At 43.4% G+C, this 72,089-nt stretch overlaps 1 protein-coding gene across 2 annotated transcripts; it reads left to right on the top strand.

Annotated features, from left to right (window-relative positions):
- Window positions 1–16,956: 16,956 nt before the first annotated feature.
- On the top strand, window positions 16,957–44,906 carry LOC124006830 (scavenger receptor class B member 1-like). Of its 2 annotated transcripts, XM_046317008.1 has the most exons (14): window positions 16,957–17,375; window positions 21,632–21,792; window positions 24,095–24,236; window positions 24,370–24,573; window positions 26,186–26,281; window positions 26,575–26,690; window positions 26,977–27,143; window positions 29,310–29,428; window positions 37,575–37,648; window positions 37,816–37,867; window positions 37,974–38,120; window positions 39,166–39,210; window positions 40,040–40,098; window positions 41,117–44,906. In XM_046317008.1, exons 1-14 carry the CDS (start codon window positions 17,262–17,264, stop codon window positions 41,121–41,123), a joined length of 1,503 nt encoding a protein of 500 aa, XP_046172964.1. In that variant the 5' UTR covers window positions 16,957–17,261; the 3' UTR covers window positions 41,124–44,906. The 2 variants fall into 2 exon arrangements, with proteins under 2 accessions (XP_046172964.1, XP_046172965.1); XM_046317009.1 differs by lacking the exons at window positions 39,166–39,210; window positions 40,040–40,098.
- The last annotated feature ends 27,183 nt before the right edge of the window (window positions 44,907–72,089 follow it).

Below are 72,089 nucleotides of genomic sequence, written 5' to 3'. Positions count from 1 at the left end.
CCCAGGTGCAGAAGTTGTTGAATAAGGTGTGTGTGGAGGGACAATGTCCATACAAGATAGCCTCTCGCTGGGAGGAGCCAGAACCTAATATCAGCATGGAAGGCTATGCATTCTCTTATCTAAAATTAGATGATCATTCTAAGAAATTCCTTCTCTGTGTCAGGCGATTGCCTCAAGGTCAGGATGTAACGTGGATATTCCAATGGCCCTAGAGCTATGAGATCAGAGGTCAATTTAAATAATCAATTTAAATAAGGAGAAATGGCCTCACTTTTACTCTCCTGCTGGATGATAACGTTGTGAATGAACCATTATACACACACGCGCACACTGAGCGAAAGAGATTGGTGGTCAATAAAGATAAGGATCTGTACTTTACTCTGTTTCTACAAGACAACTATAGATATTGAATAGATAATGATATAATGGACAAACAGAGATACCGGATACATCTACCTTCTTTACATGCCACAGTTTATGTAGGGTATGTTTTTGACCATGACGCCACTTAGGATAGACAATGACAAAGTCCTTGTTTGAACCTTTACACAAACACATCCATAAACAGTCATATAACAGACAGTCGTGGCCAAAAGTTTTGAGAATGACATTAATATTAATTTTCATAAAGTCTGCTGCCTCAGTTTATATGATGGCAATTTGCATATACTCCAGAATGTCATGAAAAGTGATCAGATGAATTGCAATTAATTGCAAAGTCCCTCTTTGCCATTCAAATGAACTGAATCCCCCCAAAACATTTCCACTGCATTTCAGCACTGCCACAAAAGGACCAGCTGACATCATGTCAGTGATTCTCTCGTTAACACAGGTGTGTTGACGAGGACAAGGCTGGAGATCACTCTGTCATGCTGATTGAGTTTGAATAACAGACTGGAAGCTTCAAAAGGAGGGTGGTGGTTGGAACCATTGTTCTTCCTCTGTCAACCATGGTTATCTGCAAGGAAACACATGCCATCATCATTGCTTTGCACAAAAGGGCTTCACAGGTAAGGATATGGCTGCCAGTAAGATTGCACCTAAATCAACCATTTATCGGATCATCAAGAACTTCAAGGAGAACAGCTCAATTGTTGTGAAGAAGGCTTCAGGGCGCCAAAGAAAGTCCAGCAAGTGCCAGGACCGTCTCCTAAAGTTGATTCAGCTGCGGTATCGGGGCACCACCAGTACAGCGCTTGCTCAGGAATGGCAGCAGGCAAGTGTGAGTGCATCTGCACGCACAGTGAGGCAAAGACTTTTGGAGGATGACCTGGTGTCAAGAAGGGCAGCAAAGAAGCCACTTCTCTCCAGGAAAAACATCAGGGACAGACTGATATTCTGCAGAAGGTACAGGGATTGGACTGCTGAGGACTGGGGTAAAGTAATTTTCTCTGATGAATCCCCTTTCGGATTGTTTGAGGCATCCGGAAAAAAGCTTGTCCGGAGAAGACAAGGTGAGCGCTACCATCAGTCCTGTGTCATGCCAAGAGTAAAGCATCCTGAGACCATTCATGTGTGGGGTTGCTTCTCAGCCAAGGGAGTGGGCTCACTCACAATTTTGCATACGAACACAGCCAAGAATAAAGAATGGTAGCAACATCCTCCAAGAGCAACTTCTCCCAACCATCCAGGAACAGTTTGGCGACGAACAATGCCTTTTCCAGCATGATGGAGCACCTTGCCATAAGGCAAAAGTGATAACTAAGTGGCTCGGGGAACAAAACATCAATATTTGGGTCCATGGCCAGGAAACTCCCCCGACCTTAATCCCATTGAGAACTTGTGGTCAATCCTCAAGAGGCAGGTGGACAAACAAAAACCCACAAATTCTGTCAAACTCCAAGCATTGATTAAGCAAGAATGGGTGGCCATCAGTGTGGCCCAGAAGTTAATTGACAGCATGTCAGGGCGGATTGCAGAGGTCTTGAAAAAGAAGGGTCAACACTGCAAATATTTACTCTTTGCATCAACTTTTTGTAATTGTCAATAAAAAGCCTTTGACACTTATGAAATGCTTGTAATTATACTTCAGTAATCCATAGTAACATCTGACAAAATATCTAAAGACACTGAAGCAGCAAACTTTGTGGAAATGAATATTTGTGTCATTCTCAAAACTTTTGGCCACGACTGTACACATACATGTTAAGTCTCTCTCTCTGTGCGTTCAAGTAACTGTGGGCTGTTATGTGGAGCTCCAGTGAAGGAGAAGGCGTGTGGCTGGAAGTCTGGAGGGTCCAGGGAAGCAACATCAGGTGTGGGGGCTGAGGTGGTGTCCTACAGGGGCAGTGTTCGTCAACATCCCCAGCCTGCTGCAGGCCCTGGAGGCAGCAGACGGGACAAGGCAAGCCCTGGAACTCAGCATCACAGCCCTACAGGACACACTCGGTTATACATGCACATATACCTCTCTCTCTTTTCATTCTCTTTCTCACACACACACACACACACGCTCACTCACTCACTCACTCACTCACTCACTCACTCACTCACTCACTCACTCACTCACTCACTCACTCACTCACTCACTCACTCACTCACTCACTCACTCACTCACTCACTCACTCACATAATATGTTAGACTCCTATTATACATGTTGTTAATGTCATAGATTTAGACTGGCTAACCTTATGTTCTCTCTCTACCACCTCCCCCTCTTTACCTTTCTTCACTCTCCCTTGCTTATGACAATTTGTTCTTAACTGACTTGCCTAGTTAAATAAAGGTTTAAAAATATATATATATATATATATATATATTATAATGTGCTAATATGGCTCAAATTCGCCAGCCAGGGAGGTCTTAGTAGCAGACTGGAGAAGGTTGCGCTTCCGATCTCGTCCTATAAGAAGCCGAAGGAGGACGCTGGTCACATTTTTCCGCCATCCACAAGATGCAGAAAATGGTGGAAAAGGTGAGACGTTATAATTGTTAAATGAACAGTCCAATGTTATAACAGAGTGTGTTGCCTCACAATCCTCAATACGGGGTTTGTCTAGCACAGACGACAAGCCTGACCCCATCAAAAACAGAGACGGAGGATGAAGAGCACTGATTGGTTGGAGCAGAACAGAGGAGGGAAGATGAACTTGAAAGATTACACTACTACAGTCACTCTACTGGGATGCTAGAGTGACTACACACACATAAGTACATTATGTGTTTCTCTTTCCAGACTGTCACCACACAGGAGACCATTTCAAAACTAGAGCAAAATTATAAAATGTATTAACTTCTATTTATTTCTCAACTTACTCCCTAGTTCTGAACTCGTCAGGAGAGATATATGTATTTTTTCATGATGATGTAGATGTTACTGCAAACATTCTTCCTTCAACAATTACTTCCATCCATGGTTGAAATGTGATTTTGCAGGAATAAACACTTTTGAGAACATTTGCAAGTCATTGTCAAGCTATTTTGGTATTCCTGTTGTATGTGTGATTTGACAAGGAAAACGATTCTGGCCTATCGTCTCACACAGCTAACTTTTCACACAGCAGTGCAGCTACGGGGAGCTAGAGCTTCAGCCGTACAGGCAAAGACAAACGAGCCTAGTGTCACGAATATTACCGAAGGTGGCTCCCCTTCTTGTTCGGGTGGCGCTCGGCAGTCGTCGCCGGTCTACTAGCTGCCACCGATCCTTTGTTCCGTGTTCGTTTGGTTTTGTCTAATTGGTTTCACCTGTTCATTGTTTGGTTGTTAGGGTGGGGTTATTTAAGTTCGTTTAGCCCGCTTCTGTTTGTGCAGGCTTGTTCTTCTGTATTTGTGAGAGGTGTTAGTGTTTTGTTTTTATAGTTACGCCTGTGTTGGGTATACTATTTTGTTCCTTTGATTTTAGACATTAAAGCGTGTTTATCCCGCATCCTTTGCTCTCTGCGCCTGACTCCACACCCATTCACTCATTGAGCGGTACACCTAGCCTATTAATATGGCCGAGAGTTGTTATGATTCTGAACGGTCAGATATATCTAGCAACAATGACAAAAAGCTGCTATGTGGGGAATCAAAGATGGCTTTTCAGCTTGTTGTATTGTTATTGATACTATGTCTTGTCTTAGTGTTTTTACTGACCTCATGTAAATGCTAATATTTGCAAATATTCGCTAGCTAGCTAAAAAATGAAGCAATGACATTTGAGAGACAAGTGCTCATTGTGCAAATGTATTTATGTTTTAGTTAAGTACTTGGAGACTAAATGTAATTTAAATGTTATCAACAATCTAAGCCAACCCCGTCTCTTTTGCCCTATAGTTGCGCACATGTCGGTTTTGTTGATAAACAACCAACCCCTCTATACAGTGGCCCAACTACAAATGACTGTTGGTACTCTCCGATATCAATATATTTGACTGTAATGTCGGGCCCTACCACTGAGGTATAATAAGAACTGGAGATTTCTTCCAATATGTCTGACCGTTGTTATCAAGGTAATCTACTAACGTTTGCATATGCCAATTTATGGACCCCCTATTTCCAGGTTGCATCCAGTTTATACTGACATGCACACTAACACACAATGTCATCACGTTGGGCTGTAAATGATGACAATAGCAACAACAAAAAACTGTCTCAGTGACAATTATTTGATTAATTTGATGGATGTTTTGTGCACAAAGATGACTACTGTGTCTTATTAGGAATTTTCTAATATTACTTCTCTGGGGCCGTCTATGGAAATTGTCTTTCTGGGCCGGGAGTCAGTTAAACTGCTGTGTCCTTTTTTGTTCTGGGGCTGTGTCTCGTGACGGCTTTAGAACAGGAAACCAGGGCCATTTGGAGGAAGTGAGTGCATGGAGACACATCAAATCAAATGTTATTAGTCACATGCGTTGAATACTACAGGTGTAGACCTAACAATGAAATGCTTACTTACGCGCCCCTAACCAACAATGCAGTTAAAATTAAAAAGTAAATACATTCGAATAACAATAAGAATTCAAGTAAAGAGCATCAGTAAAATAACAATAGCAAGACTATATAAAGGGGGGTACCAGTACAAAGTCAATGGTAATTGAGGTAATATGTACATGTAGGTAGAGTTATTAAAGTGACTATGCATAAATAATAACAACCGAGAGTAGCAGCGGTGTAAGGGAGGGGGGGGGGCAGTGCAAATAGTCTGGGTAGCCATTTGATTAGCTGTTCAGGAGTCTTATGGCTTGGGGGGGTAGAAGCTGTTTAGAAGCCTCTTGGACCTAGACCTGGGACTCCGGTACCGCTTGTCATGCGGTAGCAGAGAGAACAGTCTATGACTAGGGTGGCTGGAGGATCAACACAGTTGTTGCCTACCCTTACCACCTGGGGGTGGCCTGTCAGGAAGTCCTAGATCCAGTTGCAGAGGGAGGTGTTTAGTCCCAGGGTCCTTAGCTTAGTGATGAGCTTTGAGGGCACTATGGTATTGAATGCTGAGCTGTCGTCAATGAATAGCATTCTCACTTAGGTGTTCCTTTTGTCCTGGTGGGAAATGGCAGTGTGGAGTGCAAGAAGATGATGTATGGAGCAAAGGGATAAGACATTCTGCTTAGTATAGTGAGTAGGAATGAAGGTCAGTCAATCCGGAAAATTTCAAGAACTTTGAAAGTTTCTTAAAGTGCAGTCACAAAAACCATCAAGCACTATGATGAAATTGGCTCTCATGAGGACCGCCACAGGAAAGGAAGACCCAGAGTTACCTCTGCTGCATAGGATAAGTTCATTAGAGTAACATGCCTGAGAAATTGCAGCCCAAATAAATGCTTCACAGAGTTCAAGTAACAAACACATCTCAACATCAACTGTTCAGAGGAGACTGCGTGAATCAGGCCTTCATGGTTGAATTGCTGCAAAGAAACCACTACTAAAGGACACCAATAAGAAGAAGAGACTTGCTTGGGCCAATAAACATGAGCAATGGACATTAGACCGGTGAAAATGTGGCCTTTGGTCTGATAAGTCAAAATTTTGACATTTTGGTTCCAACCGACCGTGTCTTTGTGAGACGCAGAGTCGGTGAACGGATGATCTCTGCAACTTTGGTTCCCACCGAGAAGCATGGAGGAGCAGATGTGATGGTGCTTTACTAGTGACACTGTCTGTGATTTATTTTTAATTCAAGGCACACTTAACCAGCATGGCTACCACAGCATTCTGCAGTGATACGTCATCCCATCTGGTTTACGCTTAGTGGGACTATCATTTGTTTGTCAACAGGACAATGACTCAACACACCTCCAGGCTGCGTAAAGGCTATTTGAAGGAGAGTGATGGAGTGCTGCATCATAGTGCTGCATCATATGACCTGGTCTGCACAGTCACCCGACCTCAACCCAATTGAGATGATTTGGGATGAGTTGGACCGCAGAGTGAAGGAAAAGCAGCCAACAAGTGCTCAGCATATATGGGAACTCCTTCAAGACTGTTGGAAAAGCATTCCAGGTGAAGCTGGTTGAGATACTGTCAAGAGTGTGCAAAGGTGTCATCAAGGCAAAGGGTGGCTACTTTAAAGCATTTGTTTAACACTTTTTTGGTTCCTACATGTTTCCATATGTGCTATTTCATAGTGTTGATGTCTTCACTATTATTCCACAATGTAGAAAATAGCAAAATAAAGAAAAAACATTGAATCAGTAGGTGTGTTAAAACTTTTGATTGGTACTGTACATACTTTAGTATACTCTACTTGAAATACCCGGATGTCATTGCAACACAAAATAAAATCACTATACTGGTCATATAATATTAATACCATCAAAGGATAAATACTATACAATCAAAAAACAGTGCACGTTTTCTGGAATCTTTCTCAACTGCATTTGATTTGCACAGCAGTGTATCCCAGTGGAGGGAGTTGCATATGTTTGATTGAATTCCAGACTAACATTACTACTAACTAACATTACTACTGGCTAGTAACTAACATTACTACGAGTTTCCCCAAACACCACATGGATATTTTCAAACGTGTTTTGCTATTGTAACACTCATCACCGGCATGTGACCTATTAAGTATGGAAATGAACTGTTGCATGACTTTTGAGTACTTGTAATGATTTGAGTCCACCTCTCCCAACTCAAACCAATGAAGCTGTTGAGTAATTATGTGCATCGCTCTATTGTGATTTGATTGCCCATCCTCTTCATTCCAACACCACTGTGGGCAGTTGTGTTGGAGGGGTGATCTAGGATCAGCCCCCCCCCCCCCCCCCGTTCATTCAATCAAATCTTAAATGCAAGATCAGCAATTCTACTCTGAGCCGCTTATAAATACAAATGCTACCTGGAGAGAAAACTATTAAAAAACCGAATTTACCTGTGTTTAGTAAAGGAATGTTTTTTGGAGCTCTAATGAAGTTATAATTAGAATTCAGTTTGAGTCTGACTGAGCAATAAGAGGGCAGACAGACGGCCTCTTGACTTAATATTCTACCACTAATAAAAGTATTCACTGTGAATAAACTGATAGAAATCAGTGCAGTGTTTTACCAGATAGAATGTTACTCTCGACAAAGAAAAGGAAGTACTCGCGGGAAAACCACGTGTTTTGGTAATGTGACTGTCACCATGTCAGAGGCCGTGTGATTCAGAGTGTCTGTGTCAAAAACTGTGTTATGCTTCTGTCAGCGATTGGTCAGGAAGGCATGTGACAGAACAACCATTTCAGCTCTTGATCACTCCACCAGACAGGTCCTTTGAAGCTCAGTTGGTAGAGCATGGCGCTTGTAACACCAGGCTTTTTTTCAACAGTATTGATCACCGGCTTCAGTCCGTTTCTATAGTTTTCAATACATTTTTTTTTTCAATCAAAATAAAAGCCAGAAAAACAGACAGAACATACACAATGTCCAGATAGAAGCACAGTGTGTATAACAGACATGCCTGTCTGTCATGCAGAGCTAGTAGTGGCATCAGGTCTGTGTGTTGCAGCCCATCGAGACAGCTCCACGATGAGGTGTTTTTGGGTGAGAAGAGACACAACTGGAGGGGGTATCCCCCCCCTAGTAAGACTGACTGATCCTGCAGCCTGTTCTCTCACCAGACTACCATTAAACACCATTTGAGGTCCAGATCCTTTAGCGAACTGCAGTGTTTTCCCAAGGTGTGAAGTATGTGGTGTAATTTGGCTACAATTGGTGTTCAAGCTTTTTACCAGCCAGCTAGCACACAAAGTTCTGAGAACTATATGTTTCTTAGAGCTTGGTGAAAGCGTATTTGACCTACGGTTATTTTGCATACAACCTACCCGCAACATTCTGCGAATGTTGCAAGATAGTTGCTTGGCATTGGAACATTCTTAGCACATTTATTAAGGAACTTTACAAAATAAACTAACATTAACTGAACGTTTCCTAAAAGTTCAAACATGGTTACATTTAATTAAAATGTTGGTAATGTTCTAGGACCGTTCTTCAACTGGCTTATTGAAATGATGAAATGATTGAATATTGTAGATTGATCAGTGGTGACAGTGTTTCCTAGCCTCAGTGCAGTGGGCAGCTGGGAAGAGGAGCACTTATTCTCCATGGACTTTACAGTGTCCCAAAACTTTTTGGGAATTAGTGCTACAAGATACACATGGCCATTTGACCGTGGACCTATTACGCACACAGGCAATGAGGCAGTGATCCTGTTTGAAGACAGCAGTGGTGTATTTAGAGGGCAAGTTGGTCAGGATGATATCTAAGAGGGTGCCCATGGTTACAGATTTAGGGTTGTACCTGGTAGGTTCCTTGATCATTTGTGTGAGATTGAGGGCATCTAACTTAGATTGTAGGACGGGCGGGGTATTAAGCATGTCCCAGTTTAGGTCACCTAACAGTACGAACTCTGAAGATAGCTGGGGGGCAATCAATTCACATATGGTGTCCAATGCACAGCTGGGGGCTGAAGGGGGTCTATAACAAGTGGCAACGGTGAGAAACTTGTTCCTGGAAAGGTGGATTTGTAAAAGTTGAAGCACGAATTGTTTGGGCACAGACCTGGATAGTATGACAGAACTCTGCAGGCTAACTCCGCCCCCGTTGGCAGTTCTATCTTGTCGGGAAATGTTATAGTTAGGGATGGAAATTTCAGGATTTTTTTGTGGCCTTCCTAAGCCAGGATTCAGACAGCTAGGACATCCGGGTCGGCAGAGTGTGCTAAAGCAGTGAATAAAACAAACTTGGAAGAGGCTTCTAATGTTAACATGCATGAAACCAAGGCTTTTACAGTTACAAAAGTCAACAAATGAGAGCACCTGGGGAATGGGAGTGGTGCAGGGGGCTGCAGGACCTGGGTGAACCTATACTTCACCAGAGGAACAGAGGAGGGGTAGGATAAGGGTAGGGCTAAAGGCTATAAGAACGGGTCGTCTAGTGCGTTCGGAACAGAGAGTAAAAGGAGCAGATTTCTGGGCGTGGAAAAATAGATTCAAGGCGTAATGTACAGACAAGGGTATGGTAGGATGTGAGTACAGTGGAGGTAAACCTAGGCATTGAGTGACGATGAGAGAGGTTTTGTGTCTAGAGGAACCAGTTAAGCCAGGTGGACCTCAACTTGAACAAAAGGGCTAGATAAAGCATATCGGGCAGGGCTGGAGGCTCTACAGTGAAATAAGACAATAATCACTAACCAAAACAGCAATAGACAAGGCATATTGACATTAGGGAGAGGCATGTGTAGCCGAGTGATCATAGGGTCCAGTGAGTATCAATAGATGAGTCAGGAAGCCAATTCAGTAGTGCTACTACGCTGGGCGAGCTGGAGACACGGAGATTCAGACAGCTAGCGTGCCGGGGCTATCAGATTGGCATCCGGGGACTACGCAACGGAAGAGCCTGTTGAAACCACTTCGGACGGTTGGGTCGGCAGACCAGTCGTGATGGATCGGTATGGCTCCGTGTCGACAATAAAAAGGGTCCAGGACAATTGACAAACAAGGTATTGTAGCCCAAGAATTGGCTGATGGACCTCTTCGGCTAGCCGGGAGATGGGCCTAGCTCGAGGCTAGCTCCAGGCTATCTGGTGCTTGCTTCAGACAGAGATGTTAGCCAGGAGTAGCCACTCGGATGGCAGCTAGCTAGCTGCGATGATCCGGTGTAAAGGTTCAGAGCTTGCGGTACGAATCCAGAGATGTGGTAGAGAAAAAAACAGTCCGATATGCATTTTCTTTTTTAATCGCGCTGTGCAGACTGGCAGGAATTAACCGCGCTGAGGCTGGCTGGTGTCCGAGTTAACGTTGAAGACCGCTAGCTGACTACTAGCTAGTTAGCTGGCTAGCTTCTGATGGGGGTTCCAGTTCTAAAGTATAAAAATAGCAGATCTGTACCACATTGTGTGAGGTGGGTTGCAGGAGAGTATGTTCAGTCCGTAGATGGAAATTGAGATTAAAAGTATATGCGAAATATATACGAAGAAAATGAAGAAATCGATATATACACGGGATGGGACAAGACAGGGCAAGACAAAAACAGACATCCGACTGCTACGTTCTATTACCAGGTAAATCAAAAATATCCTCCATGATTTAACTTCTGGTGCTGTGTTCATGACAACTGGGAACTCTGACTGGGAAAAAAAGTATTGAACTGTCATCCAACTCGGAATTCCAGGTCGGAAACACGGGCATATTTCTAAAGCTCCAAATTTCCGACCTGAAGATCATCACTGACGTCATGATTTGACCGAGTTCCCAGTTTTCCTTGAAAGCACCATAAGCGGTCTTTCAGTAAAATCGTGTAGGAACGCGTCATAGCTACATGGTTCTCATCGCTGGAAATAAGGGATAACACACTATCACTTTTTTTTATTTCTTTATTACCTGCATTCCAGATCACCAAATCAGCCACTAAATGGTATTGGCATACTTGTCTATAACACATCCATTTGTTTATATTCTCATGACAAAGTATATATTTCGCTTAGATGTGCTCAATCTAAACAGTGTAACAAATTATTCAACTCAGTTTCTCCTTCAAGTACCAAACCTCGCAATGCGCCCCATGTGTGTCTGTGGGATATGTTGGAAAAGGCCATTGTTACCAAATTTAGTTAGCTACAGTTACATACACTGACATAGTGTAGCCAAACGTGGACAAAAAACGTACATTTAGTTATATTCACTTCAGTAAGCTAGCTTCACAAGCATGGTCACGAGGCTAACATTAGCTAGCTAGCTAAGGTTACCACAGCCAGAGATATTAGCATAGAAAATGGCTAGCTAGCTAGCTAAGGCTCTAGTTAACATTAGTCAGTAAGCCAAAACACCCTTAGTCTGTCGAAATAACATTAGCCGTTTTCCACTTGTCAGTCACCTAGTTGCACTATAACTAGAATATTAGCAAGCAATGTTACCTAAAAAAAGATTGTCACTGAGCAAATGTCAGGTCTGCTGAGCGCAAACTTGAACATTGTCATAATTCTAATAATTCTTAAATTGAATTGACTTTAACATTGGTTGGCACACAACAACACCTTGGATTGATTTTACGCACAACCCCTTAGATGACAGAAAACTGCATTTCCTGGTTCGCCGCTAGGTCAGAGATCAGCCACAGATTTATTGGCAAGAATACATTTCTGCACTTTGCTGAAAGTTGCCCGGAATAAAGTCATTAATTGTGAGATTATCTGACAACACCAGCTGAAAAGTAGCAGTGCTTAGTGACACTTGACATTAAGGCCTAGATTCAATCAAATCAAGCGTAAACACGCAATAGACGACATCCGTATAGCTGGTGTTTTGGCGATGTCGGAGGTGTAACTGCATTAAAGGTATAACTGCATTAGAGCTGTCAAATTGTTAAAGAAAATTAGGATTTATATCAACCTTATCGAGGTGTAGATTAAATACTGTATCACATTCCAGTGTTCTAACTTGTAAAAACTGCTGCATGGGATTTGTCCTAATGCAGCTCCATGCAGCCAATGGCAGTTTCCGCTTCAGGTATAATGCCGGGAGATACTTGTAGATTTGACATCTCTAACCCAACGCCACAGCAGAAACAACAGGGTGTCCGCTGTGTGGATCTGATCAAATCTAGTCCTAAGTGTGCAAAAATGCTCTCGGTATTTGAATGTTAAAGGACAAGCAATCCATAAACTCTGACATAATAAGCCAGTAGGGCCCAATCATCAGAATACAAAAACACAACCATTTCACAATCAAAATGTACCACTATAACTTCACATAAAAAAAAAACATTTCATGTTTAGCACACAAAGTAACCAGTGACCCAAAGTTTAAATGATTTAGATGCACCATTGTAAAGTGGCTGTTCCACTGGATGTCATAAGGTGAATGCACCAATTTGTAAGTCGCTCTGGATAAGAGCGTCTGCTAAATGACTTAAATGTAAATGTAAATGTAAAGTGAAACTGACAGCATTTTAACTTGTTATAGCTGCAATCCCGCTAACGAGATCGATATGACAACCTCCAGTGAGGTTATTCTTGAAAAGGGAGAAGCTAACAAATTAGCAACAATTCCCTCTTTGATAACACCTGCTCGAAATCACTGCAAACTAGCTGACAAGAAAAGCTAGCTTGGTAGACCGTGGTAAAACTACTGCTTGCTATTGCGCAGTGACCTAGCCTTCAAGGCAGAAGTTTCCATAAGAACGGGTCCAACCATTTAGTCAAATTGTGAATGGTTGATTCCACTATCAATCTAAAATGTTGCCCTAATACAGGTGAATGGCAGAGCGTTTATCTAGCTTCTGATGGTCTAGCCAATGGCTGGACCTAGATTAATCTCTCCAGAGTGGAGCAAATAAAAATCCTGTTAAAAAAATTAAAAATAAACTTAAAGTACAGCTATCATTCATCTAACCAAATTATAGAGTTCAAAAAACATATTAATAGATTGCTTTTTATAAATAATGTTTTGTTGTTACATTTAACTGCCAAAAATACTGTTATCGAGCTAATTTATTTCGTAGGTGGCGTCAGAGGTCAGCATGTTGGAGAATTTGGAGAAGATGCATTTCCCACTAGTAATTACCAGTTGGAGGGCCATTCAAGTGGATTTTTACCAGTTGTATGTGGTAAACTCCCACTTCCCACTTGGCAACGAACGCAGCATTAGGTACAGTCATTACTGCACTTTGAAATGTAGAAGGGGGCAATGTGCTAGTGGGGCTTATTATCATATTTGGGGTCATGGTCTAAAATATGTTGTATTTTTGCCAACCTTCAGTGTGAATGGTGTATCATTTTAAGTGGTTTTATTGTTGTGTTGATTAAAGTTAAGGCCTTTTTTGTCTCCACATTGTCAGTTCTGCAATATTTATACGATCTTGTGACAATTGAGATCTGCATTGTAAAGAGGTTACTGTACAATTTCTACTAGCTTAATGACAGCTGGTTCACTGGAAGTTACTGTTTAATGGTCAATAATTTACTGTCAACTAGTTACAAGTGAGTTATAGTAACTTACTGTAGCTAATTCATCACTCACTGACCTGATGGTGTGGTCGGAAAGTGAGTAGTACAATTATATGGAGACTAGCTTATACATGTATTTTGTGTTGTAGAATAGTGTGGGGGAGGCACACACTTAATGTTTTTAACTGTATAACTGCCTTAAATGTTCCTTGGCAGCAGCTAATGGGGATCCATAATATATAAGTTAAATACAAATTAAATGTCTTATGTATCTTTTGTATTACATGCAGCTTTTTTGTCACAGGGTTTCATTAAAACAGCTCATACTTTTACATAATACTTTGTACACTTCAAAATAGCATAATATGTTTTAAAAACAGCATTGAACATTTACAAAAAGGTATGCGTTTTTTTATTAAAAACAACAAAGCAGCCTAAGATAGAAGTACTTTAAAAAAAATCCAATCAGTAAAATCCATTTAAAATGTGCACATAATGATTTAAACAAGAGTATACATTTTTGAGGCATGAAAACATGTTAAAAAGTAACTTTGTTCAAAAAGCTGTCTTCTGTCCTTTGTGTAGGAACAGGGTGAGTCCTTATCAAACTCGCCTCCTCCTGCTCTTCTGAATCAACTCCGTCCCATTCCTTCGGGGCACAGATCCCTCCTCTAGGCGCCGTAGCACTGTCAGGCCGTGGCCACCGGTACCTTACATGTTGCGGGAGACCCTTTGCCTGGTGTTGAGGCATCCTTTCGTCCATACCATCCCATGGCTATCAAAGTCACTGCCTACGGCTTGTCAACACGCTATTCCTGATATAACATGCCATTTGTTCTTGTGTTTTCTTGTTGAATTTTCTTTAAAAATAGCCCGATTATATTTTTGTAGATCATTTTATGCACATAAAGATGGCATAAAAGCATAAAACAGCATTTGAATATTACATTGAAATTAGTTAAAAAGTACATGTCGTTAAAAACAATAGAAACAACCATGAATAAAAGTACTTTTTCTTGTAAAACATAAAATATGTAAAAGGCATTTGAAATGTGTACAAATGATTTAACCAGGGTCAAACATTTAAGAAATGAAAACATGTTAGAAGCAACTTTATTATAAAGCTGTCTTCAGTCCTTTGTACAGGAACGGGATGAGTACTTATCAAACTCGCCTCCTCCTGCTAGCGCACAATTTAATAGTTTAATAGTTTTCCCTCTTATGGGAGACCGAAAAGCGCTAGCTGAAAGCCACGACTATAATAAACCGTGCCTTACCAAACTCGCTTCCTCCTGCTCTTCTTTCTTTTGGAAAAGTTTTGTTTAATTTCCTTTAAAACAGCTCAAAAACATTTTATACACACGCCGTTTTATACACATAAAACCAGCACAAAAGAGCATTTGAGTATTACATTTAAATGTGTTTTAAAAAGTGCATATTGTTAGAAACAAAAATGAAATATAGTACTTTAAAAGTAACTTTTCTTATAAAACATCCAATTCTATATAAGCCGTTTTAAATGTGTACAAATGCATTTAACAAGCTAAAACATTTTTGAGACATGAACAACACGTCGAAGAAAATCACTTTGTTATACGGCTGTCTTCTGTCCTTTGTAAAAGAACGGGGTGAGTACTTGTCAAACTCGCTTCCTGCTGCTAGCTGACAATTTAATAGTTTATGAACAGACCAGGTTAACTGGGATGACATTCCCTCTTATGGGAGGCCGAAAAGCGCTAGCTGAATGCCACACCTATAATAAACTGTGCCTGCAATCTTCTGGCTACCACTGTTAGAGTATGCTGCCAATCAGCAAGCGATGTGCATGTTGTCAACAGAAGTTAGTGAAGGCACCAAGTTTGCAAACCTTCCAAAATAGGTTCTCTACTCTCATCAGCATAAACATCAAACTGTCATTACACTTTTTGGTGTTTTGTGTAATGGTCTCTTTCCATTCTCCATTGTTTGGAGGCTGGAAATATGTGGCAAGTGAATGAATGCGCTTGGGTAGCCTAGTGAAGGAGCCATTGAAAGTCAGATTTAAAAAAAAAACATGACTGGTTGTGTTTACGCCACAATAAAATGTAATACATTTTACAACTGAAATTACATACATCTTTATGACCATGTCCATAGAGATCGTATTGAATTAATATGTAATTCTATGATTAGGCCCACACGATGTTTTGGAGCATGCGCAATGTTCTGTACCCGAAAAAAAATGTATCTACTTTGACCCTTGCTCAACATCAAGTGTCCTTTAGCACTGCTAGTTTTAAGCTAATGATACTTTCGTGGTGATAATTGGATAATTATGTTCTTGATTCTGTGCAGTTTGTGTGATGTGCAGAAATGCATTCTGGGCCAATAAGTCTGTGGCCATATTTCTTTCACACTCACAAATCTGATGGTGTGGCTGCACTGTAAACAGGACATTACCGGTTGTCTGTGTCCAAGAGGATATGAGTTTGTCACAGTACAAGATTCTTAACTTATTTCTATACTAGATTCAAATATATATACTGCTGTACATATCACTCTTAGTATATATTGTGTTAATTGCATTTGGATAATTGTTACAGTGCTATTTGATTGGATATGCTGTGCCATTTCTTGATTTATTAAAAATGTTAAATGATTGTGTACTGTTTGACATTTTACTGCAGTGTTAAGAGCTACAACGCCCACTACAACAGTCTACTAAAATGTGTAGACTATGTGACCATTTATTGATATTGATTAATGTACTGCATTGTTGAGGGAGCTACCACATAAGCATTTCACTGCACCTTTTATACCTGCTGTATGTGACGAATAAAAAGTCATTCAAATTCTGATTTGACATGCGCTGTATGCCATGCATGTCTGTTTTCTGCTTTCCCACCACGTACACCAGCCTCCACCTGTTTGGCCTCGGCTTTTGTTTCGGTCAGGGGGATTGGTATAGCATATCTTGTTCACTGCCTGTAATTATTATTATCTTGCATGATGTATGCTCTAGCAGTGAGTTACCCTGGAGTAGCAGAGCTTAATGCTAAGCCTAATGGACTGCAATCTTCTAATAAATAAATGGTTAACGAATACGTGGTGTTTTCTGTCTAAACTAAAGGCTTCCCGTTTACTATTTCTTTGAAGGGCTGGAGGTTTCAAAAACTAATCTGAAATTGTAATGTGTATGTCAGTAAACCAGCCTTGAGTGTACAGATATGCTGCCTTCCACGGGGCTCTTTCGGTCCAGAGCGTTTCACCACAATTTTACACATGGCATTATTATTTTCTGTCTGTTGTTTGTCTGTCTGCCTCATAATTCACAACTGCAAACCAAAGGTGACTGATCAACATGTTGTGCTTCATCTTCCTTTTCCCACCTGGGGCCTCATTTATAAAAATGTGTTTAGTTTTCAAATGTTAGTGTATGATCAGTTCTTAAAATGTGAGGAAACGCTATTCATACAATATTGATATACATTAATAATGTGTATTTCATATTTTCTTAGATTTTGCACGAAACGTCATGGCATAAATTAAATGCGTCTCTGTTAACGCAAATAAACTACAGCCCCCACCAGCCTCAGCGTGAAGGAAGGCGTGGCTTGTACAATATAAACACTGCGGTTCCGCTACTGATCGCTTCCACTCGACTTCAAGACAAGCTTTAGTCATGTACCTGGGTTTTTTTTATTTTTACTTTAAGATCATCTTCTGAAGAGTGGCAAGGTCCTTCAACACTTGCGGTGTTGTGAGTCGGTTGACAGTCCGTCATCTTCTTGCCTTGTTTAGCTCTGCAACGAACCAGGCAGCTCTCCGAACAAAAGCCAGTGAACTTGACATTGCAGATAGCGTACATGCGTTGTTTTTATCTATACATTTCAGTAGGCCTACAGTTTTATCGGTGAACAGTTAAACTGTGTCCATAACAATGAATAAATCTAAGTTAGCAATCGGACTTTTTGTCGCAGGTACTCTGACTGCAGTGTTTGGGTTAGTTATTTTATTCGTTGGACCAATCATCATTGACGACCAAATAGTAAAGGTAAGTTATTGAGATTAAAGCTATGGAATGCAGCTTTTTCCTATAGTTTTATACTTATGTTGTAGGCCTACATCTAATGGAAAAGTCTTCGTTTTCTCCTGGTCAGTCACGACTAACGTATAGCGAAGAATGAACTTGACTTATTACTCGTATTTCTCGTTCTTTTTCTACTTATTTGATTTATATTGATATTGATTACTGCATTATTGGGAAAGCGCAAACAAGCGAGGCATTTTACTGTAGGGCTTAACTATGCTTAATACCTACCACATGGCAATAGTCTGAGATGAATGCCATACATTTGTTTGGAACATTTCCTAGTTCTCTACAAGCCAGAACGTACTCCACTGGTTGCGGTCGATACTTCTGTGGGTGTGATTTAAAAAAAAAAAATAATAATCGTTCTTTCGTGTTTTGCTAAATATAAGGAATTTTACATTATTTATTCTTAAGTGTATTTGAGCAACTATTTTTTTTACTTTTAAGATTTAAGTAAATATAAAATCAAAATTTTACTGAAGTAACTCACTTATCTGTATGACAATTGGCTACTTTTTACACCACTGTGTAGACTAAACACATGCAAGACTTCGGTTGGTGTCGATGACTGTAGACCTCTAGCAGGGTTTCCCAACTGGCGGTGATTTTATTTGACACCCCCACATTCTCTGAAATATAAAATACTTTGTTTTCATTTCTGGACATGACATGGACATGACATGACCAAAAGTATGTGGACGCCTGCTCGTCAAACACCATTCCAATATCATGGGTATTAATATGAAGTTGGTCTCCCCTTTGTTGCTATAACAGCCTCTGTTCTTCTGGGAAGGCTTTCCACTAGATGTTGGAACATTGCTGTGAACTTCCATTCAGCCACAAGCATTAGTGAGGTTGCACTGATGTTGGCTGATTATGCCTAGCTCGCAGTCTGCGTTCCAATTTATTCCAAAGGATAATTGATGGTGTTGAGGGCAGGGCTCTGTACAGGCCAGTCAAGGTCTTCCACACCGATCTCAACAATTTCTTTATGGACTTCGCTTTGTGCACAGAATCATAAGAATGTAATTGTGTGTGTTAGCGTTAAGATTTCCTATACTGGAACTAAGTGGCCTAGCCCGACCCATTAAAAACGGCTCCAGACCATTCCTCCTTCACTAAACTTTACAGTTGGCAGTGGCATCGTTCTCCTGGCATCCTCAAAATCCAGACTCGTCCGTTGGACTGCCAGATGGTGAAGCATGATTCATCACTCCAAGGAACGCGTTTCCACTTCTCAGGAGTCCAATGGCGGTGTCTTTACACAACTGCAGTTGACGCTTGGCATTGCTCATGGTAATCTTAAGATTGTGTGCGGCTGCATGGCCATGGAAACCAATTTCATGAACCTCCCATTTTGTCCAAAAAGTCTACCCACAAAAGAATGAAATCAGCGAATGGGTGGCTTAAAGGTTCAGTGTACAGTGTAGCAATCTCTACTTGTTATTATACCACCCTGCATCCCACTGCTGGCTGGCTTCTGAAGCTAAGCAGGGTCGGTCCTGGTCGGTCCCTGGATGGGAGACCAGATGTTGCTGGAAGTGGTGTTGGAGGGCTAGCAGGCGGCACTCTTTCCCCTGGTCTAAAAAAAAAAATCCCAATGCCCCAGGATACTGCCGTGTGTAGGGTGCAGTCTTTCGGATGGGACGTTAAACGGGTGTCCCCACTGAGGTCATTTAAGATCCCATGGCACTTATTGTAAGAGTAGGGGTGTTAACCCTGGTGTCCTGGCTAAATTCCCAATCTGTCTCTCATACCATCACGGTCACCTAATCATCTCAAGCTTACAATTGGCTCATTCATCTCCTCTCCCCTGTAACTATTCCCCAGGTCATTACTGTAAATGAGAACGTGTTCTCAGTCAACTTACCTGGTAAAATAACGGCAATACATTTTTTTTTTTATTTGATCTGTTCTTTATATATTGGTTTTGCCCCACAACTTCCTATAAATGTTAAGCTAGTTCCTCCTCGATCATTTACAGTTTTATGCCGTGTAATGCATAATCTTCAGTTAAGTTCCTGGTTGTTAAAACTAGAATATAGAAATTGTGGCCTCCTTAAATGATTGCTATGAACGTGCATATTTGAACCAGCGATACTGTCAGATGACATGGAAAAATAGATGTCTTTGGCCACACAGACCAGTGGTGGGTTTGCTTTGGCAATGTTGATGCATCAGCGGAAAATAACCCTCATCTCTACTGTAAAATATGGTGGAGGATCTGATACGGGGCTATTTTGCTTTCACTGGTGACGTGACTTCCATTCATGTGATGGCTGCTATCCATTGAATAATTATCTACTCCACTTAAATTGTGTAATAATTAAATTATCATGTAACAATTAACTCCTTAGGAATCTGGGGCACTGTGGGAGAAGTTTGTTTAATGAGTTACCGTTTCCCAAATTAACTCTATCATAACAGTCAATAATGAATCATTTCCTCACATCGGCCTCGCATAATCTGCACAAACCCGAGTCTCACTGATCATTCTGTACCACTCATTGATTTGATTATTTATTTACTAACAAGCTAAATTATAACATACACACACTCGGTATTGATTAGAAACTTAATATGACGACAACAGTCCCTAGTGGATTGACACGTGCTACACAAGATGGCGATTTTAAAGAGAAGCAACACTTGGATACATTTTGAACTATGCTTAGTTTATCTCTAATACCTTGCCCTGAACTGCCGCTCTTATGGTTAAGAAGTATAATGTATGTATTTACGTGGTGAAGGTTGTTGGGCCGAGGCCTTCGCGGGCTGAGTTCCGCTTAGTGAGGCCTTGTTCTCGGGTGTAAACTGTGTAGGCAACTGATGATTTGAAGAGAATAACCGGATGGTCGAGCTTACATTGACCTTAGATAAAAGTACATTGATTGTTAAGAGGTTCCTTTTGTCTTCAACCTCGTTTTGGGGTCGTGACTAATCGTAGACCCCTGCTGCAGCGCGTGGTCATCCTAGTCTGTTAATTCTTAACTCAAATGCGTTATACCCTCGGTTAGAAAGGGACGTTTCCGTCTTGCTGACACGCTCTCTGGGTTCCCTGGGTCGTAGCTAGTTACGAGGCAAGGCATCACAATTTACGATCTCGTTTAGATAACTAAAATCATTCTTATTGTCACAAACGTTCTCTTTCATCTGGATATATTCTACACAATGTAAACATGATGATACACACAAACCTAAGTTAGTGTTTGTCATAACGTCTTCATATAACTTTTAATGGCATCACAAAATAGAAATTCATTTTCCACATTCCGCCTCTTATTACCAGCATTTGGAGGATGATAGAGCCATCTCTCTCTGTCCTCATGTCCATTGTTTAATGTTGTAGTTTTGGGCTGTAAACCCCTTCATAAGGCACAGACTTTCCAATCTCTCCAACTAGAGCAGAAAGGAATCGTCTGCTGCCTTACAATTTCTGATGGGCCTTGAGGTGTGAACCCCACAAACACACATCAATCCCCCTCCCTCTGCGGGAGAGTTCTGTAGAGTTGATGCACTGTAACCCGATCCTTTGGATCCTCCCAGGAGTCATGACAGGTCTTGGCACCCTTGTTAAGGTCAACGGCATCATTACCTTTACCCAGTACCAGGACATTTTTGCCAAAAACCCAGTAGCCTCTGGCAGGAGGCTGAAACTTGATTGCAATTGGATCTTCTAGCAAGACTACAGCCCCAGGCACACACCAACAAAACCCACAAATAAATGGTTATCTGACCTCACAGATCAACATTTTGCCATGACCATCAGTCTCTGAACCCCATTAGAAACCTGTGGTTTTGAAGAGGGCAGTCCATAAGCACAGACAAAGGAAATCAAGGATCTGGGAAGATTATATATATATATATATATGTGTATGGAGGAATATGCAAACAAATGTAAGGTTTGAAATTGTTTTAGTCAAATATTATATCCGTTTGGGCTTCTTCCGGCCAATTTCGATTCTACAAATGATTTCAGAAATCTTGCTTGTTTGTAGGTGACCAATTACTTATTTTCCACCATAATTTGCAAATTCATTAAAAATCCAATGTGATTTTCTGGAATTTCTCATTTTGTCTGTCATAGTTGAAGTGCAACTATGATGAAAATTACAGGCCTCATCTTTTTAAGTGGGAGAACTTGCACAATTGGTGGCTGACTAAATACTTTTTTGCCCCACTGTATAATAATATGCCTTTCATCATTGTTCTCTCAGAACTTAGTAATAGACCCTGAGAATGAGGTGTCCTACACCATTTGGAAGGACATCCCTGTCCCGTTCTTCATGTCTGTCTACTTCTTCAACATCCTCAACCCCACTGAATTCCTGGCGGGAGAGAACCCCATGGTGGAGCAGAGAGGACCCTACGTATACAGGTAGGCTTTCATACCTGACCGGCTACGTAAAGCGTAATAAAGAGCAGTGGTACTAGCAGGAAGTGGTGTGCGGATTTCTTTTTATTTCTCATCTTATTCAGCTGTTACCATGCACCTGCAACAAAGAGCTCAGATTTGCGAGTGCCTTTTTTGTTTGCCCGTTTTCAATTCGTTTGACCCAAAGTTTGGGGAATGCTGCGCTAACCCGTAACTAACATGTTACCTAGCCTTAACCCTTAGCTAGCATGTAACAATTTAACACTTCCAAAACTTAACCTTAACCCCTAGCCTAGCTAACATTAGCCATAAATTGGAATAACATGTAATGGACACAATTTACTTTAGAAAATCTTGTGGTAATTTGTCTTTCATGAGATTCTGTGATGGTGTGTTGACTGAACTGCTGTACGTTTGGAGAAGGATACAATTGCATCTGCAGGAACCTTCTCGCTTTTATTTCTATTGGTCCATTTTTTTTTTTAAATCTCGAATCCCGGTACACAGTTGGGAGGTGGGGAGCCCTACAGTAGGTGGCGGTAATGCACCATAACGTTGGTAAACCCCACAGAAGAGGCAGGAACTGGTTTCTCACAGGTCTGTTAATGATGGCGAGGCAGGTGTTCGGCAAGTGGGAGCGAAGGACAGGACTCTGGTACACAGCAGGTGTGACGAGTAGCTAGCCAACAATAGCTAGGACACTGTTAGATGGTGTACTTCTCCCCCACCTGTCAGATGCAGTTTTCCCGCAGTTCTGTTAACGATGGCGAGGGCACACGTGAGCGTAAGACACTGTACTCGCGAGTAGGATTCCAGTACACAGCAGGCTAGAGACTGGGGCGACACCGGTAGACTGTCCTTCAACCCCGAATAACTCATTTTTTGACCCACATTTTAATTGCGTTGACAATCAGTGGAAATCAAGTGCCACACAAACATGAAGATAGTGTGCTCAGGGGGACGTTAATGCAGGAACCGATGAGACGCTCAAGGAGGGGGGGGGGGTGTTGCCCTAATGACTTCGTCCTGCAATATTTTGTGCCATCAGTTCTTCCCAAACTAGTTTTCTGCTCTGATCCACAAAAATCCTCTGCAATATACAGTGCAATTGGACAACCTAGACTGTTCCCAGAGCTGGCTGCCCGGCCAAACTGAGAAATTAATTTGGCCTGAATGCAAAGTGTCAAGTCTGGAGGAAACATGGCACCATCCCTATGGTGATTGTGGTAGCATCCTGTGGTGACGTTTTTCAGGGGCAGGAACTGGGACACTAGTCAGGATTGAGGAAAGATGAACGGATAAAAGTACAGGCAGATCCTTGATGAAACCTGCTCAGGACCTCGGACTGGAGCGACAGTTCACCTTCCAACAGACAACGACCCTAAGCACACAGCCAAGACAACGCAGGAGTGGCTTTGGGACAAGTCTCTGAATGTCTGAGTGGCCCAGCCAGAGCCAGGACTTGAACCCGATCTAACATCTCGGGAGAGCCCTGAAAATAACTGTGCAGCGATGCTCCCTAACCAACCTGGCAGAGCTTGAGGATCTGCAGAGAAGAATGGGAGAAACGCCCCAAATTGAACCCCCTTTCCTTATAGATCTGGCCTGTCTCACCCTGTAACGTATCCAATTGATCTATCCAGTCTGTTCTAGGGCTGCACAATTCATTGAATTTGCATCAACATTGCAATATTGACATGCAATATTCATATTGGAAGAGATCTACACTGCATGCATTATTTGGAAATGCTCATCAGCCACATGTAACTAACTTCTTGATCGTTTTTTTCCCCCCCTGCTCTTGCGGCTGCTTTCCGCACGTGTCACGCCCCGCCCCATTACTCAAGCAGCGCAGTTCCTCCTCGCTGTTAGAGTCACTAAGTTTACATGCTCTTCTGTTAGGTCAAATGCAGTCAGGTTGTTCCAAACAAGAACGATGCTGCGTTTTACTTATAAAGAAATCGGCATCGCAATATTTAGTTTAAAATGAATCACAATGGTGTTTTTTTTGCCCATATCGTGCAGCCCTACTCTGTTCTCAAACTGATCTTCCTTCTCTCGTTACCTTACCTCCCTTTCTCTTTATCCTTGACTAACTCTGAGCATTTCTACCCTGTTCATCTCGGTAAGCGATTGTAGGAAGCCAGTGTCAGAGAAAAGATGCAGGGAAAGGGCATTCCACTATCAGCTATTCAATCAGATCTCCAGTCGTCCTAACTACTAAGTCTTATCAACCCTCTGTTGTAAAGTGTCTCCATTTGCATCTGTCAGTTGGGAGGTTGACCTGAGGTTGTGCGTTTTTCAGGAAGCGTCTTCAGAAGCAGAACATCACGTTCCATCCCAACCACACAGTGTCATATCTTGAATACAGGAGCTACTTCTTTGAGCCCAGCATGTCAGTGGGCAACGAGTCGGATGTGGTCACCATCCCTAACATGCTGGTGTTGGTAAGACGGCACTGCTACACACACACACACACACACACTATGAACTGACTCCTATCTCCTTGCCCCCCTCATCTCTCCCCCGCTTCATCCCGTTTCTCCCATCCTCTGTTCCCTCTCCCCTCTTGTCTTCCAGGGTGCGGCGGTGATGATGGAAAACATGCCACACGCGGTGCGTCTGTTGCTCAGTGCCACCTTTAAGAGCTTTAAGGAGGGACCCTTCCTCACCAAGTCTGTAGGGGAGCTGATGTGGGGCTACGACAGCAAGCTGGTGGACTTTCTCAATAAGTGGTTCCCTGGGATGCTGCCCTCCACTGGCAAGTTTGGCCTCTTCTCTGAGGTGAGTGAGTGGGTGGAGGAGATGCGCGCGCACAATGACCGGAAGTCTACAGGTACAGTAGCCTATGGGTCTACGGGTACAGTAGCCTATGGGTCTACGGGTACAGTAGCCTATGGGTCTACGGGTACAGTAGCCTATGGGTCTACGGGTACAGTAGCATATGGGTCTACGGGTACCTTTGGACTTCGCCATTGTGCTAACGCTAGTTGGCATTGGCTTGCGAAACCACCTCGTTCTTCCTTCACACTTCACACTTCACACGGAGACATAAAAAATGCGATTCACAAGTTCATCTCTACTCTGAGTAAGTAGCAAAACAATGGCTAGGATCTCCCGGTATCCCTTTAATGCTTGATCTAATTTAATCAAGGCCTCAGTCAGGTTCGCTAGTGCAGTTTCCCCGAGTGTGTTCATTCACAGGCAGACCTTAAAGCACTGTTAATACCATGTCAGAAATGTCCAGTCGGTCAAGTGTTAGATAGGCTTACCAGCTATCTAAATCTTGTAGTTATCCAAGCCAAATAATGTGCCTAGTGGCCTCATCCCCCTGGAGGTAGTTTAGTGTTGGAACGTAGATGGACACATGACCACATCCACACTCCATCCCCAGGGGACGGTTTGAACAGTTTGGGGTCGCATGGGTAGTGAGCAATGACTATGTATGAATGGACAAAGCCATCACACCTCTCATTCCTACTTTTTTTTATTTATTTCACCTTTATTTAACCAGGTAGGCTAGTTGAGAACTTGTTCTCATTTGCAACTGCGACCTGGCCGTAAAGATTTAACCGACTTTATTCGGCTTCAATGCTCTGTTAAGATGCTGTTTTCATGGAGACCTAATATGTGCAGTATTGAGTTACTCCTGGAAGTGACTTTGCAGGCTAGCTCAGTGCTGCCCCCTCCATTGAGTAACTCAAGTTCAAGGCTTCAATTGGCATCAAAGTAATCCTTTAACTTCTGTGTGGTGGGGGGGGTCTTAATGTATATAAAAAATAATCTGTTCAAGAACCTTATCTGGTGTATTAGAAGCAATTATTGGTACCATGATTGTCTTCAAACGTTTTTATTTAGATTGGCCACGAAGATTGGCATTTTTTCTATTCACTCTAATGGGAGTTCCTGTTTTCTGTTAACCATGCCTGCAGTACTGAGGTCAGCCTTAAACTTTGGCTTTTTTACATTTAAAAAATATTTTAACCTTTTATTTAACCAGGCAAGTCAGTTAAGAACAAATTCTTATTTATATTGACGAACGAGCTGGGCCAATTGTGCGCCGACCTATGGGACTCCCAATCACGGCCGGTTGTGATACAGCCTAGAATCGAACCAGGGTGTCTATAGTGATACCTCTAGCACTGAGATGCAGTGCTTTAGACCGTTGCAACAGTTGGGAGCTTCAATGAGGGGGCAGTCGTTTGCCACTGTTACTACGCTGGTAAATTACTATCCATCCGGACTTGTGCCACATAGGAAGTGTGTGTTTGTGACCCAACCTTTTCAAATAATATTAAAGTATCCCTTATCTACAGCCTGTTTAAGTTGGCTGTCTAGTTTTTTTTTTGTGACTGGTGACTGGTTAAATATCAATCCTTCCGTTTTCTCCCATCAGTTCAACAACTCCAACACTGGTATGTTCACCGTCCACACTGGGAAGGATGACATCCGACTGATTCACAAAGTGAACTCATGGAACGGCTTGACCAAGGTGAGCTGTCTGGAGTTTAGGGATCACACAGCCATGACCTTTCACCTTTACAGATTGGTTTGAGAGGGGCAGTTAGAAGCACAGTTGAGTGAAAACAAATCTGGGCCCTTTGTTTTCATGGGGTCCTTTTTACAATTGGGAAAGGGGGATACCTAGTCTGTTGTACAACTGAAATGGGTCCTCTGCATTCAACCCCAACCTCTATGAATCAGAGGTGTGCGGGTGACATCCATTCTTTCTCGCTCTAGAAAGAGGCTCAATGTGTAACGGATGTTAACCTTCTGTCTCTCTAGTTGATGTATTGGAAGACGCCCCAGTGTAACATGATCAACGGCACAGCAGGACAAATGTGGCCGCCCTTCATGACCAAAGAGTCCACACTGCCGTTCTACAGTCCTGACGCCTGCAGGTACGCACGCTTTCCAACACTCACGCAGTGGCCTCGTGGTTAGAGCGTTGGGCCAGTAACCGAAAGGTTGCTGGATCGAATCCCCGAGCGGACAAGGTAAAAATATGTCGTTCCGCCCCGAGTCAGGCAGTTAACTCACTGTTCCCCGGGAGCCGAAGATGTGGATTATGGCAGCCCCCCCCCCGCACCTCTGATTCAGAAGGGTTGGGTTAAATGTGGAAGACACATTTCAGTTGAATGCGTTGTGACTAGGTATCCCCCTTTCCCTCACACACACTCTCTATAGGTCTTTGGAGCTGGTGTATCAGCGTGAGGGGATAATGAAAGGGATTCCCCTCTATCGCTTTGTGGCTCCTAAGACTATGTTTGCTAATGGCTCAGACTACGCTCCCAATGAGGGCTTCTGTCCCTGCAGACAATCTGGCCTCCTCAACGTCAGCAGCTGTCGATCCAGTGAGTACAGATGCATATACACTCCCCTACGTATTTATTTAGACAGTGGAGCTTAAACTTGTAGTTTGGCTTCAGCATTTTGAATATGAGATCAAATGATTCATATCAGGTGACAGTACGGACAGAATGTCACCTAATTATTATTTGAGGGTATTTTCATACATATGTTTTACTTTTTAGACATGAATTCACTATGTATTAAGTCCCATTTGAGGAAGTCATAAATATTTGGACAAATTCTCTAGTGTATTAAAATAGTCAAATGCTAAGTATTTGGTCCCATATTCCTAGGACTCGACGACAACATCAAGCTTGTCACTCTACAAACATGCGATTTGTAGTTTTTTGTTTTTGCCCAATAGGAACTGAATGATGACTGGAGTAATTATTTCTAAGTGAGTAGATGTTTCTGAGCACACATTTCGCTGCCGTTTACCCTGTTAGTCATAACCGACATGCCTCGTCTGGTAAACAGACTGGAGGAGGAAGTATGGCGCACACAGAGGAGCCATGCCGCTGTATAAACACATTGTAGAAACACTTGGGCATGAGACGACAACACGAGTCATTACACACTTATGTTCCCAATAGCGCCCCATAGAACATCACATCTCAAGATCACATGAGCACTTGGCGCCGAATTGTAGCTTGACTAAAGGTGTTAACCCTCCACATCTCTCAAGACACCTGGAGTACTGGGCCAGCCACTCTTAAATATCACCTGGGCCAACACTGAAACACTTTCCACTAACAAGATGACAAACCAGCAGAAGTATAACACGTTCTGACTAATGAGGTGACACCCATCGGCCCGCTAGCGTCCAACCTCGAAATTATAAATGGAAAAACCAAAGCCTGTAACAAATTTGTATGCAATTCTACACATTTTGCTATCGGGTGACGATAAATGCTTGCAGTTTTCAATGTGATATCTGATTGCGTGATTAACTAAATCAACTGGGGCCCGACAGGCTGTTATTCAACCATGATTAATAAAAGCTAGGATAGATTTGTATATTAGTCTAGCCAGATTTTTTTTCTTGCTGACATGGGATTATTGATTTACTGACATAACAAGAGAAACTGCTGTTGCACGTCCAAATTTCAAAATTCTACTATTCTAACTCTCAGAATTTATCCACATGCCTACGAAATTTGGGCCACCAGTTGCCCGTCCCTGATTTCAAACGAAGTTATGATTCAACCGCTTGTCCACATTATAGTGTCTAGTTTGAGAAACGGACGCCTCACAAGTCCTCAACTGGCAGCTTCATTAACTAGTAACAGTGAAGCGGTGTCTCCGGGATGTTGGCCATATCTCATTCTGGCCAATAAAAAGAAAAGATTAAGATGGGCAAAAGAACACACACTGAACAGAGGAATATTAGAGGGGGGGGGGGGGCGTTATGGACAGACAAATCTAAGTTTGAGGTGTTTGGCTCACGAAGAAGAACATTTTCAAAACGCAGAAAAAATAAAGATGCTGGATGAGTGCTTGATGACATCTGTCAAGCATGGTGGAGGCAATGTGGTGGTCTGGGGGTGTGTTGGTGGTGGTAAAGTGAGATTTGTACAGGGTAAAAGTGAACTTGAGGAAGGCTCACTCCATACCATCCCCTGTGGACGGTGCTTTAATTGGAGCCAATTTCTTCCTAGACAAGGAGAATGAGCCAAAGCACAGGTCCAAACTTTGGAATAACTATTTAGGGAAGAAGCAGTCAGCTGATATTCTGTCTATAATGGAGTGGCCAGCACTGTCACCAGATCTCAACCCTATTGAGCTGTTGTGGGAACAGCTTGACCGTGTGGTACATAAATGCCCCTCCAACTTGTGGGAGGTGCTTGTGGGGTAAAATCTCTTCAGATTACCTCAACAAATTGACAACTAGAATGCCAAAGGGCTGCAAATGATGGATTCTTTGACGAAAGCAGAGTTTGAAGTTCACAATTATTTAAATACAAATATTTCATAACTTTGTTAACATCTTGACTATTTCCTATTCATTTTGTGACTCATTTCATGTATGTTTTCATAGAAATTCTTGTCCCCCCCCCCCCCTCCCCCAAGTGACCCACAAACTTTTGAACGGTAGTGTGCTTGTTAATAAAAAAGGAAATGTATGATGGTACAAGTCAAGGTGACGTTGTATTAATATTGTGTTCTAGACGCCCCAGTGTTCATTTCCCAACCCCACTTCTACAATGCTGACCCTGTGCTGCTGGACTACGTACAGGGACTTCAGCCTACTGAGGGCGAACACGGACTTTTCATAGACATCCACCCTGTGAGTAACACCTACACGCTGTCCTGAATTGGAACACTTAGAAAACTGTCCCTTTTTCAGGACCCCGTCTTTGCAAGATAATCCAAATAATATCACAGATCTTCATTGTAAAGTGTTTAAACATGCTTGTTCAATGAACCATAAACAATTAATGAACATGCACCTGTGGAATGGTCGTTAAGACACTAACAGCTTACAGTTGGTATGCAATTAAGGTCAGTGATGACAACTTAGGACACTAAAGAGGCCTTTCTACTGACTCTGAAAAACACCAAAAGAAAGATGCCCAAGGTCCCTGCTCATCTGTGAATGTGCCTTAGGCATGCTGCAAGGAGGCATGAGGACTGCAGATGTGGCCTGGGCAATAAATTGCAATGTCTGTACTGTGAGACGCCTAAGGCAGCGCTACAGAGAGACGGGACGGACAACTGATCGTCCTTGCAGTGGCACACTAAGTGTAATAACACCTGCACAGGATCGGTACAGCCGAACGTCACACCTGCGGAACAGGTACAGGATGACAACTGCCCGAGTTACACCAGGAACGCACAATACCTCCAACAGTGCTCAGACTGTCCGCAATAGGCTGAGAGGCTGGACTGAGGGCTGTTGTAAGGTAGGTCCTCACCAGACATTCCTGGCAACAATGGCAAAAAGTGCTCTTCACTGATGAGTCGCGGTTTTGTCTCGCCATGGGTGATAGTCGGATTCACGTTTATCGTCGCAGGGATGAGTGTTACACCGAGGCTTGTGCTCTGGAGCAGGATCGTGCTGGAGGGTCCGTCATGGTCTGCGGCGGTGTGTCACAGCATCATCGGACTGCGCTTGTTATTGCAGGCAATCTCAACGCTGTGCATTATAGGGAAGACATCCTTCTCCCTCATGTGGTACCCTTCCTGCAGTCTCATCCTGACATGACCCTCCAGCATGACAATGCCACCAGCCATACTGCTCGTTCAGTGGGTGATTTCCTGCAAGACAGGAATGTCTTGGTGGAAGAGTGAGGTAACATCTCACAGCAAGAACTGGCAAATCTGGTGCAGTCCATGAGGAGATGCACTGATACTGACAAACTTTTGATTTTGACACTCTACCCCCTCTTTGTTCAGGAACTCATTATTTAATATCCGTTAGTCACATGTCTGTGGAACTTGTTCAGTTTCTTAGTTGTTGATTCATGTTTCTACAAATATTTCCACATTGAGTTTGCTGATAAGTAAGCGAGGTTGACATTGAGGACTATTTCTTTTTCTGCTGAGTTTAGTAAGATTAATTTTTCCCTTTTGACTGTGGACTCGTCCCCTTTTGTTCTAATAGGTCTTGGATAAGAAGATATCAGATTAGTGGACGGCAACACAAACACACACACACGCACACCTTTATGATCTATTAGGGTCAAAGACCAGTGGGTTTCTGACAGGCGATCATCCAGAGACGAGATGGCTCCAATGTGGTCTCTACAGTTTCGCAGTCAATCGATTAACCCCTGAACTATACCCCGGTGGGTTTTATTTAGATGAAGAATGTCACTTCTCTGACGGATGTATTGAGTTCCAGTTAGATTTGCGACGCTGGTTTTTAGCCCCACTGGTTTGTATCGGGGGCTTAAGTGTTTCAATACCGTGGTGGTCTTGGTGCCACTTAGTGTCAAAGGTCAAATTGAATGAAGAATTGGTTTACGACGCTCAATATCTGACAGGGGGGCTAAAAACATTGTCTGAATGTCTGCAGCATCTGTGCCAAGTTCTTCCCCATTTTATAGACGTGTGTGCTTTTACTAGTGCGAATTGGGCCCATTCACATTGTTATAAACCTATATCTCTGACAGTAAAAGCGAGGCTGTTTCCGCTTATCTAAATTGATTGTGTAAACACATCTGATCTCATAGCCGTAGCGAACGCACACCATGCAGCCTGTCCTTGAGGCAATCACCTGACGCACACACAGAGGAAGCTTGGCCAGAATACTTACTTAGAATTAATTTAGATAACATTTATTTTCCCTGGCTGAGGGTGAGAAACTTGTGTTGGACAGTCATTCTCGTATATTCACAATTTTATTTTGTGTATTTGTGACTCCTATGAGTCCTGCCTCTGAACTCATTCGTAGAAAAACATTCATATCCACTCGATGTTTGATGCAAACGTGATCTTCAACTGTGACCGCAGAGAGCTTGGTTTCAAAATACACTTGTGGGACAGCCAACGTGAGCAGATATCATCCAAATCTTTTTTTGTCCAGCTCCTGTGCCAAGTTGGATATGGTGTACTCTTTTTCATAGTACATTTGTCATTTAGCAGACTCTTATCCAGAGCGACTTACAGGAGCTTAATTAAGAGCACATCGACAGATTTTCAAAATAAAATAACGTTTTAACCTAGTCGACTCGTGATGCCTTGCTGTAGAACGTTGGCCACAGCACGAGTTGTTCTGTAGGACTGAAGGCCATTAGTGACCGTGGTTTCTGGGGGTCCTTAATTGTATACAGTGCTTTTCTGTGGCAGTAAATGTCCTATAGATTGCACCAAAAAACATAGAGCTGCTATCTTAACAATCCTCCAAGGCCTGGGGGTCATGTATGTGGTTTAGGTTGCCTGCCATGCAGTAATCCTCCCGGTCCAAGATGAAACTATAAAAGGTCTCAAGTCAAATTGTCTGGAACAGACATTAGCAGCTAAATATTTAAGACGTGTGCATGCTAATGGTAAACTGTCTGGCACAGGACACAAAGTCGGTGACCTTTTTTTAGCGATAGCCTAATTGGAGCTGTAGCTCTTCTGTGTATTACGGTACGAGGAAATGGGTATTAATGATGGTGTCGAGATTGCTCCTATAAACAGATTAAGGCTGGGGGGGGGGGGGTGTGGTAATGCTGTGACTGGTGCTTTTGGTGATCGCACACTTGTTTTAAGTCACTACTATCACACCACTGGCAATTATAAAAGCATTGCAGACTTGGCAATAAGCTTTGCCCAGTAATTGTTTATATAATCGGTCTGTTGGTGTGTAGCAATTTAAGGTGGGACATCCACAGCAGGGTTTGAGCCAGTCACTACCAACTGTGCCAATTAGGGCCAGATCTCTTGGTAGTTTACTTCCATACAAGGCGGTGTCATTATCGAAGTGAAGACATGGTTTGTGACTGCTGTTGTAACGATTGGCAGTGGGATCAGACGTGGACTGTTGAGCAATGCATAGTTCCAGGAGGGAGGGGATATGGCGAGAGGAAGGCTCCCCGATGTGGGACTGACCATCTGGGGTTGGATTGCAGCTTGACACCTGGTGGTCCCATCCACAGCCCCGGGCCGCAACTCTCGTCGAAGTACTAGCCAGCCTGAACTGTGTGTATCAAATCAAATGTTTGTCACATGCTTCATAAATAACAGGTGTTGACTAAAAGTAATGTTTACTTATGGGCCCTTCAGAACAATGCAGAGAATATATTTTAGAAATCAAGGAATAAGCGCACACTGACTGACGTTAACTTGGTTCTATAAACCGGGCACCAAGTCGCTGTACAGGGGTACGAGGTAAATGAGATGTAATTGTAACAACATACAGGAACTAAAGTCCTTTTTGTTCACCTGACCTAGAATTCCTCACAATCAAATGCCGACCATATTATCTCCCGAGAGAATTCTCTGCGGTTTTTGTCACAGCCGTGTATGTCCCCCCCCCCCCCCCCCAAGCCAACACCACGACTTCCCTCAAGTAATTTGACTGGGCTTTATGAAATCTGGAAACCATATATCCTGAGGCTGCAGTTAATGTCGCTGAGGATTTTAACAAAGCAAATTTGAGGAAACCGCTGCCGAAGTTCTATCGACCAGCACTCGCGCTAGAAAAACACGACCATTGTTACGTTAACTTCCACGATGCATACAAGGCCTCCACCCTCCTTTTGGCAAATCTGACCACGGCTCCATTTTGCTCCTCCCTTCCTATAGGCAGAACCACGGGTACTTCCTGTTTGAGTTGAGGTCTATTCAACGCTGGTCTGACCAATCGGATACCATGCTTCGAGATTGTTTTGATCACGCGGACTGGGATATGTTCCGGGTAGCCTCTGAGAATAACATGGACGAATATGCTGATTCGGTGACTGCGTTTATCAGGAAGTAACCAGAAACAGTGGATAGATGGCAGCATTCGCGAAACTGAAAGCGTGAACCACTGCATTTAACCATGGCAAGGCGACTAGGAATATGGCCGAATATAGAGTATTTATTATCCTCCAAGGCAATCAAACAGGTAAAATGTCAGTATAGAGACAAAGTGGAGTGGCAATTCAAGCGGCTCAGACGAGATACATTATTGTGTACTACATACGTAAGAGGTTTTTAATTTCTCGCATGGAATAACCTTCATTTCTCAGAACAAGAATACTGACTAGTTTCAGAGGAAAGTTGTTTCTGGCCATTTTGAGCCTGTAATCGAACCCATAAATGCTGATGCTCCAGATACTCAGCTAGTCTAAAGAAGGCCAGTTGTATTTCTTTAATCAGCACAACAGTTGCAATTATGTTAGCACAGCTGAAAAGTATTTTCTAATGATAAATGAGCCTTTTTAAAAATGATATGACTTGGATTAGCTAACACAACGTGCCATTGAAATACAGAAGTGATGGTTGCTGATATTGGGCCTCTGCACGCCTATGTAGATATTCCATTAAAAATCATCAGTTTCCAGCTACAATAGTCATTTACAACATTAACAATGTCTACACTGTATTTCTGATCAAGCTGATGTTATAACTATAACTGTATTATGGCTTGGGGGTAGAAGGTGGGTGGGGCGGTTGTATGTTAGTCAGGGTGTGTCACGATCTAAACTCAGGTTAAGATGACAGATCAATGACCTCCCTTCAGTCTGTTTTCAGTCATCTATTGATTTCTGTTAATGTTCACATATGTAGCATTGCATATGAATGTAACCTATAGATATACTGATGTCTTAGTTAGTGGACTCAGTCGATAGTGTTGGTTTAGCAGTCTGTTTTATGGCTATAGGCAGTCAAATTTGAATGTGACAATGGTGGAGAGATTGCTCTTATTGACCAAAGTCTCATGTTATCCAGTCATATTAGGGCTGGGACTTGCCAGAGACCTCACGATACGATATTATCACGATGCGTAGTTGCTGAGATGTGTAGTGCGACTCTCACAATTCTATATGCATTTGCCTTTTTTTTTTTGAAGTTTCAAATGTGTTGCTCACTATATGCCTGCTGCAGAGGGACAAAGGGCATGCTGAAAACACGTTTTGATCAGTCAGGGAAGTAAGTGATGACCCGTTGCCTCACTATTTAACCCTGTGAGACCCAAGCATAGATTCAAATGAAGGGGGGGAAAAACCTATTACTCGCCAGAAAGACTTGTAAAACGCCTCGTAAAAATAACTTAGATTTTGACATTTGAAAGACAATCTGCTGGAAGTGTTGCAAAAATGAAACATTGGGCTTCAATGGAAAAAAACAACATTTTTAACTGAAATTGATGTTAAAATCACATAAATGGATCAAAAGCATATACATGTGTATACATTTGAAATGAAGGCATATTTAATCTGAAATAGCCAAATTGATAAATTTGACCAATCCAAATGTTTAACTTTTTTTTTTTTTGCTAGTATTTTATTCTAAGGATAAACTATTTAGTGTTTTCTATGTAGAGAATATGTAACACATTTTTAGTAATATTTGGTTGGCCTTTCTGGCTTAATTTGAAGAGAACCGTACTACTTACCATTAAAATGAATGGTCTCATAAACTACAATTATTTCAAAAAATGGATGTATCTATGACATTTAATGTGACAAGTTACGTAAGTAATTTGTTGTCCATATTTGGAAGGGAAACAATCCAACGTGTCTATCAATATATGATCTTGACCCAATGTCTGTTTGGCAACCCTTTAAGCCTTTTTGTAGTGTTTTTGCTACACTTACGAAACTAACTCTGGCTTGGGAATGTCTTTTTTCTGGAGTCTTTCACTTTTTTTAACATGAAGAAGGAACACATTTTTCTAGTCATGTGCTGGCGTGAGCTTGTGTAGGTGACCAGATGCGTGGACAGTTTTCCAATGTTTCAGAGGCTGCAGATGCCATAATCATACTGACACAACGCATACTACCAAGAGATACGTGGGCCTAATGAGCTGGACTTTGTAGTGTTAGACTTTTTCAGTTTAGGACCTGTACAGGATGCAAATTAGGATTGTTTTTTGCAAAGTTGGGTCTCACGGGGATTGAAAAGAAGCTGCAGAACAAGCTATATGATGACAAATACTGGAGTATTGGTTCAGGTACAACTAACTTACGCTACCTACAGTAAATATGATTGAGTCATATCAAAATCTAAAATATTACTATAACTTAAAAAAAAATTTTTTTAGCTAAGTCATATGGTGTGACATGATATCGGCAGGTGTTTCAGATGTGTTTAGCGGAGTCAATCACCACCTTCCGGAGACACCTGAAACCCCACCTCTTTAAGGAATACCTAGGATAGGATAAAGTAATCCTTCTCACCCCCCCCCCCTTAAAATATTTAGATGCACTATTGTAAAGTGGTTGTTCCACTGGATGTCATAAGGTGAATGCACCAATTTGTAAGTCGCTCTGGATAAGAGCGTCTGCTAAATGACTTAAATGTAAATGTGTTATTAAACGACTCATGACTTAAGTTGTGAAAGTAGGCAGAGGTAGGTGTCTGACGACGCTGCCTTCACCAACTGCAGGCCTTTTAGCTCAAATCAGGTTTGGAATACTGACTGTCCGAACAGCAAGTGACCAAATCGGAGCTGTTCGTGGGTTCAGACAGCAGTCATTTGCTGACCTGGCAATTCTAGATGGGTGAGTGGGCAGTGGTGTAGGCTGGTTGGTGCTCGTGCTTCCTGTCACTCAGAAGTTATGTAGCAAGCAAAAGGTATTTTTGGTTAACAAAAATATATATATATTTTAGGATCCCAATTAGCTGTTGCAAATGCAGTAGCTACACTTCCTGGGGTCCACATGAAACATAATACAGAACATGAACATGCATAAAATATTTTAGATTAAGGCTGGAATGTAAAAAATGGAACAAGTCAAGGTCTGAGTACTTTCTGAAGGCACTGTATATACTGTATAGTTGAGTTTAGGACTTATCTTGATCACAGTTGGTGTTTTTGTTTAATTTTGTCATTTTTAAAATGAATAAGCCAGTGAACTGAGAACAGTTGATTTTGTGAGGTTGGACTGATGCTCAGTCTCTGACCTCATAGCGGTGGTCTCTGAGCTCATGGCGGTGGTCTCTGAGCTCATGGCGGTGGTCTCTGAGCTCATGGCGGTGGTCTCTGAGCTCATGGCGGTGGTCTCTGAGCTCATGGCGGTGGTCTCTGAGCTCATGGCGGTGGTCTCTGAGCTCATGGCGGTGGTCTCTGAGCTCATGGCGGTGGTCTCTGAGCTCATGGCGGTGGTCTCTGAGCTCATGGCGGTGGTGTGGTGTCCATATGTGTATGCCCCTTGTGTTAAATTAACTTGGCGTTTGTTTTTAATCCCGTGTTTTGACAAAATGCAGACTAAATTATGCCAGTCAAGTTATGAGGGGATGCACTCGTTTGTGGCACAAAACTGTTTGGGAACAAGGGAGTGGAATGAAATTATCCTGGTAAAAGAGGTGAGACTAGATGTGTGGTTCTAGCTCTCTCCCTAAACTTAACGACTGTCTATCCAAATAAGAGGGTAGAGAGCCTTTGTCCAAACACAAAATATTTTTCCATTGAGGACGCGCAGTGCTTTCTCATTAATGTTTCTCTCCTTCAACGGAGCATTTGTTTACTTGCTTACTGTAGCAAGTATTTTTGCATCGACACTCTCTCCTCTGTCCTTGTTTGTGTGCCATTGTTTGTGGATCAAGAATGGTCCACCACCCAAAGGACATCCAGACAACTTGACACAACTGTGGGAAGCATTGGAGTCAACATGGGCCGGCGTCCCTGTGGAATGCTTTTGACACCTTGGAGTCCATGCCCTGACGATTCTGAGGCTGTTCGGAGTGCAAAAAGGGGGTGCAACTCAATATTTGGAAGTTGTTCTTAATGTTTTGGACACTCGGTTTGTGTGTGTGTGGTGTGTGTTGGTGTTTCACTATCTCTCTCTCTGCAGGAGACTGGTGTGCCTCTGAATGTGTCTATCCGTCTGCAGCTCAACCTGTACATGAAGAAGGTGTCGGGTATCACGTAAGGACCCCCCCAACCCAGCACTCCTCACATGACAACTCCTTATCCCTGACCTTTAACCCCAAATGCCAAAAACCTGAAGGATCCCATTCAATCTGGGAGTTTCAGTTCTTTATTTAGGACGTGCTTTTGTGCATCTCTGTGAGTGAATCTTTTGTCTGTTGCAGGGAAACGGGGAAGATCTCGGAGGTTGTGATGCCCATGATCTGGTTTGAGGAGGTGAGTGGTGATTAGACTATTACTGGGTTCGTTTACCCCCTAACCCCCAGAACTCTGTCCGCTCATCAGATTTGTGTTTCTCTACGTGTCTCTCTCTCTCGTGTAGAATGGCTATATGGACGGTGCCATCGTGAAAATGTTCCACACCAACCTGGTGCTATTGCCAATGGTGATGGTGTACATGCAGTACTGTTTCCTAGGCCTGGGCCTGGCCACTGTTCTGGGAGCTGTACTACTACACTACAGCGGGAAGGTAAGGCCTCTACAGCACATGGTCTCCGCTCGCTGACTGTGGATGGCAAGGTTTTTGAGTGGCGTGTTGGATGTGAGAGCGAGAGTGTTTGTGTGTTCACAAACGGAATGTGCTGAGAGTAGTTGTGAGAGGGGAGAGACATGAGTCATTCTTTAGTTTGCATGGGTACTAGGTACTGTGACTCTTGCACAGTCCTGAGCAGCCCTCTGTTACCCACCAGAGAACAGGCTCTTCCCACAGCCTCGGCTAACAAACCAACACACTGGCGTCCCCCTTTCGAACTGCCAGAAAGGGTGCTGTGAGGTCTCCCCCATAGATTGTGATTTATACAGTACAGTGGTGCCACTTGGGGACACACACACAGTGCCACCCCCCACCGCCTCACTCTCGTTAGACCAATCACGGGAGAGATTTCCTCAACAGACACTCATCCAAAGGCACATGTTGTATTTTACATGGCTGACTCTATACGTTAGCCAGTGAATTTGATCAACGCATGAACGGAACTCTCAAGCCAATGCTAACTAGAGTTGTTGCGACGACTGGAAGTCTGTGGGTATATGCTAGCATGCTAGATTAGCTCAATGACGACGTCTATGGGTGTATGTACTAGCAGATGCCCTCAGACGTCCAGTCCTTGTGCTAACGCCAGTTAGCATTGGCTCACGAAAGTACTTCATACTGGACACAGACACAGAAATGGTCTCCACTAGTTCATCTGACACTGGGGAAGTAGACTAAGGGCCTCATTGCCAAGATTCTTGAAAGGATACTTCAGGATTAAGTATGGGGTTATTTGGTGTATAAAGTCAGGTCTATGCCCATTTCAAGGTTATTTTAGTTTCTGAACGTAATTTTCCCCAGGGACCATAAAGACTACCCAGACGTACAGTGTCTGGTTATGGCATGTTTTAGTTTCTGAATGTAATGTTCCCCAGGGACCATAAAGACTACCCAGACGTACAGTGTCTGGTTATGGCATGTACAGGCATTCCAGGTCACGTGGTTATGACTAGTGTGGCGTGACCGGTTTTCTTTCTTGCAGGTGTTGTTGAAAAAAGCTCCGTCTACAGTGATTGAGAACCACGGGGTTAGTTGACACATTAAACTGTTCCCAAAATCACTCCAGAAAAGATGCCTCTGTCAATCAGGAGAATGTGATGGCAATATGAATATAATGATATACCCTGACAGCTTCTGATCGGCTTTGATTTGATTATAAGGACCCATCCGTAGGGAGGGGAAGGCCAACTTTGGGCCTTGGGGGCTGCTCCCCCGTGTGCAGGCTTTTGCTCCAGCCAAGCGCTTGCACACTAGTGTTCATGGTCTTCGATCTTTAGTAATGTTACGTTGATGGAGATTGAAGACTGTGAGTACTGTTGTGTTAGCTGAGCCAGGTGTGTGTGGAAGCTGGGTTGTCGCAAAAGGGCTGCACACGCTGCACTTCCCGGACCGGAGTTTTTCTGATGGGGGGGGGGGGGGGGGGGAGAATGTGTATAACGTGTCAGTTTCAGCCTGATTGTGTTACTGTACGAAGTTGATTTGATCAGAGGAATATGGAATCTGATCATCCCTTCTCAACTGGGTCAGGTGTCAATCGATCCAAATGGCACAATTGATTCGTCAAGGCCTTCTGAGGTGGTCATTAACCAATCGCATGAGCCCTGCATGCTCCACCTTTTTAAAATCTGTCTTTCTCAGTTTTGAATCTCCGTACACACAAACTGCAACAATTAAAACACGCACTGCATGAACACACACATTCAGCCCATGATTAAATGACCCAATGGCTGAGTGACTAAATACTGCACTTCCTGTCTGTCAGTCAAATCAACCACCTGACAGCCAATCAGGTTAGTCAGTGATTTCCTGTAACTGCTTCTGACTGGCTCATTAGTAAAGGTCTGGCTATCTTTTAGGCAACGGTTAAAGATCCAGTAAACGGCACAGATGGACACATTTATCATGAATGGCACAGGTAGGTTTCAGGCCGACATACACACTCACCCTTTTCCCTGTACATTGTGTGTGCACCTTTTCCCCCTACAGGTCACACACGAACACAAACTGAGGGTTCACACGAGGCATCACGCTCACCCATATTTGATGTACAAACACCACTATCATTTAAAATCAACTTTTCTCATCCACTGCGGTTGTGCCATGTTTCATACGACCCAGTGGTCTGCCCATGTTTGTGTTAAGTGTCCAGTCAATCTGAGCATGGTTTGAGCCAGAACTCCCCACAGGCCATAGTTGACATTCTCTTGCAGCAGACCCTCTGGTTGAAGACTGCTGTTATACAATTAGGATCAATGTTTTGGGAGTTGAAATGATGTTGACAGAATGTGGATTACAGGCGACGCTCTGTAGTCAAACGGGTGTATTCATTACGGAAACAGTTTGCTTCCATTTGGTTCTTAAAAGGTAAACAACTCGACAAGAGTTTCTATTGAACATATTCGGGAAGGTTCCTCCATTTTGGTTCCGGTTGTTTCGGTTTAAGAAACTGTTCACAACAGAATCAGTGGAATGAATACACCCGATGTAAATCGAACTGAAAAGTATCTGAACATGTCTGTTTGGTACGAGGCATTGTTTATGGGCCTTTTGTAGTGAAAAGGTGTTGGTGTGGGAGTTTGATAGATCATAAAGAAGTTTACTCTATGCCCGCCACAGGAGGCTGGTGAGTGGAGGACAGCTCATAATAATAATAACAATAATAATAATAATAATTGGGATGAAGTGAATTGTATCAAATGCAAGGAAACCATGTCTATCATTCCAGCTATTTACTATGAGCCTGTTCTTCCAAATTGAAGGTGCCACCAGCTGCCTGTGATGCACAAATTAACTCAATGAAATGACTGTCAGCTGCCTAGTTCGGCTCCAAAACAGACTTGATCCTCACTACGTTGACTGTGTTGTGCTTCTAACATCCGTTCTCTTATACCCTCGCCTCTGACTTCTCCCATCCCGTTTCTTTCTCCTGACAGATCATAAAATGTGAGAGGACTGTCATACCGGACGCCAGCGTGAGCACTTCATCCAGCGAGCAAACCCCTCTAATACAGGACCACATGGACTAACACGCATGTAGGGGGCGAGCTGCCTAGCCCAGTTCTGCAGGACACTCTGTGCATGTGTTTTATTGAGACTGATGATCCCTGGAACTCCAAAAACCACTGATTCTCTCCTGCTATCTATATCTCTCTCTCTCTCTCAGCTATAAACTCTCTCACCTGGTACAGTTCTCACCTGGTACAGTTCTCACCTGGTCCTGCATCTGCTCCGGGAGACTTTGGAGACCTTCATTCTGTTCAGTACTCACCGGTCAACAGGGAAGGGCAGGACCACCCCGGTTGGTTCTGCTCTCTGGTGGTGTCCCGTCCAATGAGGATCCACTATTGGAATACATCAGTCGCTGTTATGTGAATCCTTCCTTCGTCTGTTTGTCCTTCCAGTTCCTCCGTTTTATCAACTTAGTATCATGTGTTTTTACTATTCCTGAAATGCCATAGGAAACCACACCACTAGATCTGTATTGTCCTGCTTTCCTCTCCTCTGGTGTGTGTGTGTAGAAGTTGCCTGTATGCACAGACCTAGGATCAGATAATCCTGCCCTTAGCCTTTTAGGGGAAGAAATGGAAAAGTGACCCAAAATCAGCACCTAAAAGTAAAAGCATCATCATTCTACAATATCTCACCAGAACTACGAATCAATAAGTGAACTTGTTTCTGGGGTAAATTCCAGTCAATTCAGGAAGTAGACTGAAATTCCAACTATCTTCCATGCTTTTCAATTAGGGAAACTGGAATTTGGTTTACTTTCTGACTTGACTGGCATTTAAATGGGATTTACCCCCAACTCGGGGACAAAGGCTTACCCACTCAGGCTGCTCCAAAACGCATGACTTGTCGGTGTTCCACATGGGGTATTATTTGTCTTTTTACCTAAGCACAGTACTTGACTTGGGCAGGAGCTCCCTGGAACTGAGTACCGGCAACTCAAATGTTCTTCTGCTTGAATTCCTGCACCTCCTATTGAGTATTAACTCCAAAGTATTAAGGAGTTCTTACACTTAAATACAAACTGTACCAGCACCCAAAATGAGTACCGGAAAGTCGAACACGTGCCTAAACATGTCTACATCATCAGATAGAATTCCTAGCAAACCGAAGGAAGGGTGTGAAAACAAAAGGGATATATATTTACAATACATTCTATTTGGCAGATGTCCTTGAGTGTCCTGAAAGGCATCTTACATCATCTGGTGCTGTACATAAAATCTATTTCATTTAATCCCATGTAATGAATTTGAATGAATTATTTACCGGGGAAATCAAAAAAAGAAACTGTCAGTTTACCAATTTCAAAATAATGGGAGGGTTCTTGTACGTGTCACTTCACACTGATACCATGTGCAGTAAACCGTAGCAATAGCTGTGTAGGCTAGACTGTAGGATACTCACGGTGAGCCAGCGGGAACTCACTAGCCAACAACGCTCACTGTTTACTTTTTTTTTTAAAGATACCATTTCTAGAAGAGGATGTTGGAGCATATGCCATGTTATTTGATCTTAGTGATTTCACCATGAAGGACCTCCTGTCCCCCTCTATATTACTCGCGGATCTAATTTAAGGGCCTTTTAAGACATTGTCAGTAAATTCAATCAGCGCTTACAATTATGTTTTCAGTCAACACATTTTTTTTTTTTAAATAATGAAATGCTCTTCTCCACTTCGACTCATGGACATCAGTCCAGTGGAAAAGTTATTTAAATGTATGCTCCGATGTGCCTCGCAAATAATAGGCTATTGTCTTACCTGTGTTAATAGCCTAGCGCGAGACTAATTTTGAAATAGAAGGGATTCTGTTATTTATAAGGGTGGGCCTACGTGGATAAAACTGGATCTGTTATTTATGTATGGAAAAAAGGCAAATGCATAACAGTCAAACCAGTATTTCCAGTCAATGATTTTTAGGAATTGAATTGGAAACAGAACTTTGCCCTGTTTCTCTGCCCATGCATTATAGTTAGGCCCTATAGGCTATCGATAATTTAATTGTTCATCAGATACTTCATATACAATTAATAATATTCTCATCCATTACGTTATTGTCAATTTAATCTAGTCTTTATGCTAACTATATGTAAAATTACTTTTGATATGGTTTAGGTGTAGTTTGGTTGGGCCATTGGCTGCACAGACCTGATGTGCAGGGGAGGGAATGACATCCTCTTAATATCAACCAGAATTGAGGTTATATGCATTGCGATTCTAACAACGATCACGTGTTGGACTTATTTAGGACAGGGGTGACAGCTTTAAAAAAATAAAAATGGCAGAGTAAGTGGAGAAAGTGAATTTCCAGTCACAATGACTTTTGGCCCTCCTAGTGTTAAAGGGTTACGTTTGTGGCCGCCTAGTCTCCTGGTTGCTGATCCAGACAAGTTGCCAAGCCTGTTGTGATTATTACTGCTATATCAGGGTGTTTTATGTTCTAGTCTCACTCTATTAATTATAACTCTACGGTTTGTCTTTTTTTTGGGCCACCCATGCCACTGCCTCGACCCCATTTTTTTGTTTTTTTTTGCAATTGTTAGGAATAACGCCTAATTAAGAGTAAATTAGTTGACCTATAAATGTACCTCTACTGATGGCATAGGCACCAATAATGACTGATGTTTTACTACACCGATGTGCCTTTTTTCAATTGGAAACTTCTCCTTTGCCCAAATGGACTCCTAAACCCTTGCCACTCAATGTAGATTTGAGAGGATTGGAGAGCTCTGGTAGCTCCACCTTGCCCTCTCTGGATGTCCACCATACAGCACATGCTCATGGGCGTCCAAGGCTAGGGGCCAGGGGTCAACTTGGAATTGGGCCGTTTATGGTGTGTCCTGTGTATTGTGGCCAAAGACCAGGGGTGCTCAAACTTTTGGGCTTGGTGGGCCAAAATATAATCTTAAGTGGTGGGCCACGGGCTGAACGTGTAAGTATTTATTAAAATGAAAAAGGATAGCTTTTTAGTAAGCGCACACAAAATCACACTTCAAAACATGGTAGCCATAACTTGAAACCCAACTACATTCTGATTACCACCTCACAGTAAAGACAATTTAGTGTCCCCTCCCCCCAGGGGCCATTGTACAAATGTTGCCATGACTTATGCCATGTTCATCTGAGTGAGTGACTAAGTAAACAATCAGTGGGAGGCCCCTGGTGGTTAGGGCCCCTGGTGGTTAGGGACCCTGGGCACATGCCCAGTCGGTAGTTTGGTGATGATTATTCTTCTACAAGGTTTCGATAGTCTAGCAATAACAAAAATATGTTCCCTGACATGGGCTACATTACCATGAGGCCAAACCAAACGTTGTCGGCCCTGCCATAGACCATACTGTACACGGTAATAATTCTGTGATTGAATGTAAAGAGCGTAGTACCTAAAAATGCTTGTGTCCAAACTATGTCTGTGTCTCAAATGGCACCCTATTCCCTATATAATACACTACCTTTGGCCAAAGTGCACTATTAGGGATTAGTGTGCCATTTGGAACGTATGTATTGGGGAATAGGGTGTCATTTTGGGACACATATTGGGGAATAGGGTGTCTTTCGGGATGCACACAAGGGTCTGGATGAGTTTCATTGTGTGCTTTTTGACAACGCAGGATCTTTGAATGAGATGGCTGCTGTGAGATTTGTGAATTTGTAACCATCGTATTCTAAGTGGCGAGGATAATTTTGTAAATAAATGTGCCATGAATTGGCGTACATTACTTCCACTGCTTGGTTGGTCTCCTGTGGTATTTTACATCAGGTGCATGGGTGTGATGACGTAAACATACTTTTATATCGATTTATAACACAAAGACCTGTTCATACTTAAAGTGCAATATAACCCATGATGCTTCAGGTGTGTGTATTTGCTGTTTTATATGCATACATTGTAAAATGGTGTATGCATGATTTTATGCATTATAAATATAGCACACAAAGACATTGCATTACACACACAGTATGTGTGCATTTGTGTCTCCTGGTGGTGTGGGAAGTGTTTGACATTCATGGGAATGACTCCAGTGGTCAACAGAAGGAAGGTGATGACAATCACAACGGTTACTATGCCAACAATCGGGAACGAGCCACCATTTCACTTTCTTTCCCCCCCTCCAGCTTTAACTGTAAACACACACCAGAGAAAGAGGGGTGATAAAGAGAAGGGTAAAACATGCACTGTAGTCTATGACATGTGCTGAACTGCCAAGATCCCACTGTTTGGATAGTCCCTATAGAGCATAGAGAGAGATGGTTTGGGATATTTAGACATCTTCCTGATTCTTCAGTCCTCTCCTATAGTCCCAGGGCCACCCATAGAAATAGAACGAATAGAAAGGATGTCTCCATTCAAGATGATAATGGCATATTGGGTGGGACCGGCAGCCATTGTGAGTGTAACCATGCCAGGAAGTAAAAGCTGAAAGTGTTCCCTTCAATATGTGCTGTGATTTATTGACCCAATGACATTACAAAAAGCACTTTCCTTTGCATGAGCCAAATCAGTTGTCATAATTTGAATGGACATTCTACATTACCATGACAATCCAGCATCAGTTGATAGAATGAAACACCATGGGAATTATTGCATCACCCAACCAGGCAGCCATTGCGAGTTTACCAGTCACATTGCCAGGGTTCGAGCTTCCAAGCCCATTCTCTTTATTCGATTTCTATGTTGCCACCAACCAAACGTGTTGTTCAGTGACCCTGGAAACAACACTGTAACATGTCAACAACGTTATGTAGATAATGTTGAATATGATCACTGTGTGGTTCTACTACACTATATATACAAACGTATGTGGACACCCCTACAAATAAGTGGATTCGGCTATTTCAGCCACACCTGTAAAATCAAGCACGCAACCATTCAATCTCCATAGACAAACATTGGCAGTAGAACGGCCTTACTGAAGAGCTTAATGACTCAACGTGGCACCGGCATAGGATGCCACCTTTCCAGTCAGTTTGTAAAAATGTCTGCCCTGCTAGAGTTGCGCCGGTCAACTGTAAGTGCTGTTATTGTGAAGTAGAAACCTCTAAGGAGCAAAAAGGCTCAGCTGTGAAGTGGTAGGCCACACAAGCTCACAGAACTGCACTGCCAAAAAATGTCTGTCCTCGGTTGCTACACTCACTGCCGAGTTCCAAACTGCCTCTGGAAGCAACGTCAGCACAATAATCGTTCGTAGGGAGCTTCATGAAATGGCTTTCCATGGCCGAGCAGCCGCAGACAGGCCAAAGATCACCATGCGCAAGGCCAAGCATCGGCTAGAATGGTGTAAAGCTCACTGCCATTGGACTCTAGAGCAGTGGAAAAGCATTCTCTGTGTGTGATGAATCACGCTTCACCATCTGGCAATCCAACGGATAAATCTGGGTTTGGCGGAAGCCAGGAGAATGCCAACTGTAAAGTTTGGTGGAGGAGGAATAATGGTCTGGGGCTGTTTTTCATGGTTCGGGCTCGTTAGTTCCAGTGAAGGGTAATCTGTGCTTCCAACAATGTGGCAACAGTTTGGGCTAGGACCTTTCTTGTTTCAGTATGACAATACCCTCATGCTCAAAGCGAGGTCCATACATAAATGGTTTGTCGAGATCAGTGTGGATAAACTTGACTAGCCTGCACAGAGCCCTGACCTCAACCCCATCGAACAACTTTGGGATGAATTGGAATGCCAACTGCGAGCCAGGCCTAATCGCCCAACATCAGTGCCTGACCTCACTAATGTTCCAACAACTAGTGGAAAGCCTTCCCAAAAGCCTCCACTCTGCAGACCTACTCCATATTAAAGCCCATGATTTTGAAATGAGAATTTTGACAATCAGGTGTCCACATACTTATGGTCATGTAGTGTAAATTGTGCATTTGAGTTTAGTTTACTAGAATCACAGCAGCTACTCTTACTGGGGTCCACATAAAACGAACAAATACATGACAAAGTACAGAACAGTTATAGACAAGGACATTAAATACAATTATCATAATAATAATAAAAATAAAAATATATATATATATATTTTTTTAAATAAGATGGTTAAATATTGGAAATAAAACAACACTGTACTTACACACTAGTCACACTAGTAACTATTCATGTTCGTCCTTGCATAAATTCAAGCAGCACGTTACCAGTCCTTCACTGATCCAGATTATCCCTGAAATTAGGTCATATGTTTGAACCATGTAGTGGTTTTCTCAGTTAAAAGACATTTTGCCAGATATATTTAGCCTACAAGGGCCACCATTGTGTCTAAAGACAGCAATTTGCTAGCTAACAACAGCTCTCAAAACATTCAAGGTCCAGAAAGCTACATAAACCGCTCTTCTGGCACCTGAGAAAAATAAAATGCTTTTAGCAACTTTCAACAGCTTCTTGCGCTGTGATTTAGAAATGTTACCTTTTGATTTATAACATTTAATTCATCTGCAACTTGTACAATTTATAAACCACACAGTGTTCATATTCATTAAAGTATCTACGTGATGATGTTGAAACTTTGCAATGCCTTTTCTGAAGCATTTATTGGCGGCTGGCTCATGGACTACTACAGTCTATCTACTCACCCCCTAATCACTCACCAAACTCTCCCTCTCCTATTCTCTTCCTTCTCAAACAGGATTTTCTACATATTTCCACTGCACCTTCTAACCACTCTACGAGTCAGCTATTGTTTTGAATAAGTGCTTGCATTTGCATGTGTGCATGTGCATGTGTTTGTGTGTGTGTGTGTGTGAGAGAGAGAGAGAGAGAGAGAGAGAGAGAGAGAGAGAGAGAGAGAGAGAGAGAGAGAGAGAGAGAGAGAGAGAGAGAGAGAGAATAGTCTGCTGCAGTTTTAATCTGGTCCACTAGATGGCACCAGAGTAAAACAGATGCTTGCTGTTGGGGGACAGAACCAGTCCTCATTCCCCTCTGCCTCCTCTCAGATGGATATAAGCCAGAGGGCAGAGATGGCCTTTAAAAAAAAGAGGAGGTGGGGGGGGGGTAAAGAGAAGGAGAGAGAGAGTGAGAGAGACACCTGGAGGAGTGTATGTCGGTGAACAAGTGATGAGCAAGTCTAAGAGGAGATGACATGTGAGGTCATCTCCTCTTAGACTAGAAAGAGGGACAGAGGGAACCAGATTAACAGCGAGGGAAATTAAACAAGACAGCAGTCAGGTAAACAAGCGAGGGAGGAATCTATTAAAGCTGAGAGATCAGAAGAGAGAGAGGGAGGGAGAGAAACAGAGAGCGGACTTACGGAAGAAAAAGGGGATGAATTAACTGTCTGGTGACCTTTAGAGAGGCTAGACCTTGTCTGGCTGTTGCCACGACAAATGCATGTCGTGCTTTGGCTCTGTGCGTCTGCGTGTGTGTCTGTTCGTTGGTCTGTCGGTGTACATGCAGGCGTTTCTTTGTATGCAGGTGTGTGTTATTTCAACTTGCCCTCGCTCTGAACCCTTTCTCCATCCTTCCCTCCTCTCCTCTGAGGTTTGAAGGTAGGCAGGGATGACAGTCCTATATGGGACATCAAACAGAGCATATAACCCAGGTCCTCCCCACAGGCTTTTAGAAGTCTGACCACTGGTTCAGAACAGAACAGACTCTCACACACACCTTGATGTGGGTGTCCAGGTGCCTCGGTGATGTCGTAACTGTCTGAAACAAACAAGAAAATGAACTATTCAAATCGAATCAAATTGTATTGGTCACACACACGTACTTGGCAGATGTTATTGCCGGTGTGACGAAATGCTTGTGTTTCTCGCTCCGACAGTGCAGTAATATCGAACAAGTAACATCTAACAATTTCACAACATACACCCAATACACACAAATCTAAGTAAAGAATTAAGAATATATAAATGTATGTACGAGCAATGCCAGAGCGGCATAGATAGACCAAGATACAGTAGAATAGTATAGAATACAGTATATAAACTCAGCAAAAAAAAGAAACGTCCCTTTTTCAGGACCCTGTCTTTCAAAGATAATTCGTAAAAATCCAAATAACTTCACAGATCTTCATTATAAAGGGTTTAAACACTGTTTCCCATGCTTGTTCAATGAACCATAAACAATTAACGAACATGCACCTGTGGAACGGTCGTTAAGACACTAACAGCTTCCAGACGGTAGGCAATTAAAGTCATAGTAAAGAAAACTTCTTCTACTGACTCTGAAAAACACCAAAAGAAAGATTCCTAGGGTCCCTGCTCATCTGCGTGAATGTGCCTTAGGCATGCTGCAAGGAGGCATGAGGACTGCAGATGTGACCAGGGAAATACATTGCAATGTCCGTACTGTGAGATGCCGATAACAGCACTACAGGGAGACAGGACGGACAGCTGATCGTCCTTGCAGAACACGGGTAACAACACCTGCACAGGATTTGTACATCCGAACATCACACCTGCGGAACAGGTACAGGATGGCAACAATAACTGCCCAAGTTACACCAGGAAAGTACAATCCCTCCATCAGTGCTCAGACTGTCCGCAATAGGCTGAGAGATGCTGGACTGAGGGCTTGTAGGCCTGTTGTAAGACAGGTCCTCACCAGACATCACTGGCAACAACGTTGCCTATTTTTTGCTGAGTTTACATATGAGTTGAATAATGCAAGATATGTAAACATTTTTAAAGTGGCATTAATAAAGTTACTAGTGTACCATTTATTAAAGTGGCCAGAGATTTCAAATCAAATCAAATCAAATTTTATTTGTCACATACACATGGTTAGCAGATGTTAATGCGAGTGTAGCGAAATGCTTGTGCTTCTAGTTCCGACAATGCAGTGATAACCAACAAGTAATCTAACTAACAATTCCAAAACTACTGTCTTATACACAGTGTAAGGGGATAAGGAACAAAGCGAACTCTGTGTATGTAGGCAGCAGCCTCTGTGCTAGTGATGGCTATTTAACAGTCTGATGGCCTTGAGATAGGAGCTGTTTTTCAGTCTCTGCTTCTCACCTTCTAGATGATAGCGGGGTGAACAGGCAGTGACTCAGGTGGTTGTTGTCCTTCATGATCTTTTCTGGCCTTCCTATGACATCTGGTGCTGTAGGTGTCCTGGAGGGCAGGTAGTTTGCCCCCTGTGATGAGTTGAACAGTCCGCACCACCCTCTGGTGAGCCCTGCAGTTGTGGGCGGTGCAGTTGCCGTACCAGGCGGTCATACAGCAGACAGGATGCTCTCACATGTGCATCTGTAAAACTTTGTGAGGGTTTTAGATGACACGCCAAATTTCTTCAGCCTCCTGAGGTTGAAGAGACCCTATTGTGCCTTCTTCACCACACTGTCTGTGTGGGTGGACCATTTCAGTTTGTCAGTGATGTGTACGCCGGGGAACTGGAAACTTTCCACCTTCTCCACTGCGGTCCTGTCGAAGTGGATAGGGGGGTGCTCCCTCTGCTGTTTCCTGAAGTCCACGATCATCTCCTTTGTTTGGTTTATGTTGGGTGAGAGGTTGTTTTCCAGGCACCACACTCGCAAAGCCCTCACCTCCTCCCTGTAGGCTGTCTCGTCGTTGTTGGTAATCAAGCCTACCACTGTAGTGTCGTCTGCAAACTTGATGATTGAGTTGGAGGCGTGCTTGGCCACGCAGTCATGGGTGAACAGGGAGTACAGGAGTGGGCTGAGCATGCACGCTTGTGGGGCTCCAGTGATGAGGATCAGCGAAGGGGAGGTGTTGTTTCCTACCTTCACCACCTGGGGGTGGCCCGTCGGGAAGTCCAGGACCCAGTTGCACAAAGCGGGATTCAGACCCAGGGCCTCGAGCTTAATGATGAGCTTGGAGGGTACTATGGTGTTGAAAATCTGAGCTATAGTCAATGAACAGCATTCTTCCATAGTTATTCCTCTTGTCCAGATGGGATAGGGCAGTGTGCAGTGTGATGACGATTGCATCATCTGGGAACCTATTGGGGCTGTAAGCAACTTGTAGTGGGTCTAGGTGGCCAAGTAAGGTAGAGGTGAAGCGTGTGGGGACAGCAGACTGGGATAGGGAGAGATTGAATATGTCTGTACACACACCAGTCAGCTGGTCTGCGCATGCATTGAGGACGCGGCTCGGGATGCCGTCTGGGCCAGCAGCATTTTGAGGGTTAACACGTTTAAATATCTTACTCATGTCGGCCATGGAGAAGGCGAGCCCACAGTCTTTGATAGCGGGCCGCATTGGTGGCACTGTGTTATCCTCAAAGCGGGCAAAGAAGGTGTTTAGCTTGTCCGGCAGCCAGACGTCAGTGTCTGCGACGTGGCTGGTTTTCCTTTTGTAGTCCATGATTGTCTGTAGACCCTGCGACATACGTCTTGTGTCTGAGCCGTTGAATTGTGACTCCACCTTGTCTCTATACTGATGTTTTGCCTGTTTGATTGCCTTACAGAGGGAATGACTACTCTGTTTGTATTCTGCCATATTCCCAGTCACCATTATGGTTAAATTGCATGGTTAAATGCAGCGGTTCACACTTTCAGTTTTTTAACAAATGCTGCCATCTATCCACGGTTTCTGGTTAGGGTAGGTTTTAATAGTGGGTATAACATCTCCTATACACGTTCTGATAAACTCAGTCACCTTCTCAGGAAATTCGTCGATATTATTCTCGGAAGCTACCTGGAACATATGCCAGCCAACGTGATCAAAACAATCTTGAAGCGTGGATTCCGATTGGTCAGGCTTGCGTTGAATAGTCCTTAGCATGGGTTCTTCCTGTGTCCAATAGTTCTTCCCGGGAGTATGTAATAACACATAACATTTTCTTGGCTAACAATGTAAGAAACAATATATAACAAAACAAAATACTGCAAGGTTTCCTAACAATTAGAAGCGAGGCAGCCCTCTCTGTGAAATTTGCGAACAAGTGTTTTTGTTTGCACAACACAGATGCCACAATCCCTGGTTTTCAGATTATGCAATCAAATGGACTTTTAATTCACTAGCAAAGTACATAACAACATAAGGCATTGGACAGAGTGGTAATAGAACAGCTAATTTAACTCTTAGGGATCGTGGACCGCCTGCGACAACATCTGGTGAAATTGCAGAGCTCCATAATCAAAATAATAAAATCGACATATTAAACATTCATGAACATACAAGTGTCTTACAACATTTAAAAGCTTAACTTCTCATTAATCCAACCGCTCTGTCAGATTTCAAAAAGGCTTTACGGCGAAAGCATACCATGCTAATATCTGAGGACAACCAGCACAGGCTTCACAAAAATCACAAATAGTGATAGAATAAATAACTTACCTTTGAAGATCTTCCTCTGTTTGCAATCTCAACAGTCCCAGCTACACAATGAATGTTTGTTTTGTTCAAAGTCCTTCTTTATATCCAAAAAGTCTGTTTAGTTGGTGCCATTGATTTCAGTAATCCACTCCTTCAACATGCATACAAAGGAATCCAAAAAGCTACTGGTAAACTTCGTCCAAACAAGTCAAACAATGTTTCTAATCAATCCTCAGGTACCCTAATATGTAAATAAATTATCATATTTCAGATGGAAAGAGCAGTGTTCAATAGAAAAGGAAAACAACGAAGAGTGCGCCCTCATTCACGCACGCCAAAAGTCTACCTGTCCTGATGAGAACACCTTGGATAAACTACAACTACTTGTTTGTTTTTCAAGAAACAAGCCTGAAACCCTTTCTAAAGACTGTTGACATCTAGTGGAAGCCAAAGGAACTGTAATCGGGGTCCTATTTCTTTGTATATCCCATAGGCTAGCATTTAAAAGGCCTGTGACCTCAACAAAAGAACATTTCTGGATGTAATTTTCCTCGGGTTTTTGCCTGCCATATCAGTTCTGTTATACTCACATACATTATTTTAACAGTTTTAGAACCTTCAGTGTTTTCTATTCACATCTACCGATTATATGCATATCCTAGCTTCTGGGCCTGAGTAACAGGCAGTTTACTTTGGGCATGTCAGTCATCCGGGAATTCAGGATACTGCCCCCTAGCCTTAAGATTAATGGATGTTTTCTCCAACTAGTAATTGTCTCTAGTAATGGCATGGTGTCAATCAATACTAGACTCAGCACTCTGATAACCCAGATTGTTAACCACTCCTGCCAATCTGACAGTGTCTCACCTGCATTTAAGACACCTGTCATCAGCCCCTTCTGAAGAAGCCCACCATGAACCCGGAATTGCTGGCCAATTACAGTCCAATATCCATCCTCCCCTTCCATCCAAGGTTTTGGAAAAAGTGGTTGCTGTACAACTCAATCAGAACTACCTATTTGAGAAGTTCCAGTCAGGCTTCCGTCCGGCCAACAGCTGCTGAGGGCTGATGCATGCTCTCCCTATCTGCTGATTGTCCTGGACATGAGTGCAGTGTTTGACACTGTCAACCACCCAATCCTTCTGGAACGCCTCCTAGAATCCATCGGACTGTCGGTCTGGACCAGCTCTGAGCTGGATCCACTCCTACCTCTCAGACGGGACTGATTATGTGTCGCTAGGTGAGTCCAAGTCCTGGACCCACCACGTCACCTGCGGTATCCGACAAGCATCTCTTCTTGCACCCATCCTGTTCGTCCTGTACATGCGCCCCCTCGCTCATGTCATTAGCCAGCATGGAAGCTCTTTTCATAGCTATGCTGACACCCTACTGTTTGTAAAAACTGCCCCAAGTCCTTCTGATGCATGTGCCTGTCTGAACGAGATAAGGGCATGGATGAGGCAAAACTTCCTTCAACTTGCTGACATGGGACCACAGGTTGTACAGCCGAGCGAACACTGCAAGACGGGTATTAATTACCATGCGTTTGCCAGTAATTTGTCTGTGTTCTGGCTTGTTAGGATTTTCAATAGAGAGTTACATTCATACAAATGCTGAATTATACTGCACTTTCAAATGGGTTTGTTTTCCAATGTATTTTATTTTTATTTTATACAATTACATCCCAAGTGGATGGGGTTGGTCACAGGGTGGGGTGGGAAGCGGAACATACAGTTGAAGTCGGAAGTTTACATACACCTTAGCCAAACACATTTAAACTCATTTGTTTCCCGCAATACCTGACAATACCTGAGTAAAAATGTCCTGTCTTAGGCCAGTTAGGATCACCACTTTATTTTAAGAATGTGAAATGTCAGAATAACAGTAGAGAGAATTATTTATTTCAGCTATTAATTAGCTTTCATCACATTCCCAGTGGGTGAGAAGTTTACATACACTCAATTCGTATTTGGTTGTATTGCCTTTAAATTTTTTAACTTGGGTCAAACGTTTCGGGTAGTCTTCCACAAGTTTCCCAAAATAAGTTGGGTGAATTTTGGCCATTCCTCCTGACAGAGCTGGTGTAACTGGGTCAGGTTTGTAGGCCTCCTTGCTTGTACACACTTTTTTAGTTCTGCCCAGAAATGTTCTATTGGATTGAGGTGAGGGCTTTGTGATGGCCACTCCAATACCTTGACTTTGTTGTCCTTAAGCCATTTTGCCACAACTTTTGAAGTATTCTTGGGGTCATTGTCCAGTTGGAAGACTCATTTGCAACCAAGCTTTAACTTCCTGACTGATGTCTTGAGATGTTGCTTCCATATATCCACATAATTGCCCTGCCTCATGATGCCATCTATTTTGTGAAGTGCACCAGTCCCTCCTGCAGCCAAGCACCCCCACAACATGATGCTGCACCCCTGTGCTTCACAGTTGGGATGGTATTCTTCGGCTTGCAAGCATCCCCCTTTTGCCTCCAAACATAACAATGGTCATTATGGCCAAACAGTTCTAATTTTGTTCTCCAAAAAGTACGATCTTTGTCCCCATGTGCAGTTGCAAACCGCAGTCTGGCTTTTTTATTAGCTGTTTTTGAGCAGTCCTTCTTCCTTGCTGTGCAGCCTTTCAGGTTCTGTTGAAATGGGACTCATTTTACTGTGGATATACAGTGGGGCAAAACAAGTATTTAGTCAGTCACCAATTGTGCAAGTTCTCCCACTTAAAAAGATGAGAGAGGCCTGTAATTTTCACCATAGGTACACTTCAACTATGAAGGATTTTTTAATGAATTTATTTGCAAATTATGGTGGAAAAGAAGTATTTGGTCAATAACGAAAGTTTATCTCAATACTTTGTTATATACCCTTTGTTGGCAATGATAGAGGTCAAACGTTTTCTGTAAGTCATCACAAGGTTTTCACACACTGTTGCTGGTATTTTGGCCCATTCCTCCATGCAGATCTCCTCTAGAGCAGTGATGTTTTGGGGTTGTTGCTGGGCAACACGGACTTTCAACTCCCTCCAAAGATGTTCGTAGCCACTCCTTCATCGCCCGGGCGGTGTGTTTGTGATCATTGTTATGCTGAAAGACCCAGCCACGTTTCATCTTCAATGCCCTTGCTGATGGTAGGCTTTGTTACTTTGGTCCCAGCTCTCTGCAGGTCATTCACTAGGTCCCCCCATGTGGTTCTGGGATTTTTGCTCACCGTTCTTGTGATCATTTTGACCCCACGGGGTGAGATCTTGCGTGGAGCCCCAGATCGAGGGAGATTATCAGTGGTCTTATATGTCTTCCATTTCCTAATAATTGCTCCCACAGTTGATTTCTTCAAACCAAGCTGCTTATCTATTGCAGATTCAGTCTTCCTAGCCTGGTGCAGGTCTACAATTTTGTTTCTGGTGTCCTTTGACAGCTCTTTGGTCTTGGCCATAGTGGAGTTTGGAGTGTGACTGTTTGAGATTGTGGACAGGTGTCTTTTATACTAATAACACGTTCAAACAGGTGCCATTAATATAGGTAACGAGTGGAGGACAGAGGAGCCTCTTAAAGAAGAAGTTACAGGTCTGTGAGAGCCAGAAATCTTGCTTGTTTGTAGGTGACCAAATACTTATTTTCCACCATAATTTGCAAATAAATTCATAAAAAATCCTACAATGTGATTTTCTGGATTTTCTTCCCTCATTTTGTCTGTCATATCTGAAGTGTACCTATGATGGAAATTACAGGCCTCTCTCATCTTTTTAAGAGGGAGAACTTGCACAATTGGTGGCTGACTAAATACTTTTTTGCCCCACTGTAGATACTTTTGTACCTGTTTCCTCCAGCATCTTCACAAGGTCATTTGCTGTTGTTATGGGATTGATTAGGCACTTTTCACTGCAAAGTACATTCATCTCTAGGAGACAGAACGCGTGTGAGTTTGCAGGTACCTAAAAAAGTGGGTATTGGGAATATTATGGTCAACTATCCAAGTATCGAATGAGACAAATGTGATATCAGCAAATAGGTCACAAAAACCACCAGGTCGTCCCTATGCCAGAACTGGAATATTGTGTCAACCTGAGTTGCTGGGGAAAGATGTTAAGATGTTAATTGGGAGAAGCAGCTTGCTTGGTTAAGGCTAAAGTGATTTCGGGAATTTGGAACAAATTTCTTGACAATGGGATTCAAAACATAGGTGCCAAGATTCATAGGTAGAACACAGCAACGAGACTGGAGAAGGTGGGAGGCTTGACTGTGACTCCATGATAGCCCAAGTAGGACCAAACTTTTTTCAAATGTAGAAAACCAATAAACACATTGAGATATATTTGCTGACCAGTAGTCAGCCCGCCTGTGGGTTTAGAGCTCTCTAGATATACTTTTCTCATTCGTGGATTTGACTTATTCCAAATGAAGTTGAAATAGCAGCTGTCCAGTTGTTTGAACATCGACTTTGGCATCCTTGAATTTGAATCGTTAAAACAAGTACAAAAACCTATGTAGTATAGTCTTCTTGACATAATTAATGTGACCTGCTAATGAAATGGGAAGAGACAACCACTGTATGAAATCCTGCTGAGTATTGTTTTGAAGTGATGTTTAAACAGAACCTTAATAATGAGCGTGTGATCTTCGTCCCTAAATAAGTAAAGACCTGATGCTCCACTTTAAACAGGAAATTGGCATACTGCTAACTGGCACACTTTTTGTAAGGTTTAACTTTTAACCAGAGAATGTCCCAAAACCTTGTAGCATGACTAAGAGATAGGGTATAGACTCCACAGGGCTATATAGATATATAGAATAACATCATCTGCATATAAAGACACCTTGTGAGTTATGTCACCACTTAGTATTCCCTTCATCCCTCTCCTCCGCCCTCAGAGGGATAGCAAGAGGCTCAGTAGCCATATCAAATAGGAAAGGGGATAGACAACAACCCTGCCTGGTCCCCCTGTGGAGAGGGAAGTAGCTGGAGGTAACATTGTTGGTGCAAAAAGAAGCCACTGGGGACGAGTACAAAATGTGAATCCAGGAAAGAAATGACGGGCCAAACCCAAATCTTTCTCTTTACTGTAAGTAGATATTCCCACTCAACCTGGTCGAAAGCCTTCTCAGCATCGAGAGAGATGACGACCTCTGGCTGTAGAGTTGAGTGGGCAGAATAAAGAACATTAAATCGTAGCTGTCATGTTTTGTCTTATATTGTCTTGTCTTTTTGCTTTCCCTTCTGTTCGTTTCCCCCTGCTGGTCTTATTAGGTTCGTTCCCTTTTCTATCCCTCTCTCTCTCCCTCCCTCTCTCTCCTCTCTCTATCATTCCGTTCCTGCTCCCAGCTGTTCCTCATTCTCCTACTCACTCATTTAGTCTTTCCACACCTGTTCCCTATCTTGTCCTCTGATTAGAGTCCCTATTTCTCCCCTTGTTTTCCGTTTCTGTCCTGTCGGATCCTTGTATATTGTTCGCCGTGCTGTGTCTTTGTCTCGCCCTGTCGTGTCTTGTTTCCCGCAGATGCTGCGTGTGAGCAGGTGTCTGAGTCTGCTACGGTCGGTGCCCTCCCGAGGCAACCTACAGTTTATGGTCGAGTCTCCAGTCTGTCCTCGTCACTACGAGTGGAATTAGTTCTTTATGTTTTGTTTTCTGCTCTGATTTGTCTAGGAGTATTGCCTATTTCCTTTACTGGAATAAAGACTCTGTTTTCGCCAAGTCGCTTTTGGGTCCTCATTCACCTGCATAACAGAAGGATCCGACCAAGAATGGACCCAGCGACTATGGATTCTCTCTACTCTACTCTCGAGTTCCAGGGAGCGATGCTCGGCAGACACGAGCAGGAATTGTCTGCTGCTCGGCATGCCGTTGAGACCCTGGCCGCTCAGGTCTCCGACCTCTCAGGACAGTATCAGAGTCTTCGTCTCGTGCCACCAGCTACTTCCGGGTCTTCCGAGCCTCCGGAACCTAGGGTTAATAACCCACCATGTTATTCTGGGCAGCCCACTGAGTGCCGCTCCTTTCTCACCCAGTGTGATATAGTGTTCTCTCTCCAACCCAACACATACTCAAGAGAGAGCTCGGATTGCCTACGTCATATCACTCCTTACTGGTCGGGCTCGGCAGTGGGGCACAGCTATCTGGGAGGCAAGCGCTGAGTGTACTAACAATTATCTGAACTTTAAAGAGGAGATGATAAGGGTTTTTGATCGTTCAGTTTTTGGGAAAGAAGCTTCCTGGTCCCTGTCTTCCCTATGTCAAGGTAATCGATCCATAACGGATTACTCTATAGAGTTTCGCACTCTTGCTGCCTCCAGTAACTGGAACGAGCAGGCGTTGCTCGCTCGTTTTCTGGAGGGACTCCACGCTAAGGTTAAGGATGAGATTCTCTCTCGGGAGGTTCCATCCAGCGTGGATTCTTTGATTGAACTCGCTATTCGCATTGAACGACGGGTAGATCTTCGTCACCGAGCTCATAGAAGAGAGCTCGCGTTAACTGTGTCTCCCCTCTCTCCGACACTACCATCTTTCCCCACTGACTCAGGTGTTGAGCCCATGCAGCTGGGGGTATTCGCATTTCGACTAAGGAGAGGGAACGGAGAATCACCAACCGCCTCTGTCTCTATTGCGGTTCCGCTGGTCATTTTGTCATTTCATGTCCAGTTAAAGGCCAGAGCTCATCAGTAAGCGGAGGGCGACTGATAAGCGCTACTAGACGGTCCTCTCCGTCAAGTACCTGTACTACCTTACCGGTCCATCTACGCTGGACCGGATCGGCAGCTTCCTGCAGTGCATTAATAGACTCTGGGGCGGAGGGCTGTTTTATGGACGAAGCCTGGGCTCGGGAACATGACATTCCTCTCAGACAGTTAGGGGAGCCCACGGTCATGTTCGCCTTGGATGGTAGTACTCTCCCCAGTATATTATGTGAAACACTACCTTTAACCCTCACTGTATCTGGTAACCATAGTGAGACCATTTCTTTTTTGATTTTTCGTTCACCTTTTACACCTGTTGTTTTGGGTCATCCCTGGCTAGTGTGTCATAATCCTTCTTTTGATTGGTCTAGTAATTCTATCCTTTCCTGGAACGTTTCTTGTCATGTGAAGTGTTTAATGTCTGCTATTCCTCCTGTTTGTTCTGCTCCCTCTTCACAGGAGGAACCTGGTGATTTGACAGGAGTGCCGGAGGAATATCATGGTCTGCGCACGGTCTTCAGTCGGTCCAGAACCAACTCCCTTCCTCCTCACCGGTCGTATGATTGTTGTTCTGATCTCCTCAAGAAGCGTTTTGCATCCGCTCCTATCCTTGTTGCACCTGACGTCACTAAACAGTTTATTGTCGAGGTTGACGCGTCGGGGGTGGGCGTGGGAGCCATTCTGTCCCAGCGCTCCGATACTGACGATGGGGTCCACCCTTGCGCGTATTTTTCTCATCGCCTGTCACCGTCGGAACGTAACTATGATGTGGCTAACCGTGAACTGCTCGCCATCCGTTTAGCCCTAGGCAAATGGCGACAGTGGTTGGAGGGGGCGACCGTTCCTTTTGTCGTTTGGACTGACCAAAGGAACCTTGAGTACATCCGTTCTGCCAAACGACTGAATGCGCGTCATGCTCGTTGGGCGTTGTTTTTCGCTCGTTTCGAGTTCGTTATTTCTTATTGCCCGGGTACTAAGAACACCAAGCCTCATGCTTTATCCCGTCTCTTTAGTTCTTCTGTGGCTTCTACTGTTCCCGAGGGGATCCTTCCTGTTGGGCGTGTTGTCGGGTTGACTGTCTGGGGAATTGAGAGACAGGTTAAGCAAGCACTCACGCACACTGCGTCGCCGCGCGCTTGTCCTAGTAACCTTCTTTTCGTTCCTGTTTCTACTCGTCTGGCTGTTCTTCAGTGGGCTCACTCTGCCAAGTTAGCTGGCCATCCCGGCGTTAGAGGTACTCTTGCTTCTATTCGCCAGCGCTTTTGGTGGCCTACTCAGGAGCGTGACACGCACCGTTTCGTGGCTGCGTGTTCGGACTGCGCGCAGAATAAGTCTGGTAATTTTTTTTTCTGCTTCTGCTCCTGGTCTTGCTGGGTCCCAGTCTGTTCCCTGCCACCGCATCTCTCCTGTTCTTGTTCCTGCCCTTGCTGTGTCTCAGTCTGTCCCTAGTTGTTACTCTCCTGGCCTGTTTGGTCCTGTTTGCTCTAAAGCTTTCAGTTCTCTACCCGTGTCTCATTTTCTTTTTTTAGAGTAGTACCGTAGTTTCCCTTTTTATCGTTTTCCGTTACGGTCCTGAGGAGAGGAGTTGGGTTCTTTCTCGGGACGTGCTGGACCGTTTGTGATCTATGATTTCCTCCGTTGCCGCCAGTGTTCCTCCTCGAGAGCGCCAGGAGGCGCTCGGTGAGTGGGGGGGGTACTGTCATGTTTTGTCTTATATTGTCTTGTCTTTTTGCTTTCCCTTCTGTTCGTTTCCCCCTGCTGGTCTTATTAGGTTCGTTCCCTTTTCTATCCCTCTCTCTCTCCCTCCCTCTCTCTCCTCTCTCTATCGTTCCGTTCCTGCTCCCAGCTGTTCCTCATTCTCCTACTCACTCATTTAGTCTTTCCACACCTGTTCCCTATCTTGTCCTCTGATTAGAGTCCCTATTTCTCCCCTTGTTTTCCGTTTCTGTCCTGTCGGATCCTTGTATATTGTTCGCCGTGCTGTGTCTTTGTCTCGCCCTGTCGTGTCTTGTTTCCCGCAGATGCTGCGTGTGAGCAGGTGTCTGAGTCTGCTACGGTCGGTGCCCTCCCGAGGCAACCTACAGTTTATGGTCGAGTCTCCAGTCTGTCCTCGTCACTACGAGTGGAATTAGTTCTTTATGTTTTGTTTTCTGCTCTGATTTGTCTAGGAGTATTGCCTATTTCCTTTACTGGAATAAAGACTCTGTTTTCGCCAAGTCGCTTTTGGGTCCTCATTCACCTGCATAACAGTAGCTTTATATTATAGAAAGATTGCCTACCTGAGATAAAGCCAGTTTGGTGAGAGTTAATTATGCTAGGAATCACTGTCTGTGAAATGCACAAGAGGATCTGCTCTTTACTCTGACGAGTAAAGAGAAGAGTAGAATTGCTTGAATTGATTGTTGATTTCTTGGGGATTGGTAGAAATGAAATCCGCTTCAACACAGATTTCAGGTATGGTGCTGCGAGCAGCGGATTGTGGAAGCTGGTGAGATAACTTGCCAGCTTTCTCTCCGTGTTCACATAATATCTGCCTCGATTTTAACAGAAGCCGTTCGGCTTGTTTTGTGGGAAAATTGTTCAATTCCATTTGAAGTAGCAGTCTCTCTTTGGAGAGTTCCGGAGTTGGAGAAGAGGCATATCTGGGTTTAGATAGCTTCGATATGCATTTAGTGCGCTGTCTGTTGTCATGTGCTGTGTATGAAAAAATGTGGCCCCTTAGATACGCTTTTAACGACTCATACACAGTAAAATGAGAAATGTTAGGGGTGCAGTTGACCTGTAAAAAAAAAATCAATGTGAGTTGATATATATATTTTTAAAGGCACTACATGATAGTAGTAATACTGTCCGGAAAGTGGATATCAAGCTGGACAGGGCTATGGTCTGAGATAAAGATGCTGTGATATTGGTTATTCGTTACAAAAGGAAGAATTCTATTGTTCAGCAGGAAAAAGTCAATCCTAGAGTATGAGGGATGGACTGGAGGAAAAAACAAGTACTGTTTAGCAGTGGGATTGCTCCTCCTCCATCGATTAGACAAATTATGGGATTCTAGAATTGAGTTGATTATTGCGCTCAATTTTGAAGTTACATGGTTGGGCTTCAGTCTGGATCTGTCTAGACTTGGATGTAGTACACAATTGAAATCTCCGCCCGATATCAAATGATGAGAGTTGAGGTCGGCAAGTGTTGCAATGAGGTCAGGGGGAAATGTTTGCGTCATCCCAATTAGGACCAGAGAGGTTAGCCAGAGCAACCTGTGTGTTAAACTATTTCCCCATCACTGTAACATATCTTCCATTAGTATCTGAAATGACTTTGGAGGAGACAAACCGGGTGCCGTTTCTGATAAGGACGGCTGTCCCTCTGGCCTTGGCACTAAAGTTGAAGTGAAATATTTGGTCCACCCATCCTCTCTTTAGTTTATCATGGTTGCTGGACCGGAGATGGGTCTCCTGGAGACAAACGATGTCCAGACGTAAAGACTTAGGATGAGCACACACTCGGCTATGCTTGACCACACGATTCATGCCTTTTCAGTTCCAGCTGATAAAGCTGGTGGAGCCTAGAGCACGTGAATTAGGCATAGTCATAGTAATTACACTGAACAAAAATATAAATGCAACATGTTAAGTTTTGACCCCATGTTTCATGAGCTGAAATAAAGATCCCAGAAATGTTCCATATTTCTGGGAAAAAATATCATACCTATCAAAATGTTGAGCACAAATTTGTTCACATCACTGTTAGTGAGCATTTCTCCTTTGCCAAGATATTCAATCCGCCTGACAGGTGTGGCATATCAATAAACTGATTAAAAAGCATGAACATTGCACAGGTGCACCTTGTGCTGGGGACAATAAAAGGCCACTCTAAATGTGCAGTTTTGTCACACAACACAATGCCACAGACGTCTCCAGTTTTGAGGGAGAGTGCAACTTGCATGCTGACTGCAGGAACGTCCACCAGAGCTGTTGCCAGATAATTTAATGTTAATTTATCTAGCATAAGCTGCCTGCAATGTCATTTTAGAGAATTTAGCAGTATGTCCAACCGGCCTCACAACCGCAGACCATGTGTATGGCTACATGGTTGCTGATGTCAACGTTGTGAACAGAGTGCCTCATGGTGGTGGTGTTGTACTGGTGGTGTTGTACTGTTTTTGTTATTGGTGTGGATGGATGGGATTGGTGGGTGAATGAGGGGTTGGGGTTATTGTACTGTTTTTATTATTGGTGTGGATGGATGGGATTGGTGGGTGAATGAGGGGTTGGGGTTGTTGTACTGTTTTTGTTATTGGTTTGGATGGATGGGATTGGTGGGTGAATGAGGGGTTGGGGTTATTGTACTGTTTTATTATTGGTGTGGATGGATGGGATTGGTGGGTGAATGAGGGGTTGGGGTTATTGTACTGTTTATGTTATTGGTGTGGATGGATGGGATTGGTGGGTGAATGAGGGGTTGGGGTTATTGTACTGTTTTTATTATTGGTGTGGATGGATGGGATTGGTGGGTGAATGAGGGGTTGGGGTTATTGTACTGTTTTTGTTTCTGTTCTCATGTCTGAAAATCTGTAAATAAACCACATATAAATAAACTACATAACAGAAACTTTCTTCAACTGAACAGCAGGAAAACCGAGGCCCTACTTGTTGTCACCCACCACCAGGTCCAGCACTCACCAAAAACACACCTCACCATATTACAGGACAAGAACATCTCTTTCCCCCTCAGTTTCCAATCTGGGTGTAAAGGTTGATTCCTCCCTGACCTTTGACAGCCACGTCAAACAACTGTGTCAAGCGTGCGGATGAGCTTGTCCGCGCCTTTATGTCCTGGACGACTGCAATGCACTGTTCATCGTGATCCCTGGCAGAAGTCTCCAGAAGCTCCAATACAGAGCTGCCAGTATCCTGATGAGAGTACGGAAACACCATCACATCACCCCCATCCTGGCACCTCTGGCTCCCCGTCTAATTCAAAACCCTCCTGCTGGCTTTCCAGTGTATTCATGGCAGTGCCCCTCGGCCTAATCCTTATCACAAAGAACTGCTCTCCCTCCGTAACCCCACCCTCAGTTAAAGCGATAGTCTGCTCCTCCACGCCCCCAGGTCCAAGCACCGAGGTCCCTCCCGGACCACCTGAAGGCACCACAGACTCTGGGCTCCTTTAAAACGGTCCTTTCTCTTTTGGAAGTATCATGGCTCAGGCTAAGACCCTAATGCAGACACAGGAGGCGGATAGTACGAGTCTCAGAGTTTATTACATAACAAGGAGCAGACAAAAGGTAAGTCACGGCAGGCAGGATCAGGTCGGACAGGCATGATCAGGTCGGACAGGCAGGATCAGGTCGGACAGGCAGGATCAGGTCGGACAGGCAGACAGGTCAGAACTGGGAAGACGAGGAAAAACAAAAACTAGAGCACAGGAAACACTGTAACACGCTGGTGGGACTTGACTGGACAAGACGAGCTGGGAACAGACCATCCCGAAAACGCAATATAAATACTCAGGGGATAGTGAGCGAGATGGGAGACACCTGGTGGGGGGTGGAGACAAGCACAAAGACAGGTGAAACAGATCAGGGTGTGACAGGAAGGCTGTTTGTTGATAGCTGTCATCCTTGGTGTCCTTGTCATTTGTCGTGTCAGCTGTGTTCTTTGTGTCAGTTGCTATGTCTAGTTGCCGTGTCAAATTTGTAATTTTGTGCATTTTGTTCTGTAAATTGAAAAGCACTTTACAAATGTAATACATTATTTGCTGTAACGTGTGTGTGTGTGTGTGTGTGTGTGTGTGTGTGTGTGTGTGTGTGTGTGTGTGTGTGTGTGTGTGTGTGTGTGTGTGTGTGTGTGTGTGTGTGTGTGTGTGTGTGTGTGTGTGTGTGTGTGTGTGTGTGTGTGTGTGTGTGTGTGTGTGTGTGTGTGTGTGTGTGTGTGTGTGTCTGTGAGGCTGTAATATGTGGCACATTAATATGAGATCAATATTCAGCTATCCGCAGCTTCCTTTCTACTCTCAATCTGGATAGGAAATTACCTGCAATTTTCTCGCCAGTACGTGTGTGTGTGAACATGTAATAGTGAGAAAATTGCAGGTAATTTCCTATAGGCCCTAATGGCATCCAGAGTGAGAGGAGAAGAGAGACAGAAAGCGGCTAATATTGATCAAACATCAATTTGTCACATATTACAGGCACACACACACACACGCTCTCTCACACACACGGATACACACACATGCTAAAGCAGATGGGTTCACGTAGATGAGCTGTAACCATAACAACCTGGCCATCCAGAACAAAATCTATCTGTGTCTATATCTCTATGACCTGTTTCTGTCTCTCCTCCCCTCACTCAGTCACTTTTTCTCTCTTTCTTTGTCTACCTTGCTTTTGCTCCCACTGCATCTCTCTTCCTCTCTTCGCTTCCTGGACGCTTCTCTTCCCTCCCTCTCTTTTGTTAATACCAGCGCTGTCAAACACTGGTTTGAATACAGAGGAGCAATAAAAAATGATCTGTCATCATTGGATAGGAACACAAAGGAGTTATATGTCAGTTATGTTTCTCTCTCTGATACACACACACAGAAAACACACGGTCAACACACTCAACACACACACTCATCATTGCAGAACATGCAGTCACAGGTGGCTGATGAGGGCTTACAATATCCTTATTTACTATCAATTCAATTTCATTTCAAATGTGTGTTCACTCAGACTGATTCACTCAATCAGATGTGTTAACTGCCATGATATCAGCTGCACGGTTTAGATGAATTAGCAAAGGATTTCATTTTTGCAGGCCTATTATGAGATCAGACTGAAGTTGTTGTTCCTGTGGAGTTCCTCCAGACACCAGAGCCTGTTGTGGAAAATATTGAATCAAATACTTCTGAGATACCGGCGCTTGTGAGTTCAAATAGTCTTTATTACAGAGAGTAGCAAAGCCGAGCAATTCCATTCTTAGTGCTTGTTACATCCTGACCTTAGTTCCTTTTTTATGTCTCTATTTTAGGTTCTTCAGGGCGTGAGTTGGGATGGGCATTCTATGTTTTGTTCTATGTTTGTATTTCTATGTGTTTGGCCTGGTATGGTTCCCAATCAGGGGCAGCTGTTTTCTGTCTCTGTACCAGACAGGACTGTTTCGTTTGTTCCGTTTATGTCATTTTTGTTTTAGTGTTCAGTGTCATTAATAGATCATGAACACGTACCACGCTGCACCTCGGTCCTCTCCTTCTTCCACCTACGACGATCGTTACAGAACTACCCACCACAAAAGGACCAAGCAGCGTGGTAAGAAGCAGGAATGGACACGGGAGGAGATCCTGGCCGGAAGGGATCGCCTCCCATGGGAACAGGTGGAGGCAGCCAGGAGAGCGGAGGCAGCAGGAGAGGTGAACCAGCGGTACGAGGGAACACGGCTGGCAAGGAAGCCCGAGAGGCAGCCCCAAAAATGTATTGGGGGGAGACACACGGGGAGATTGGCAAAGTCAGGTAGGAGACCTGAGCCAACTCCCCGTGCTTACCGAGAGAGAGTGACCGGGTAGGCACCGTGTTATGCGGAGCCAGGAGGGATGAAGCCAGCTCAGCACATCTGGTCTCCAGTGCGTCTCCTCGGTCCGTGTTATATGGCACCAGCCCTACGCACTGTGTCTCCCGTGTCCTGTCTGCACAGCCGCAAGTGCCGGGCTAAAATCAACATCCAGCCAGGACGGGTTGTTCAGGCCCTTAGTTTGAGACCTCCAGTGCGCCTCCACGGACCGGTCTATCCTGTGCCTCCTCCAAGAACCAAGTCTCCTGTGTCCCTCCAGTCCAGATCTGCCAGAGCCTCCCTCCAGTCCGGACGCTCCAGAGCCTCCCGTCACTCCGGCGCTGCCAGAGTCTCCCGTCTATTCGGGGCCCGCTGAAAGGGTCCCCAGTCCGTGGTCGGCGGCGAGGGTCGCCGCTCCAAAGGTGCCACCTAAGTGGGCCCAGACTAAGGTGGAGTGGGGTCCACGTCACGCGCCAGAGCCCCCACCGCGGACAGTTGCCCACCCAGACCCTCCCCTATGGGTTTAGGTTTTGCGGCCGGAGTCCGCACCTTTGGGGGGGGTACTGTCACGTCCTGACCTTAGTTCCTTTTTTATGTCTCTATTTTAGGTTGGTCAGGGTGTGAGTTGGGTTGGGCATTCCATGTTTTGTTCTGATTGGTTCACAATCAGAGTCGGCTGTCAATCGTTGTCTCTGATTGAGAACCATATTTAGGCAGCCTGGTTTCGCCCTTGAGTTGTGGTTAGTTGTTTGTCTCTTCCTCTGTACCAGACAGGACTGTTCCGTTTGTTCTGTTTTTGTTATTTTTGTTCTAGTGTTCAGTGTAATTAAAAGATCATGAACACGTACCACGCTGTACCTTGGTCCTCTCCTTCTTCCACCTACGATGACCGTTACAGTGCTTGGTTTTTATACAGTCTTACCCTTACATTACATCATCACTTCACTTTATGAATCTTGTTGTCTTCCTTAGTTTCCATTCTCTTATTGGCTCAGACATTGGGGCATAGATTCTATTGGTGGCATGACATGCATACTCCTACTGTTGCCTATCACTGATTAGCTAATATTCCTGTCCAAAGGTCTTCACAAGTTCAGACAGATGTTGTCTATGTTTGATTAACCCATTTGCGTGTCCAGTAGCCTTCACAAGATCAGACATGGCCCAGACCAGACACGTCTTGTTGGTTAACCTTGCCTAATCCACACAGATTCTGCTTACGTTCTGTTTTTTACATGTCCAATGGTCAATTCGATGTTGATCCAGCTTTGTACACTAACATAGCCTCAGCCTTCATTCTGTTTACACATGTCTAATATTTAAACTTATATCGATTATTCTTTCTACTTCAAAGAGAACAGTATATGTTACTGAAAATCAACCATAGTGTTTAATTTTCACCTACAAGCCCCATTTATATCTGGTGCTAATATTCATCCTTAGTCCTGATCTTGTCCACATTCTGATTGTGCCCACAATTTTAGACAGGTGTAGACGATTAAAATACACATTGTCTGATTGGGATCAGATCTTTCTGACCACCTCCGGAAGTAGTCAGGCACACATTGTGTAAACAGATCTGGATGGTTGAGCGATTTAAATCATCATTATAACGTTCTCTAAAATCCTTGACAGGTAGCACCATTGACTTACGGCATGGTCTTAAAATACGTCCATGTTAGTTTGAAAGATTATCTCTCAAATAATTTGCAAACAGGGATGCAACATCTAATCTGGTCACAATGCAAACATAGTGAATAGATAAGCGACACATTTTACTACAATGTGTAGATGCAACAAACCTTAAATCAAATAGTGATTGGATCATGTTGTTTATATCATGAAACTCACGTTTGCTCCAGGTGTAAAAGAGGCTCTGGTGGCACCTGAGCTCATCTCAAGCCTCGTTTATACCTGGTTCTTACATGTGTCCTTTGTCTTGAATTTTTTTGACATGTGTAGATGATTAAAAGAGGGATTGTGATCTGATTGTTATCAGATCTCCCTACCCATTGTACAGTGCCTTGCGAAAGTATTCGGCCCCTTTGAACTTTGCGACCTTTTGCCACATTTCAGGCTTCAAACATAAAGATATAAAACTGTATTTTTTTGCGAAGAATCAACAACAAGTGGGACACAATCATGAAGTGGAACGACATTTATTGGATATTTCAAACTTTTTTAACAAATCAAAAACGGAAAAATTGGGCGTGCAAAATTATTCAGCCCCTTTACTTTCAATGCAGCAAACTCTCTCCAGAAGTTCAGTGAGGATCTCTGAATGATCCAATGTTGACCTAAATGACTAATGATGATAAATACAATCCACCTGTGTGTAATCAAGTCTCCGTATAAATGCACCTGCACTGTGATAGTCTCAGAGGTCCGTTAAAAGCGCAGAGAGCATCATGAAGAACAAGGAACACACCAGGCAGGTCCGAGATACTGTTGTGAAGAAGTTTAAAGCCGGATTTGGATACAAAAATATTTCCCAAGCTTTAAACATCCCAAGGAGCACTGTGCAAGCGATAATATTGAAATGGAAGGAGTATCAGACCACTGCAAATCTACCAAGACCTGGCCGTCCCTCTAAACTTTCAGCTCATACAAGGAGAAGACTGATCAGAGATGCAGCCAAGAGGCCCATGATCACTCTGGATGAACTGCAGAGATCTACAGCTGAGGTGGGAGACTCTGTCAATAGGACAACAATCAGTCGTATATTGCACAAATCTGGCCTTTATGGAAGAGTGGCAAGAAGAAAGCCATTTCTTAAAGATATCCATAAAAAGTGTCGTTTAAAGTTTGCCACAAGCCACCTGGGAGACACCAAACATGTGGAAGAAGGTGCTCTGTTCAGATGAAACCAAAATTGAACTTTTTGGCAACAATGCAAAACGTTATGTTTGGCGTAAAAGCAACACAGCTCATCACCCTGAACACACCATCCCCACTGTCAAACATGGTGGTGGCAGCATCATGGTTTGGGCCTGCTTTTCTTCAGCAGGGACAGGGAAGATGGTTAAAATTGATGGGAAGATGGATGGAGCCAAATACAGGACCATTCTGGAAGAAAACCTGATGGAGTCTGCAAAAGACCTGAGACTGGGACGGAGATTTGTCTTCCAACAAGACAATGATCCAAAACATAAAGCAAAATCTACAATGGAATGGTTCAAAAATAAACATATCCAGGTGTTAGAATGGCCAAGTCAAAGTCCAGACCTGAATCCAATCGAGAATCTGTGGAAAGAACTGAAAACTGCTGTTCACAAATGCTCTCCATCCAACCTTACTGAGCTCGAGCTGTTTTGCAAGGAGGAATGGGAAAAAATGTCAGTCTCTCGATGTGCAAAACTGATAGAGACATACCCCAAGCGACTTACAGCTGTAATCACAGCAAAAGGTGGCGCTACAAAGTATTAACTTAAGGGGGCTGAATAATTTTGCACGGCCAATTTTTCAGTTTTTGATTTGTTAAAAAAGTTTGAAATATCCAATAAATGTCGTTCCACATCATGATTGTGTCCCACTTGTTGATTCTTCACAAAAAAATACAGTTTTATATCTTTATGTTTGAAGCCTGAAATGTGGCAAAAGGTCGCAAAGTTCAAGGGGGCCGAATACTTTCGCAAGGCACTGTATCTGGGTATCATTAAAGTGTCAACAGAGGCCTGGCGTTTCCTACATCCTACAGATAGACAATATTCCTTTTATTCTCATGTTCATCAAACATACTCCCGGATTGATTACTTCTTTTTGGACAAAAAACTTCTGCCTAACCTTCGGCAGTGTACTTACGAGAGTATTGTTATCTCTGACCATTCACCATTAGTGCTTGAACTAGAGTTTCCCCAGCGACCTCCTATGTGTTATCAATGGCGTCTCAACCCCATTTTACTCTCAGATAAGGAGTTTGTCAATTTCATCTCTTCTGAAATCACCTTATTCATAGAAACTAATTCAACACCAGGTATGTCCTGCTCTACCATATGGGAGTCTCTCAAAGCATACCTACTTGGCCAAATTATTTCTTATACAGCCATCCAAAACAGAGTTCGCTCCCAGCGACTTCAGGACCTGAGCGAGTCCATAGCCACACTGGATGAGAAGTATGCTACGGATCCTTCCTCTGATCTGCATAAAGAGCGCCAACTACTCCAATCTGAATTTGATGAGCTTTCTACCAGGCAAGCTGAACAGTTACTCTTGCGAGCTCGATACAAAGTCTATGAACAAGGCGACAAGGCCAGCAAACTCCTTGCGCTTCAGATCCGTAAATCTGAGGCCTCACGTTTAATCCCACAAATAAGGACCCCGTCTGGTGCCACCACAGTTATACATAAAGAGACCAATGATCAATTTAAACAATTTTACTCTGCGCTATACACCTCTGAATCCCCTCAAGACCCCTTGCTGATTGACTCCTTCTTTAATGGCTTGAATATGCCTTCAATTGATACAGACTCCCATGACTATCTAGAAGAAGAATTTACGCTTGAGGAGATTGCAACAGCAGTGTCCGCAATGAAAAGTGGTAAATCACCGGGTCCGGACGGTTTTCCAACCAAATTTTACAGGACGTTTTCTGGTCTGCTTTGCCCATTCTTGTCTCGACTATTTGCAGAGTGCCTCAATACTTCAAAGCTGCCGCCTAGTCTTTATCAGGCTTCAATTTCATTACTACTAAAGAAAAACAAAGACCCCCTGGAATGTGGATCCTATCGCCCAATCTCGCATTTAAACTGTGATTACAAAATCCTAGCTAAGCATTTAGCCATCCGTATGGAAGGCTTGCTGCACCAAGTAATACACTCTGACCAGACTGGCTTTGTGAGAAATAGGCATTTATTTTTCAATATTAGGTGCCTTATGAATATACTGTACTCCCCAGCGTCAGAGGACCCGGAGGTGGTAGTCTCACTTGATGCCGAAAAAGCGTTTGACCGCGGGATTACCTAACAGCTACCCTTTATAGATTTGGCTTTGGCCCCAAATTCATTGCGTGGATAAAGATTCTTTATTTTTCCCCCATGGCTTCGGTACGGACTAATAACTTGTCCTCTGACTATTTTCCCTTGCACCGCGGATCCAGACAGGGTTGCCCACTCTCCCCCTTGTTGTTTGCTTTGGCAATCGAGCCTCTCGCCATTGCACTATGCTCTAATGATGCCATTCAAGGCATAATCAGGGCGGGCTGGGAGCAGAAAGTCTTGCTATATGCTGACGACCTCCTTTTGTTTATCTCCAACCCCGATACCTCATTGCCACGTGCCCTATCTGTTCTTAAAAAGTTTGGATCAATCTCAGGGTACAAGCTGAATCTAGGCAAGAGTGAGCTTTTTCCGGCAAACAAGGCTGCTTTAAAGTGCTCTTTTACAAGTTCTCAGTTTAGGATTGTCCGGGATCAATTCACTTACTTGGGAGTAAAAGTGACAAGGAAATATTCAAATTTGTTTCAGGAAAACTTTGTTGCTGTAGCAGACA

This window comes from Oncorhynchus gorbuscha, linkage group LG20, assembly GCF_021184085.1.
Source record: "Oncorhynchus gorbuscha isolate QuinsamMale2020 ecotype Even-year linkage group LG20, OgorEven_v1.0, whole genome shotgun sequence".
NCBI classification, from domain to species: Eukaryota; Metazoa; Chordata; class Actinopteri; order Salmoniformes; family Salmonidae; genus Oncorhynchus; species Oncorhynchus gorbuscha.
This window is presented reverse-complemented; position numbering and strand designations above follow the sequence as displayed.

Excerpts from the sequence above, each read along its gene's own strand:
- LOC124006830 (XM_046317008.1), top strand. The coding sequence starts at position 17,262 with ATGAATAAATCTAAGTTAGCAATCGGACTTTTTGTCGCAGGTACTCTG. Across the intron at positions 26,282-26,574 it reads CATGGAACGGCTTGACCAAG|TTGATGTATTGGAAGACGCC; the intron begins GTGAGCTGTCTG and ends CTGTCTCTCTAG. Across the intron at positions 26,691-26,976 it reads TACAGTCCTGACGCCTGCAG|GTCTTTGGAGCTGGTGTATC; the intron begins GTACGCACGCTT and ends CACTCTCTATAG.